Source organism: Pinus tabuliformis, chromosome 1_1 (genome assembly GCF_031772625.1).
Source record: "Pinus tabuliformis cultivar Carrire ecotype Pingquan chromosome 1_1, CPIR1, whole genome shotgun sequence".
NCBI classification, from domain to species: domain Eukaryota; kingdom Viridiplantae; phylum Streptophyta; class Pinopsida; order Pinales; family Pinaceae; genus Pinus; species Pinus tabuliformis.
In genome coordinates, this window is record NC_142297.1 from 393,903,883 (window position 1) to 393,975,971 (window position 72,089).

Genomic DNA, 72,089 nt, shown 5'->3' on the forward strand with positions numbered 1-72,089 from the left:
AGCTTTCTTTGATTTGGATTTTACAAATTCCAGGTCAAACTCTTGAAGGATCGCTATCCATTTTGAATATTTTCCCCCCAGCAATTGTCGCGACAATATATAAGTCATGGGGTTGCAATCTGATAAAATGGTAGTTTTTCGAAAGAGGACATAATGTCGAAATCTTTGAATCGCTTGAACAACCGCAAGCGCTAGTTTTTCAACATAAGAATATTTGCTTTCTGTATCATTTAAGTTCTTACTTAAATAATATATAGGATGTTCAATTCCATCGACTTCTTGAACTAAAACCATCGCAATGGTCGTATCCGCTGCAGCCAGATACAGGTTAAAATCTCTTTGATAGTCCGGGGCATACATTAATGATGCTCTTACTAGAGAATCTTTCAGAGCATCAAAGGAAGCTTGCGCCACCTAATCCCAGACAAAAGGTACATCCCTTTTCAAAAGACGAGTATAACCTTTAGCAAGTTCTGCGTAATTTGGAATGAACTTCCTCAGAAAATTTGCTTTCCCTTGGAGTTTCTGAATCTGAAGCAAATTTGAAGGTGGAGGCAAATTAATGATTGCCTGAACCTTGCAAGGGTCGAGACGAATCCCATCCTTAGAGACTACAAAGCCAAGTAAACGACCAGAACCGACGCAAAACACACATTTGTGTGCATTGAGTCTTATCTTGTAGTGTCGGAAACGTAGAAATATCGCTCTCAAATGCTGCGGATGATCAGTCCGCTTTCGCGAATGAGCCGGAAGGTCGTCGAGATATGGTTGAACGATGTTCTTGATGTCATGGAAGGCGTAATTCATTGCCCTCTGAAACGTCGCCCATGCGTTCTTTAAACCAAAGGGTAATTTTCGATAAGCGAATGTGCCCCACGGACAAATCAATGCAGTCTTTGACTGGTCCTGTGGGCGGATATTTATTTGATTATACCCGGAAAATCCAACCATGAATGAAAAGATTTCACATCCGGCGCATTCATCAATTATCTGGTTGATGAAGGGTGTAGGGTAGTTGTCTTTCGAACAAGCTTGGTTTACATCCCTATAATCGACACACACTCTTATTGTTCCTTGTTTTTTTAGCAGGGACAATATTCGATACCCAATCGGTTAGAGGAACTGGGTAGATGAAACCAGCATGGAGAAGCTTTTCAACTTCTGCTTTAATGGCAGCGACTTTTTTGGGGTGCACCTGCCGAAGCCGTTGTCTTACTGGTTTGACATCAGGATACATCTTAATTTCATGTTCAACGATACTCGAGTCAATGCCTGGAATTTCATCATATGACCAAGCAAAGACATCTCTAAACTCGCGAAAAAGAGCGTTATATATTTCCAGTTCTGAAGGAGAACAACCTTTGCCGACATAAATATTCTCTACAACATTTGTTTTAGTCGAGATATTTATGGCTATAGTCTCTTCAATATTGGATAAGTTTCGCTCGAAATCCACCGTATTTATAGTATTTGATAGGAATTCAAAAACTGAAGGGTGATAAAGGTCATGTTGAGTATCTTCTTCATAATCTGGAAGAAGGGAACGATGGTGGCAATCATTCCATGGTGCCCCCTCAATCAACATTGATTGTAGGATTCCTTCGTCGGTTCCATGCACTCTCGACCAAGGATCTAATGGGGTACCATATTCTCTAGACCTATCTACCCAAATGCTTGATGAGCGTTGATTTGGGTTCGCCTCCCATGCCCGAAACATTGATTGCTACAATATTTCTATTGGACTTGGGGGCAAAACCATTGCATGATCCATGTTGATATCGTCTTCTGAGATCTTGGTGGAAGATATCATATTGCAGGCTCCTACCAACGCTACTTCTACTTCCCCTATATAGATGGGAGGTGGAAGTGCGAAAGTTCCCATTAATGTGGGGTCTTTCAGTAGGCCTACTCCGGTATCTTGAAGCGAATGGTTGCTTCCATGGATCATGGGAATGCTTCTCGTAACTTGTGAACCGTTAGGGAGGAAGTTTTGTTGGTCGACGACCGTAATCCCTCCTTGAAAAGGGAATGTGATCTTCCTAAAGTAAGTCGACACTACAGCTGCCATGGCATATATCCATGGTCTTCCTAGTAGGATGTTGTAGTCAAGATTGTCGTCGATGACTTCAACATCTATTTCCACTATTTTTCCCCCTAGTTCAACCTTCAAGTTATTTAGTATACCGTACGGGGTATATGTCCTTCCGTCGAATGCTTTCAATGTCGTCGAAGATCGCGACAAGGTCGGAGATCCTAAAGTTTTCCAGCAACTCATCGACATAATACATGTAGATGCCCCTTCATCAATAATTGTTCGGTGAACAGTTTTGTTGAGGGCTTTCACTTGAATAAGGAAAGCTAGTTGAGCTGGTAACTGAGGATCGTATCCTTTGTGGTCGAAGGATACAAGATTGGAATCCTTAGGATCAACCCCACCAATGGCTGATAACAAAGCCTGCCTTTGGGATGGAAAATTTTGTAGCACTTCAAGAGTCGACATAGCGGATGGCGATTGGGCCAAATCTTCCACTATGTTATAATGCTGCGCCGCTCTGGCGCGAGGATTAAATGTCGACTTGTGTACTACTCCCTTTGGCGGTTTTATTGTTAATTCAGGAATGATGGGCGGTACAACTTCGGTCGAAGTTGTTGTCGAACTACTTGGTTGATCTTTACCTTTGTCGTTCGACAGTTGCGGATTCCCGTAATCTTTGTTCCTTGTCGAAATCAAAGCATCATTTTGTTGCTTGGAGATCGACAACATTAGCACTTGCGACGGGGAAGCATTTCCACTATTAACCAGATTTTGACCTGGATTTGGAAACAGATCAGTTAACACAGCTGAGGTTTGTGAACTTTTGAAGAACCTTTTAAGCTCAGCTTTGTATGGACAATCGGCTGTCCAATGATCCTCGTCACATATCATGCATGGACTTTTTGGTTTCCATTTCCTAGGAGGGTTTGAAGAAGTCTTTCCGGGAGATGACTCACCCTGTTTCTTCTTCTTCCCTTTTTTTTGCTTCTTCTTGCTTCCTGGTTGATTGGTTTCTTTGCCTTTATCTACTGATATGGCATTTACTTCCGAAGAAAGAATTTCTTCTTTTGCATTTTGATCTGAAGTCTTACGGGCTTTCTTAGACGAAGCCTTTGTCGATTTCGCGTTTGCCGTGCCAATCACACCATCACCGGCATGAGAGTAACTATTTGATTTAGGAGGAGGAGAAATTGAGAATTCCAGTCTAGGGGCGTCAGGTATTTTGTCATAGAGCGTGCCAGACTGAGTGTAGACTAAGTCTAGATATTGTGCACGAGAAATAACTTGCTCCTCCGTTACAACTCCCCCCTTGGCCACATCTTCCGTTATGGCAGGAAGTAACGACTTGATAAACCATTCAGCTAATAGCTGATTGGGAATGTACGTTTTCACCATCCTACGACGACGATGCCACTCATGTATATGATCGGATATATGAGTGGCTATTGTCTGTTTGAAGTTGGTTAAGATTTTCGTTCCTGTTTCATACCTTATCGGTAATTGAAAATGGGTTAAGAAAGTCGTGGCTAAGGAGCTGAAATTATCGAACGAGGCTCTAGGTAATTCAATATACTATTTAGCCGCTGGACCCGTTAACGTCCTCTGAAAAAGGCGAAGCCTTATCGAATCATCGTTCAGGGTGTTTGATGAACACCACAGATGAAATTTCATCACGTGATTCGATGGATCTTCGCCTGGATTTCCATTAAATTTAGGAATTTCCGATGGAAGTTTGTGAGGAATCGCTGGCCACCAAGGGGCGTAAGCAATTGGATCGTTTGTTAACCGGTGTAAATCGGGTAACTCTAAAGTTGCCACGAATGGTAACTGTTGATTCAGGTTAGGTGAAGCATACCTAGGGTACGATGGAATTGCCTGAGCTGTGGGCCTTTGCATACCAGTATAATGTAATTGATGCTGGTATGACTGATACGGTTGGTGGACTTGACCACTGTAAAGCGGTTGGTTTTGACCGTTTTGAATGTACGGTTGTCCACTGTTCGCAAAGATCTGCTGCTCAGAACCTTGGTACACTTGCTGGATTGTGGTTGTTGGTATTGCACCAGCCACGGTTGTGAAGCCATGTTCTGCTGCGCTATACTAACCGTCAGACCAAGATGTGGGGTAATTGTACCCGTTTGGACCTGTGTCGCCCCACCAGTTGGCGATTGTGGTTGTGTCACAGGGTCAAGGGGCTGTTGCATTACAACCTGAGAAATCTAAGGTTGACATACAACATGCATCGTTTGAACTTGTGACACTGTTACAATAGCTGGTGTTGTCGGGATGTTCGACATAGGTACACATTGTTGCATAGAATACACAACTCTTGGTTGTTGGGTTAGCATAGGTACCCAACCACTTGTCGTAACTCCAGTACAACCTGAATACTGTTGTGAACTCCCGTATGGATATCCTCCCGTAGGGGGTAATGAAAGGGCATACTGCCCCCCATACGGCGGCAATCCGGAACTCAAGGAGATTGTTTGTCCTTGGGGACTGGATTTCCCAAATTGACCTCCAAAGGGATCAATCTGGCGAGTCTCAACATAAGAGTTGTCGGATATTATTCCGGAGGAACAAACTGGAACAGACATCACTGTCGAAATAGTCCCTGGGTGGACTCCTTCTAGCGGTTGCGAGCTAGTTGGGACAGATGGTACGCCGGAAAACATCGTTGGAGTGACGTCAGGGAGTTCTGCTGTCGCTGTGTCATTCGACACAGTCCTAGATTTTGACGGTTGTTCAGACATTTTGAGTCTATCCAATAGATTGCCTAGCGATTCTACAGGAACTTCCACTGGTGATGGACTAACTTCTGATGTAGAAGGAAATAGAGTGACCCCTACTCCAAAATGGGTTGGAGTACTTGCTTGCGGATCTTCTACAATTTCCTCTATCGTAATCAAACCAGGTGGAAGAGGAAGACCGTTAGGTCCGTAAAATATTTCTGGTGCCGAAGAAGGGGTTGATTCGGAAGTGACAGTTGTTTGAGGAGCAAGACTCTCTGGACCGATCGTAGATGGAACTGGTTCAGTAACGCAAGTATTTGCTCTCAGACTAGGATCAGTGTTACTGTCCCTCTGTGGCTGTTGAACTTCTTCTATAGAGGCAGGGGTTCCAGAAATGTTTGGAGTAACCGGAATCTCGGATGTTGTCGGAACACTTGTTCTAACTTTGATAGGAGATTTCGAACCGGTCAAATGAGTTCGATTTGTCCGTACTATTTTTCGATTCTGGAGATAAAGACGGTTGACTCGTAAGCCTCCGCGAACGACGGGGTTTCAATTGACTTTCTTCCATGATTGTGGATTACTCGATCAACCAAAATACAAAAAGGGGAAAATGTGTTTCCGAATTGAATGAATTTTTTAGACGCTTTAGACACAACTTTCTTTTTCACTTGTAAAGAGTCGAGAAAAAGCTAAAGATGACTCTAGTCTCTTTTGATGTTTTAACGAGCCCGAAGTGACAAATGCTCAGATGGACTTTTTCCGTTATAGAGTCTGAAAAAGGCCAAAAGGAACTGCTCTGGAGTTCTAGGTAGAGGGTGTGCCAAACTTTTCGCAAAATCGCAAAATACTTTTTAAGGTACGGGCGGTCAATCTTCCTGAATGCTGTGTTCAGTGCATTGCGATCAGTAGGGCGGCCGACATGGCTTCCTAAGGATAAAGGTTATATTCCTATAGGGGTCTCCCAATATATACGCGACGGTACGTGGGAGCACAATCCGTACTGGCGCTATCGTCCCTCAGGAGGAATCACCCACCTTCAACGAGATCGACAGTCACCAGGCTTTACGACGCCAAAACACGTCTCTAGCCTAGACCTCTACGTTGTGCATTATGTTGCAAAGCGTTGTTAAGTTCATTCAGTTTATTTTAAGTTGATCGTTTTAGAAGTTTGCCTTTTTGGATCACCACGAGATGTATGATACAATTCCTAAATGTAGTCTAAAGATGATAAGAAAGATTTATATCTTTTCAACTTTGAAAATCCTAGCTACTAAGGGAAAAGAAAGACACCATCTTTTCTCAAAGAGCAATCAGCACACTCTAATGCACTTTTCCTAAATCAAACATGCAAACTATCAAAAATGCAAATACACAATGCAGGTGTTTGTTTTCCGCTTTCTTAGTATTGATGCCTACAAAGAAAGCTTTTTGTACAACTTTGAATTTGCTTTTAAATGACAAATACAAACAAGTTTACTTTTTCGAAATCAGAAAGGGTAGAAGAGAATACAACACCTTACGACTTTTGAAATTAACACTTGTTTCGACACTTAAAAGAGACAAACTCAAACCAATAAGCAAAAGCAAATGTATAATCAACTGTAAACAGCCAATGAACTCTCTCCTAAGATCACAATCAATAGATCTGAATCAAGGGCTACAGGATGATTATTTCACTCTTACAAAGGAAAACTGCAAATGATGCCACAAACACATAAAAACACTCACATTCTTTTTGTACAAAAGGAGGCGGAATTTAAGCAGAGAAAAGGAGTTATCAGACTGGTACCTATGCTGGTTACAGGCTGCAAAAATTAGAGATCAAAACAAGGCAAAACAGAGCAGAGAACCCCAACTGCACAAGGCCAAACTGGATCAGCGTAACCTCAACACAGGGGTTTTGACATTCAGCGCAGGTAGCCTTCACGGGACCTGCGTTGAAATGCAAAATCTCTTCACAGGGGTCGTGCTGAAGGAGAAACGAGAGTTTCTCATTGGGTTCTGGGTCACAGATTGCTGATTAATCAACGGTTTCAGGCCAAATAAAAGAAACGAGCAAGGTGCAATCAAAGGGATGCTTTGAGGGAGTACTAAGATCTATCACAAAGGATCATCAAATCATTTGTGAGTCCATCATTCAGATCATAGACAAATCTAGTGATTGGATCAAGGCAACAACTGTCTACTTTGCATATGAGAATAACATAAGCAGTTCGATTGTTGTTGTTGAGTCTATGAAACAAACAATGATAGAGACACAAACAAAATGACTAAACAGATTTCCCCAGCGGAGTCGCCAATTTGTTGTGGGGAAAAATGCCTATGCAGGACGATCCTATCCACCTAAGGTGTGACAGTGCCTTAGCAACAAACAGAGACATCTATTCTAGTATTCTTCCTTTATGAATTAAGAATGAAGAGAGATGGATGGACTAACCGGTGTCTTCCTTTTGTCCCTCGATCCGGTTTCTCTTCTCTTTGAGAGTTCCCAGCTACTTGCCTTCCCGCTCGCCCAGATTCAACAGGTCTCTGCAAGATCACAAGAGGAGAATGCTACACAAAGACATGGATTCATATTCATAACTAGTTCAGGATTAGAAATAAACTAAACATACTAATGCAATCATACATCAAAGATACACCAGTATATAGGAGAAACCAAGATAGCTTTATTGATGAATAACAAGGTTCAGGAAGAGATACAACCAAGAAGGCTCCAATCCAGCATCTCCTTCCCAGCAGATGGAATTCCTATCTTCACCTCCCTTCAAAGCATTAAGCACCCAATGATTCCAATCTCAAACCAACAACAATTCTTTGCAATAACAAAATTCCAGGCCCCAGATCTCATGGAGGAGAGATCCATATATAGATGTTTGGAGAGAGGATGAGTCAGCTTGAGATTTGACTAGTGTCCTCTCCCTCTGTCAGTTCTTGATTCCACTTGGAGGTTCTTTCTTCCACTTGGAGATTTGGAACCTCTTACTCATCATAGTCGAATTCACTGAGGCAAGTGTCATTGAGGAAGATTTTGGAAGCTTCCTGGGTCTTGACACCTCTTGGAATGAACTTGCCACAGTCAACTCTCGCTCAACGCACCCTGGTAGTGCTTCTACCTGCGTTGCAGTGCAGGTAGCCAGTGTTGACTTTGACATTCAGCGCAGACAGCTAGTGGAGCCACTGAATTGATCTTGAATTGACTTGTTTTTGAGCAGTTTCTGGTGGAGAACTTCTGTGAATTGCTGTGGTTTGTTAGCCTTGTTCCTCTAGGGGTAGGAACAACATGTTTAGGGACTTTGGATCCCTTAGATTATGGACATTTCATGCTCAATGCTGTAAGGCACAAAAATGTCTATAACAATGTCACTTTGGTTGTCACTGTATAAAATGCCCAACTGCTACTTCTTACCCAATTCATCCATAAACCTTTGTAACCAAATCATTTCTTTACTAGCCTCTGTAGTAGCAACATACTCTGCTTTCATTGTTGAGAGTGCAACAACACTTTGCAGTTTTGAAACCCAACTGACAGTTGTTCCACCTACAGTAAACACATACCCTATTGTGCTCCTCCTATTATATTTATCACCCACCATATATGCATCAACATATCCCTGTAGAGAAATGTTTGAAGCACCAAAGCATAATGCTTGATTTGTGGTACCTCTCAAATACCTGAGAATCCACTTCACCGCCATCTAATGTTATTTTTCTAGATTTTTCATGTACCTGCTTACAACTCCCACTGCATGTGAAATATCAAGCCTTGTGCAGACCATTGCATACATTAAGCTTCCAACTGCTGATGCATATGGAACTTTAGACATATAAGCCATTTCTTCTTGAGTCTTGGGACACACCTCCTTACTTAGTTTGAAATGGCTAGCCAAAGGTATACTAATTGGTTTTTCATTCTGCTTATTAAATCTTTTCAACAACGTTTCTATGTACTCACTTTGATACAATGTTAATTTTCGATTCTTCTTGTCTCTAGTTATTCTCATACCAAGGATTTGTTTTGTAGCATCCAAATCCTTCATTGCAAATGAGTTCGCAAATTTTCTTTTGAGCACATTTATTTCCTACATGTTAGAACCTACAACAAGCATGTTATCTACATACAATGACAATATAATATAGCTTCCATCATTTCTCTTTTTGAGATAAACACAATGATCAAAGTGACATCTAGTATAACCTTTTTTAGACATAAACCTGTCAAATTTTAGATACCATTGCCTTGGAGGTTGTTTTAGGCCATACAAGCTCTTCTTCAACCTGCACACTAGTTTATCCTTCCCTTTTACCTCATATCCTTGTGGTTGCTGCATATATATCTCTTCCTCCAAACCCCCATGGAGAAAAGTTGTCTTTACATCTAACTCCTCAAGATGAAAATCTTCATCTGCTACTAGACTTGAAATAGTTCTTATTGAAGTCATTTTAACAACAGGAGAAAATATCTCATCAAAATATATACCCTTTTTCTGTGCAAACACCTTTACCACAAGTCTAACTTTCTAAGTTTTTCTACCTCCATCTTCTTCCTTCAACCTGTAAACCCATTTATTTTGCAATGTTGTTTTACTTGCAGGCAACCTGACTAAGTCCCAAGTCTGGTTATGTGCTAAGGATTCCATCTCTTCTTTCATGGCTTGCTCCCACTTCTTCCTGGTTTCTACCTGCACTACTTCTTCATAACATTCTGGTTCACTAGAATCAATCAACAATACATAATATAATGAAGGAGAGTATTGTTCAAGGGGTCTACTTATCTTGGTATATCTTCTAACACCACTTTCAGGCATTTGAGGTGCTTGTTGTTGTGTGGTTGTTGTTGTTGTTATGGCTGTTGATCATTATGATTTTCAAGCACCTTTACTTTTTCTGTGATCTCATCAAGCACTGTGTATTCTCTGTTTTCTTTTTCCCGTTTCTTTTCCTGCATCTGATCCTTATAAAAAACCTTTTCATTGAATATGACATCTCTGCTTCTAATGATTTTGTAATTTTCATAATCATCAAAGCGATAACCAAAATCATTCACACCATATTTGATAAAGGTAATTTTTTTTAATTTTGTCCTCAAGCTTTGTTCTATTTTCTTTATTAATGTGGACAAAGGCTTCACAACCAAAAGTCTTTAAAAATGAGTAGTTTACCTTTTTACCTGTCCATGCCTCCTCTAGAATACCACCATCCAAGGAACTTGAAGGCCCTCTTTTTATTAGATAAACAACATTATCTACAACATTTGCCCAAAATTGTAAAGGAAATCCTGCATGTAATCTCATTCACCTTGCACGCTCCATGATTTTCTTGTTCATCCTTTCTGACACACCATTTTCTTGTGGTGTTCCTGGAACTGTCTTCTCTCTGTGAATTCCATTCACTAAACAGTACCCATAAAACTCTTTGCTGCAATATTCACCTCCATTGTCTAATCTGAGACACTTTAACCTTTTTCCTATCTCATTTTAAACCAAATCTTTCCATTTTTGAAGTATCAAATACATCAGATTTATTTCGCATACAATAAGTCCATGTTTTTCTGGTTGCACCATCAATAAAAGTAACATAATAATAAGAGCCACCGAGAGATGATACCTGAGCAGGTCCCCATACATCTGTATGCCCAAGCTCTAATCTTTTTCTCTTATTTTCTTTTCCAACTCTGAGGAATCTAACTCTCTTCTATTTTCCATGAACACAATTCTCAAAGAATTTTAAATCAACATGCTTTAAACCTGGCAACAAATTTCTTAAGTGAAGAATCTACATCCCCTTCTCACTCATGTGCCCGAGCCTATGATGCCACAATGTCATATCTTCTCATGTAGAGGTTAAACTGTTAACATAATTAGAAATACCATTGCATAAATACAATGTACCAACCTTTTATCATTTTTCTATTACCAGGGATCCTTTAGTGACCTTCTAGGTTTTATCTGTAAAAGTAGTCACACAAACTTTACCTCCCAACTTCCTTGTTGAAATCAGATTTTTCTTTAGATCTGGAACATGCCTTACCTTCTTGAATAGCCATTGATTTATGTTCTACTGCTTTATGAAAACTATACCCATTCTAACGATTTTATAGGGTTTATCATCAACCAATCGAACCTGTCCAAAATCTCCTTGAAGATAATCATGAAAATGTTTCCTATCAGGTGTGGCATGGAATGAGGCCCGTAAATCTACCACCCAGGCATCCATAATATTTTCTTCAAAGCATCTTGCAACACATCACTTGTCACATTTGCCTCATGATTGTTTCCTTGCTGTGCTTGTCCTTCTTTTCCATTCCAAGACTTGTAGTCTTTCTTCATGTGTCCTTTCTTCCTACATTTCAAGCACACTACCCTCGATCTAGACTTAGATATGGCTTTCCTTGACTTACTTCGATATCCTGGGCTCTTTCCTCTTTCCATTTTTCTTCCCCTAGTCTATGCAGAGACAGAGTTACTAATGGCCATAACTAAACCATTCCAACTTTCTAGAAATGAGCATAAAAATAATAGAGCCCTAACTTCAGCATCAAAAGTTACCCCTATATAACTTAACTGACTAGTAATTGAATTAAATTCATTTAAATGATCAGCAACAGATCCACCTTCTGACATCTTCATATTAAATAAACACTTCATAAGGAATACCTTATTTTAGGTCAAGAGTTTTTCATATAGTTGTGCCAATGCCTTCATTAAACCCCCTGTTGTCATTTCCTTTGAAATATTAAATGCTATCGATGCCGGTAGGCACGACCGTATTGTTCCAAGTGCCTTTCTGTCAAGAATATCCAATTATGTGTTTGTCATACTCATCGACTTCTTTGCCTTTATGCTCAATGGTTGGTACAAATCTTTCTAGTACAAATAATCTTCCATCTGCATCATCCACAACTCATAGTTTTATCCGTTAAATTTTTTGACCCTAAACCTACCATCTTTCACCATTTCTCCCACTTGAACTAGGAATCCTTCTCTCCTATGAGTTTAACAGCCAAATAGACCTTCGAATCTGATATTGGTTACTAGAAAACTATATATTATAGAGCAATGGAACACATAAAATATATTGCAAAAATATAAACACAGAAAAAACATAAAACAAGAGAGGCACAAATATACGTGGTTCACCCAATTTGGGCTACATCCACGGAGAAAAAACTAGTCCTTCCTTTTATATTATCCAACAAACTAAAGAGATACAACCTACAACAAATCCTTTGTAATTCCCTCTTCTCTCTCACTCAATCTTCTCTCTCTTTCTTGCTCAGAATATAGATATCCATAGACACAATGCAATTCCCTCATATATAGTGAGTGGTTTCCTTCTAGGGCAAAAAACCCTAAATGAAACATAACTTCTACAGTCAGATCTCTACCTAATGAATGACCCAGATTGACTACGAAATTACAACATTTTACAAGGTAATTTTACATCTATTTTTAGCTTCGGGGGTGCTTGCCTCGATCCCTCACTGGGGGGGGCTCCTAAAGATTGTTAGTGCCCTCCTAGACCTCCCTTACAGTGCAAATATGAAGTGCGACGTTGCCAAAAAATTACGAATTGGTGTCCAATGCGGTGATACCTCTAAATAAAGAAGATAGTCAAGATCCACACCCAACATGGGGGGTAAGTCAGGAAAGAAAATACCAAAGGATGCACACTTGCATCTTGGGCAGAGGGGAAGGGGTATGCAAACCATTGCTGGCTTAACACTTTGAAGCAGCTCAGTTAACCAACTTCGAATTGTCGAGGGGAATAGAATGGACCTATGGCCATGAAGGCCCTGGAATCAATACCAAAGGGAAAAGGGAGGAGCACGATGAGGAGTTTGTCAGTGGTAATTCAAGCCAGGGATGGGAGCATTGTTATACCATGTTAAATTGTTTTTGGTTAACGAATTGTTGCTCTAAATAGGTTTGGGTCATCTCCGCCATGGCTAGACTTGTGAAAAGACGTGGTCGTGGAAGATGGGCCCAGGTGCCCATAAATGAAATCAGTGGAAAGGCTTATCAGTAAGGCTTCCGAGGCATATCATGAGGGCACTGATGAAGGTATTCATTAAATTTTATAGGAATGGGAAGAGGAAGTTAAGAAGGGTAGTGAGACAAAGGAGGACATGCATGACTAGAGGAACCTTTTCTCAGACCCTAGTAACACTAGAGGCAAGATAATGCAATTTAAACAAATTTTATACCTTTATTGGCTGATGAAAAGCCTGTTTGGAAAGGACATGGAGCAGATCTTGGTGGGCATGGTTGTTTCTATCCAAGGCATGTCAAAATACAAATAGGAATTCCAGAAAGTTCAGTTTTAACTCCATAAGCAAGATACCAAGTTGGTAGAATTGAAAGGAACATCCCATTTATCTTGGAACTATCTGAAATTCTCATATCGAATGTCAAAGACCTTACGCCAGTGGAATCGGCCTTTGAGGAGTAGAATGACTAGATAATATCCCTTGCTTAATTTTGTTTTATATGTGGATAGATTTTACTTTTCCTTATGCAAGAATATGTATAGGTAAAAATGTAGAGTACGATCATGAAACAAAGACTTATATATCTTGGATATAAAGAACGGAACCCTTTTACTTTGGATGGCATACAATGGGGAATGGTGGCCAACACACTTGGTTTCCCAATAGGAAACTTAAGGCCACCTAGCCAATCTATGTGGTGTAAATTTTCTTATAAATGAATGGAAAAAGAGGACCTGCCAAGGTTAGCAATTTTTTTTTATAAAATCTACATTTAACTAAAAATTATTTATCAAAAATTATGAAAACGTTAATGAGTGATTATTTCTCTCAACAATTAATTTAAACATTTTTCATGACATTTTTTCTAGTTAATTTTAACCAAAATCGGGATATTTAAAAAAACGAGTTTAAGTTGTTTGATTTGTAGAATTTGAGTGCCTTAGGGGTTTTGCAGGGTGTTGAATCCATCTATTTATTCAAAAATCCTTTTTAAACAACAAAAAGTCACATTCTTTCTTGAAATTATTTAAAAGTCTATTTGGTATATAAATTACACTATATATATATATATATATATAGATATATATATATATTATTGAAATCGGAAAATTATTATAATTCTCATTTAATTTATGTATCACCTATTTAGATTATTGTATTATATTTAGAACAGTTGGAATGGGAAAGGGTTTTTAACATGTACATGAAATAAAATTGTGTAAACATGTTTTTAATTACCAAATATATCTAACCATTGTTATAAACACTAACAACCACCTTACATTACATGTATTCTTTTAAATAATATTTTATTCTTCCAAACTAAAATCCTAAGTTAACAATTTCTAAACTCATTGATATTCACTTCAATGGTCCATCACAACATATCTTACAATATAATGAAATATTTACTATGAATGTTAATTCTATTTAGATCATAGATTCCATATTTTTTATTTTTATGCTTCAATGAATAAATTAGTCCTTCAATGTGAGAAATATAAAACATAAACAAATACACAAACTATCCACAATAAACACAAAATTTGTCCTTGGAAACCATTCCGAGAATAAAACCACCCAGAAGGTGCGACTACTTTACTCTTCTTCCTTTGGTGTGAAAAGATGCATGTACAAAGTAAGGGGTACTCTTTATGAAGATAGCTAAGAGCTATGGACAAATATCTATTATGTTGTCTAAATATGTGCTCATATTTATTCTTTTCAACTATGGAAGTACCATAGAATGAAACTCATACTCCTAGTGACATGATATTTAACATAGTTTGATAAAAATCCATGGTATGTTAGTATGACCACCTTCAACAATCCATTTGGTTAGAATCCCTTCCTAAGATCTAACCCCCAGGCATCAATGCCTAGGGGCAATGTTTCCAACATACACATACCTTTCGAGGACATACATGTCTCTGTAATACTTATAGGACAACTTGGTTCTTCATTGATAGACATGTTTCCTCCGAGTGGACACTCTGTCAGTGTCATTTCCACACCTACTGAAACCTATGTGGAAAGCAATATCCCTCAATCTTGTCCTGCTATATCTATTTTGGCACCCTCTCCTCAACCATAATTGAGTAAAGGGGGAAATTTCTATCATGGGGGAAACTAGTCTTTTGTCGTCGAGCCTAGTATGCCATATGGCCCACCACCTTATATGACCACACCGCCACCCCGAGGAAACTATTATCCATTGAATATGATGTACCCTGCTGGAAACCCTTGGTCCTTCAAGTCATCTTGCATCTTCGTGGTTAAATTTGGGAGCACCTACACCTTTGCCTATTTTGGAAACTTTATATATCCCATATCTATACAAGTTGACTAATGACCCCATCAATCCTAACTTACTTTGGGCTTCGATCCCACATAATATTCCTGTAGATATCCTAAAGTTTGAAGGAAAATAGGGAGATGACTGGGCTACACACATCATTACTTACCATGTATGGTGTGTATCGAACTCCATGATTGACAATAGTATTCGGCTCAGACTCTTCCCCCACACCCTTACTAGAAATGATACCAAGTGATACATTGAGTTACCATGATCGTTAGTTAATACTTTTGGTTCCTTGGTGATGGAATTCTTAAATCACTTTTATCTTCCTATCCGCTATGAAACCGAAATAGAACTCCTTACTACCCTACACCAAGACACTTCCACCCACATCTCTGATCTCATCCATAAATGGATACATAGGTAGAGGCTTGTCAAGACCCCCATTATGGATTACCTCTTAGCAGACTAGTTCTGCAAGTCTCTTCTTCCCCCATTGCCAAGGATGTTGCCATGGTTGGTGTGGTTACAAAAGACCAACCTATTCATCATGCCCAAAATTTAGATTTGATCTTTTTGCAATCTAGAACACTTTATGATTTTCTCCCTAATTCCCCTCGAAATTCCAATGCTCCCTCTACTTAGTAACTCAGTGCAGATGTTGACGGTATTGTCGGTGCCACCTCTAGGTCTACTATAAAACAACTGAGTGGTAAAGCTACCCAGTTATTTGTTACTGCCATTACTGCTCCTACTACCCAATCAGCTTCTCATCCAACCACTGCGATCAACTTTGTGCAGCCTACACAAAATCCCAACACTAAGAACAAGAATAATAAGAAAAATATCTCTCCTTCTCAAGAGAAGCAAACAACCTAGAACAATCCAAATCAAAAGGTTGTTGCTAAATCTGAGAAAGGGAAGGTAAAAAAGTTGAAGTTCCCTTGAAAGATATGTGGTGAGGACGATATGACCTATTAATTTCCTCGTCTTCAATAGTGCACATACCTCCTTGCGTAAAAGGACACTGGCGAGACCCCTATAGTCCTCAATAACCATTTCCCTACTCAACAACAACAACATCTTGTATTGAATCGACAGCAACCTCCACAAGGGGGAACAACGGTTTGCATCCACCTCATTCTGGAGAAGGATCATCAATTATTTACACCTTCGAAATGGTTGATTTACAAATACGAGCCAAGGACTATGGGAATTTAGTTGCTAACGCTTCAAACATTGCCTCAAGCTCTCTTCTCCTGTCACCTAATGATATGCATATCAAAAGGCCTATCGTTGACCCTATTATTTATCCCACAAAAGGGACAGTTCATCGAACGACACACAATACCTCTGCACGTGAGGCCTAAAAATAAACCATCATAGAATATTTGGTGCAAGCGGCTTCTACTATGTCTCCCCTTGAAGTATTACAAATCTTTTGAGCATAATAGAAACATTTTCTTTTGGTCATTGGTGTGACATATCCTCAGGATTCCAATCTAGTGATTTTCGACAAGGAAAACAGTAAGCCTCACCTCTCCCAACGACTTTCATTTCAAGTGTAGGGCATGGAAAAGGGAAAATATATTCACCGCACTACCATTGATGAAGGTTCTTCGACTTGCATAATGTCTACTTCCCGTTGGCTCTCCATGGGTTCTCCCAATATCTCACCACCATCGAATTAAATTCATGCATGCGATGAGGGTAAAATTAAATTCGAACTGTGAGGCCAGTGTTTCACTATCTGATCCTTTCGAGGATCCCTTATTGGATTTATTTAATGGACAATTTGTTGCATAATGGCCCACCTCATGACAATTAAAGCATCACACTTTAGATTTATCAATCTTCTTCCCACCATGGGAAGAACTCAATTTGGAATGGGAAGCCTTCCCTTTCCATTTCCGCGCCTTACTTGCTAAGGCTAGATTTTCTTCATCATCATGCTTAGATGAAGAATCATCTTTGGTGCTTCTCCTGATCTCCTGCTGCACAAGATCTGACCAGCCGTTCCCAATCTGGTAGTTTCTCTCTTCCATTCACTGAGTCCTGGTAGCTATGCCAGCTCTTAGGAAGACCGAGGAGAGCAATACTCACCATATCATCATCAGTTGTCATGATTCCTACACTTCCAAGCTCATCTCTATAGGTGGAGAGCTTGTTTAGATATGTAGAGATCGTGTCACCCTTTTCACACTTGACTTTCCGAAGCTTGTATTTCAGCGCTAGCTTCCTCTAGTTGCTACTGTTTTGATATAGATCCTTCAATGTCTTCCACATTGAAAATGAAGTCTCCTTCCCATGGAGACTCGAGAAAATATGGTCTTGAACTCCCTCCGGAAGAATCCTCCTCGCTCTTGCCACACATTTCTTCCATTCCACCAATTCTTGGGCATTAACTGCTGCTGGCTTAGGGACTTCTTGATCAATGAAGTCATTCAAACCATTGTCCTCTAATACCGCTTCCATGTGATCCTTCCATGCTATGTAATTTGAGCTGCCATCCAGGGCATACTCGAGTCTCAAGCCATTGAACGCCATTGGTGAACTTTGAGATGTGATAAGAAATCGATTTTATACCTACAATCAAGAACTTCAAACTTCAAACTTCTCCCTTCTTTGTATACTGTTCTTCGCTTTGATCACCTTTGCTCTGATACCATGTAGAAATTCTCACTATAGATTAAACTGATTATGCAATGTACTAAAGAAAAATACTTAATCTACTTCTACAATCAAACTTGCGTAAGCTTAATCGATTTTGAGCAATATCAAACATAACACATATAATAGAGAAGAAGATTCAATCACACATGAAACATAGAAGAATACTTTTGGGAAAGCCTCAACTAAAAAACCCCACTATATGTATTATCATACAAGTGGAAATATCTCAGGATTACACAAAGCTTTAGCTCTCAAGCTATCCAACTCTAAGTACAATCCCTCACTGCTGCTCATGGATAGAATAGACAACACATATGCCTTCCTTTAGTCCTCCAAGCCTCCTATTTCCTTGCGTAGTTTCTCTTGGGTCCTCTAGTTGCCACCTATATGATTCTCACCTCACACACTGACCTGACCTCTATAGAAACTGCACAATCCTCAAGGAATGAATTCCTTCTGCATGCAAGAGATATTCACATGGGAATATTCTAGCAACTAATAGTACATTGTCCCTGCCTTTAATCTCAACTGGGTCTTTGTTTGAACTGACATACATGAGTTATTTATGAGAGAATATTTAGTTATCTGGAGAACACTAGTTGCATGCATGCATGCATTAACTGACTAAACTCACAATTAGTTCCACAAACTATTTGGAACTACTTTAACTAGACTTAACTCAGTCAACTGAGCTAACTAATTACAACTCAAATACAACTCATCCTTATCACCTTAATTAAGGGATAACTTCCTCAATCAAAGTAATAACTGTTGCATGTATTCATAAAGACTTCATGTTTGAATTTTACCAACTAATTAACTCAATTTGAATTAATTAATTGTTTTTCAAACAACTGGTGAGACTAAATTCGAATTTTAATTCTCAATTTTAATTCAAGGACAAATTAAAATTGGAATATATCCTGAAATGCTATCTATAGAAATTCTATTTTTAGCATTTCTTGTTTCTATTTTCAACATCTTTCACATCTGAGGGTATTTAACTATGATGCATATGTACATGTTCTAAAGGAGAAAATAACCAAGTTGGATAATAAATCTGAAAGGTTCATCTTTATTGGTTATGAGGATGGTTTAAAAGGTTATAAGGTTTGGAACCCAAAAACAAGGTTGTGTACAACTAAGTTGTGGTGTTTAGAGAGGTGAAATATGTTATTAAAAATGAAGTCTTACCAAAGGAACCTGAGAAGATAGAGTTTGAGCTAAAGGAAGAAGAATCATACTCTACAACAAAACAAGAATCAAAAGATGAAGAGCCAAAAAAATCCAGTTGTGAGAAGATCAATTCGAGAAAGAAAGTAGCCAGAAAGATATAGTCCATACAGTTTTTATTCAAATTTTGTTTTATCTATTACTGACGATGATCCCAAAATTGTCAGGGAGGTAGTAGATTCAGAGGATAGAAAACTCTGGAAAGGGGCCATGGTTGATGAAATGGCATCTTTGGCAAAGAATGAGGCCTGGGATCTGGTGGATTTGTTTGCTAGAAGGAAAGATATTGGATGCAAATGGGTGGTTAAGAAGAATAAGAAAGCAAAAGGAAAGGTGGAGAAATACAAAGCTTAGTGGTAGCAAAAGGTTATTCCCAGGTGCTAGGAATTGATTTTGGTGGTATTTTTTCTCCTGTTGCCAAGGTAACTTCTATTAGATTACTTTTATCTGTTATTATTGCCTTTTATTTTGAGGTAGAACATATGGATGTGAAGACACCATTTCTTCATGGGGATCTGGAGGAAAGAGATCGACATGAAGCAACCTAAAAGCTTTGCGGTGAAGGGTAAGAAAGAACTGGTATGCAGGTTAAAAAAGTCTATGTATGGATTAAAATAGTCACCAAGGATGTGGTATCATAAGTTTGATACATAAATACAGGGACTTGGCTTCACCATAAGCAAAGAATATCACAGTGTGTATTTTAAATTAGTTGGTGACCATGTTATTTATTTGGTCTTGTATGTGGAGGATATGTTGTTTATTGGAAATAACAAAGAAATTATCTAGGATTTGAAGACTAGTTGTCCTCCAAATTCTACATGAAGGATCTTGGTGTTGCAAACTATATTTTGGGCAATGGAAAATAAAAGAGATCGGGAAAAGAGGAAACTCTAGTTAAACTAGAGGAAGTATGTCGAGAAAACATTGCAAATATTTAATATGCAGGATAGTAAACCAGTGAAGGTTACTATTCTTCTAGGTTTAAAGTTATCTATTGAAAAGTGTCCCAAGACACACGAAGAGGAAGAGGACATGTCCCGTGTTCAATACGAAAGTGTAGTCAGTAGCCTGATGTATTCAATGGTTTATATTAGACCAGACATTGCACATGCACTAGGAGTATTGAGAAGGTTTACATTAAAACCAGGGAATGAGAATTGGACAACAGTGAAGTAGGTTTTCAGGAATTTGCATGGCACAAGTGATTATGGTCTATGCTACCAAGGAAGACCAGAATTGGACAATTTTTTGGACATCCATGTCTTTGTTGATGTAGACTGAGCTGGAGATCTAGATTAGAGAAGTTCTATAAGTGGGTATGTGTTTAACCTCTTTGGAGGAGTAGTTAGTTGGATAAGAAAGAGACAGTCTGTAGTGGCACTTTCAACTACAGAGGCGGAATACATGACTGCATCCACTCATGCAAGTAAGGAATCAATTTGGTTGTATATATTATGTTCAAGTACAAGGTTAGTACATTGAGCTATAAGGATAGACAATAATAGGCAAAGTGAAATTTTCTTGGCAAAGAACCCTCTTATCACTTAAAGACAAAGCCCATTTATATTCAATATCACTTTGTGAGGGATATGGTCGAGGACAAAAATTTCTGGTAAAGTTGGACACTTTGAAGAATGTTGCAGATGCATTGATGAATTCTATGAACACTGAGAAGTTTTCTTGGCGTAGAGAAAAAATGGACATTGCAAGGCTAGACCAATGACTAAGCTCTCCTGTGAGCCCCTATGTGGAAAAGAAAACAACTAGTGGGAGAATATTGGGTGTGTGTTATATTCTTTCCATGACTAGTCGCACACCCATTTGTTATGGCGAGCACAACAGGGGGCACAACCCCTCCTGTCAGGGTGTTTTAAGGGTGGGAGGTAGCCCCCCTATATGGGGTCCAGGGAAGTGCCCTGAGAAATTTTTTTTGGACCCTATATTAAGTGGGTGAACCTACCTATGGTTTTGTGCATGGGTTTCACACATGGTTTTGGGCATGATTGTTTTCTTGCCATATTATTTTGTAATTTTGGTAAAGGGAACTATGATTATGTTCTAATCTAGGGTTAACAGATTGGGTTTTATGAATGCTTTGACATGTATATATATGTATCATAACATTGAAAGGAACATAATAAAAAATCAATCTGGTAGTCTTGATTTTTGGATCCAGGAGGAAATCTCTGTGTATATCAATTTTATGTTTTATGTTCTCACCATTGTTTATTTTTTGTTTTTAGAATTCGTATGTAGGTAATTTCTGTATAGGGTTAAAACATACACTTATCAAAGAAGGGGCTTGATGTATCCACCATCAATAACATGAAACATGTATCAATGTTTGAGACAAAATGAAGGTGATATAGAGTTGGTTCAAAAATGAAATACATGAATGAGGCCTAAGAGTGTTGTAGTAGATATCAACTAAGGGACTTCTCTTGCACATATCAACATCATTTTATGGAGTTTCCAGCATTGACGCAAAACCAATTATGAAGGATTTTGATATGTTGCGATGAGCCAAAGAGGCAAGCAGATTTCCCAACCCAATATTCACGAAGATGAAGTGAAAGAGTGTCATGTTCAAGAGCGACTCGCTACCATTAATAGGTTAAGTACCATATTTTCCTAATTTCCCCAACCATTTTTGGTCAATACATCTTTATTTTTGACAAGCTTGAGGAGGATAACATATGATTGATCTATAAGTTCATCCTTCAGATGAATCCTTCTGAGTATTTTTAACAAACCCTGAGAAGGAGTGGTTTGGTCCCGTCATGTTCGATGAGTCCATTGTTGTTTGATGATTTTATGAGTCTAATGAAGGTGTAACTCAACTTCATTTTCATGTTTAGAGAGTTCGAAAAAGAGGTGGAAAACAAAATCCCAAATGTTCCTTTTCATAAATTTAGTCTCTTGAGTCTGAAAAGGTAGAAAATGATACTCAGGAGAACCTTTTAGTCATGTTCAACTAAAGTATTCATTTTTTGTAAATAGTCTATCCTAGTCCAGAAAAGGGTTAAACTTATACTAGGTAGACATATTTTCATTTACTTTAATGAGTTCGAAAAGACAAGTTCTCGACAATAAATTTCACGTTTTAGGAGTCTGAAAAGAGCTCAATGAGGAGTCCTCCTGGAGGAATGAGTGGTATAAAGGGTAGCAACTAGTTCTGCTCTTGGTAGAACTACTCAAAACACGTAAAGGTCAAGAGGCTAGATAATAAGACTGCTAGTCGTAGCAGTTCCTCAGGAAAGGGTAAAAAAACAAGTGAAAGTGTATGATCAGTAAAGCAGATGTTGAAGATGGAATGAGAAAAACAAGGCTCATCTAGCAGAACCACACTGATAAAATGGTAATCATAAATGATAAAGTGTGAGTGGTTTCATTTTTACACAAGCTTGAAACAGAGAACAACTATGCTTAACATTGGTTTCATTTTTACATAATCTTGAATCATGAGAAAAACATGCTTGAGATTGGTTTCATTTTTACATAAGCTTGAAACATGAGAAAAAATATACTTGAGAGTGGTTTCATTTTTACACAAGCTTGAAAAAAGGGAAAATTATTCTTGAGATAAGTTCTTATGTCCCCATCATAATAACACAATTCAAGGCACATGCCCCCCAATATTCATTTCATTCACCTAAGTATACTAATGGCTTCCAATAGGTGGATGGAATGAAGTTTCATTTATGAGATCAAATGAAATACTCGACTTGACATTTACAAGATCTAATCAAAGACTCAAATTGAAGGAGATTTGTTTCATCTTTGGACGAGCTCGACATAAGACAAGGAACTATGATCATGGAAACTTGTTTCAATTTTTTAACGATCTTGACACAAGAAAAGGAACTCTTCTCTTGGAACATTTTTTAATTTCTCAACGAGATTGACCCAAGAAAAGGAACTCTGCTCATGGGATCTTGTTTCATTTTTTAACGAGCTTGACACAAGAAAATGAACTCTGCTCATGGTAGCTTGTTTCATTTTTTAACAAGCTTTGACACAAGAAAATGAACTCTTCTCATGCCCCTAAGTAGCTCAATAACCTTGTGGGGTAAGGTTAACGCTGGTGAGGGATATCAAGGATAGGACGAGATGGATAGTGCTACTGACATTTGCATCCCACCTTGATATAGATTGTTTTGGTAATTAAGATAACCCGTACCAGGTTGTCTAGTCATAGGATATCCATCATATGGTTGAAAAGGTTGAACTTGGAAATATTGGCCTCAATAATGTTGTTGCATTGTTGTTGCCTAACCAACAAGATCTTGGGATATTCCTTGTAATGATTTCCCTGATGGAATTTATGTCATTCCTAGAACATGTTAACTAATTGGCACTCGTGGAATGCTATAAATAGGTTGACATACTTGTATCCATTAGAGCAAATCTTAGCCTAAAAATGGCCTCCTAAGGAAAAAAAATAAAATAATAGTTGAAATAATAAAATCAGGGTTATTAATTTTGGAGGGAAAACAAGAAAACTGTTTTTTTAATTGTATTTTTGGCTGATCTCCATAGAGGTTTACTCAAATTTTAAGTATAGGCACTCGTTGGATGCAGAATTTAATTCTTCATCCAACAAGTACCCATTATACATACTTTTGATAAGACTCACATTAATAAAAATGAAGATACATTAAAAAAGAGCGTTGAACATGTTTTTTTAATGTATTTGCAATTTTTATCAATGTTGGTCTTCCAAAAAATATGCATAATGGGTACTGGTTGGATGTGGAATTTAATTCTGCATCTAACAAGTGTCTATACTTGAAATTTGAGTAAACCTATAAGGAGATTTGCCAAAAATACAATTAAAAAAAGTAGTTTTTCTTATTTTCCTCCAAAATATTTACATGTACCTCTTTTTAAATTTAAAGGATTTTGATTGGTTTACATATTCTGACATGGAAATTATGTGAAAAATTCATGGGCACTTTTAGGCTAAAATCTCCTCCAATGTGTGGAATGGTATGACCAAATTAGTTGGATGAAAGTTGTGATTGACCCTAGAAAGGTTGAGTGGATGGGATTTGAGTAGTTCCCTCATCTATAACAAGAAAAATGTCCCCTTGTTCGATAGGATCTGAAGAAATGAGTGGTATGAACCTCACTGTCAATGGGAAAAGTGCGATCACCTAAAGGTGGAATAAATTCAACCATTTTCTCAACCAATGGTTGGTTGGGAATATACTCATGGGATGTGAGGTCCACACCTACATACTAGTACATCAGCTAGTACAAGAGCTAGAGGGTTATAGCTCCCTTCCAGGAGAAGATGGATAATGAGAGAAGTTTGTAGCCTTCTGGAAGTAGAAGCCTGCGTACTGGTATAAGAATACACCTGTACAAAATATTGTAAAAAGAAGTTTCTTATTAAAAGAAAGATAGAGACGATTGTAGCAGGTGGTTTTCACCCACATTGGGTTTCCACCTTATATCTTGTGTTCATGTGTGTGTGATTGTCTGTTCTATTTTTACTGCTCCTGGTTATTGTTTATATGGTTTTGATGCACAGATTAAAGATCAACATATGAAGAATTAACTAAATTATAGGTTTACAGGGTATATGATAGTTTCCTTATATACAGTTGTATATACACGCAAGTTTCATTAACCGAAGTAGCGTATATGAATCAGAATATGGAAATGAAATATTATTGACTTGCTAATACTGATTCACCCCCCTCTTAGTATTATTTCCAACAATGCTGAGTTAATGAAAGGATTCATGAGATTTCTATAGAAAGGAATACCTTTTTTTGTGGGATGATCAAGCACAATGCTCGTTCGATTCCTTCAAAAAGACACCAACCTTGGCCCCACTTCTGAGTCCTCCTAACTATACAAGCGACTTTCTCTTATACTTAGCTACCTCACCATCCTCCATAGGAATGGTTTTGGTTCAAACACATGATGATAACAGTGATAATTACTACCTTTCAAAAAGTTCTTGTCGGGCTTGAATAAATTAATCACTTGGTTTTATCGTGATTAAATGATAGGAAAAATCATTAAAAGTGTGCTCTGCTAGTTCAAATGCAACATGGAATTGTTTCCAAATAATCTTTAGGGAAAGTTAGTTTTTGATTAACCTTACATTAAGTAAGGGCTAACAGCTCTTTAATGCACTTGTAAGAAATTTGGAAATATGTATTTAGCCCAAGATAGAACTTTAATAGAAAACAAATGACTGATCGTCCCCCACCAGGATCAATGACGGGAGAATGTTTTCGGGCCCCCCGAGTTCAACTCTACTTTTCCATGGGGGCGGGGGGGGGGAGGGTCCAAAACTCATGCTAGATGGCGTCCTCTTGATGTTTTGTACCCCCCTCACTTTAATCTCATCGTACCCCACCCTGAAAAGTCTCCCATTTTTGACTTTATGCCACTTCCACTCATCACCAAGAACGTCGACCTCTAGTCTCCACCTTCCCTCCATGCGCTCTCTGCCACCTCACCCTCACAGACTGCACTCCTGCGACTACTCCCGATCGTTTAAAATCATTCTTATGAATTACTTCCTCCCAATCCTATGCTTCCACCTGGCACCCCTCTCGCCATGTCAGCAAGTCATTGCGGCATTAACTACCTTCTGCTCCTGTGCAAGGAGCCCGCTCCCCGTTAAGGGTAACATGATTAACGATAATTGTGAAATTACTCTATATAATGATAAAAAAATGTAAAATTCCTTTCCTTCACCATGTCATATGATCAATAGCTTGTTATAGATTCTTAATCCACACAACGACCATTTCATTTGGCAAACCATTGATGTTTCAAACTGTCATCAGGGACCCAATTCAGCATCATTCTATCTTTTTGCTATTCCAGGTAATCGTGACCTTTCCTTGTTTCATCAATTCATCATGCCGCCTAAAATGAAACTCCCCAAAGAAAAGATAAAGAAGCCAAAAGAGAACCCTATGTTTCCCCTAGCTATAAATTTAGATCATGTACCCTTGTTAGATCTATAGTATAAAATTGTTGAAACCAACTGCGAATTCAACTTGTTCGAACTACAAAGTTGGTTAAAACAAAAATTACTTGACCAAAGCGATCAAATAAATCTGTGGGAGTCTACCCTATTGTTGTAGTGGCTGCAACACCCTCCAAAATTTTGGCCTGCATTCAATTTCAGAGCCTTCCTTCAGTTTTTCATTAATGTTTGCAAGCACTTGGGGCTCATCTCATGAGCCCATGTTGAGTCTTTTCACCTTCCTCGGTTGACCATTCACGTGACATATTTTTGCATGTTGGTCACAATGTCACGCTTGCAATCATGTTCTAGCCATGAATAGGGTTTGTACAAGTTGTGTCTGCTACGTAAACATTTGTCACACTCACACACAAAGTTGTATGCACTGTCGTGCAAGAGTCGTCATTTTCATTCAACGATCTATCAAAAGTGTCATGCTTGTCACTCACACCCTCAGCTAATCAAACTAAGTGTATGTTGTCTTGTTGGTTTGAGGTTGGTGGAATTGGGGATGGTGCCTAGTTGTGTTGGCTCGGTCTTGCATCTATATTATGCTAGCACTGGGTATTGTTGTAATTCCCCTCTATTTCAAACCTTTACTGTCTCGCATGGGGATCTTGGGAACTATGGGCCGAGGGCTGAGTGGAGAGGCTTGTAGGAGTCTTGTGGGTAGAGATCGCAAGCTAGGTGAAGGGGGGCATGCGTGTTAGTTAAGATGCAGCCTAGGAGCGGTCTCCTGTTTTCAATGTTGATGCATCTGTGGGGAAGTAGAAAGAAACTATTGCAGAGAGGGAATTGTTATGAAGCATGGGGTGTTACAAAATTATATATTACAGAGAAATGGAACACATAAAATATATTGCAGAAACATAAATACATAAAACAAGAGAGACACATATATACGTGGTTCACCCAATTTGGGCTACGTCCACGGAGGAATGACTAGTTCGTCCTTTATATTATCTAGCAAACTAAAGAGATACAACCTACAATAGACCCGATGTAATTCCCTCTTATCTCTCGCTCAATCTCATCTCTCTTTCTTGCTCAGAATATAGATCTCCATAGACACAACAAAATTCCCTCATATATAGCGAGGGGTTGCCTTCTAGGGAAAAAAACCCTAAATTAAACATAACTTCTACTGTGAGATCTCTGCCTAATGAACAACCCAGATTGACTATGAAATTCCAAAATTTTACAAGGCCAATGTGGTGATACCTCTGGATAATGAAGATAATCAGGCTCCACACCCAACAATCTCCCACTTGGAGACTGAGTATAGCAACTCCACCACTGCTTCATTTGTTGGATAATGACTCCAATTTGGACCTGGATGTTTCTCATCTTCTTCATCATATTTGAAGACCAATGTAAACTGAGTAAAATCTCAGTTTATCCCTGATTACAACTTTTGTTAACATATATGCAGGATTTTAGCTAGTGTGTATGTTTTCTAGCTTGAATTGTCCATTTTCCAACACTAACCATATGAAATGATACTTTAGCTGTATATATTTTGTCTTGGAATGAAATGAAAATTTATTTACAAGATGTATGTCTGTTGTGGGGAAAAATGCCTATGCAGGACGATCCTATCCACCTAAGGTGTGACAGTGCCTTAGCAACAAACACAGACAGCTATTCTAGTATTATTCCTTTATGAATTAAGAATGAAGAGAGATGGATGGAATAATCGGTGTCTTCCGTTTGTCCCTCGATCCGGTTTCTCTTCTCTTTGAGAATTCCCAACTACTTGCCTTCCCGCTCGCCCAGCTTCAACAGGTCTCTGCAAGATCACAAGAGGAGAACGCTACACAAAGACATGGATTCATATTCATAACTAGTTCAGGATTAGAAATAAACTAAACATACTAATGCAATCATACATCAAAGATACACCAATATAGGAGAGAAACCAAGATAGCTTTATTGATGAATAACAAGGTTCAGGAAGAGATACAACCAAGAAGGCTCCAATCTAGCATCTCCTTCCCAGCAGATGGAATTCCTATCTTCACCTCCCTTCAAAGCATTAAGCACCCAATGATTCCAATCTCAAACCAACAACAATTCTTTGCAATAACAAAATTCCAGCCCCCAGATCTCATGGAGGAGAGATCCATATATAGATGTTTGGAGAGAGGATGAGTCAGCTTGAGATCTGACTAGTGTCCTCTCCCTCTTTCAGTTCTTGATTCCACTTGGAGGTTCTTGCTTCCACTTGGAGATTTGGAACCTCTTATTCATCATAGTCGAATTCACTGAGGCAAGTGTCATTGAGGAAGATTTTGGAAGCTTCCTGGGTCTTGAAACCTCTTGGAATGAACTTGCCACATGTCAAATCTCGCTCAACGCACTCTGGTAGTGCTTCTACCTGCGTTGCAGTGCAGGTAGCCAATGTTGACTTTGACATTCAGCGCAGACAGCTAGTGGAGCCACTGAATTGATCCTGAATTGACTTGTTTTTGAGCAGTTTCTGGTGGAGAACTTCTGTGAATTGCTGTGGTTTGTTAGCCTTGTTCCTCTAGGGGTAGGAACAACATGTTTAGGGACTTTGGATCCCTTAGATTATGGACATTTCATGCTCAATGCTGTAAGGCACAAAAATGTATATAACAGTTGCCCCCTAAAGTATGAGGTCGTTTATCGGGTGAAATGCTTTATCCAGGAGGATCCGAAGTTCATCCAATGCTGGGAGGAGACTTGTAATAAGATACAATACAATACATTATTTTTCATACTGCTTTCATGATCTAGCTGAGGCGGGCATTCCCATGCTCAGCTTTATAAATTCATTTCTCTGTACATAGAACAGACAATCGTCTGATGGTAGACTGATAATTTTGATGAAATTATCATCCTTTGGGTAGGATGATTATCTACTGCAATGATGTACATGCCAATGTCTTTATCTTTCCTGAATATATATCGCAGCCCGGATGGATGAAACTAGATCCTGGGTCTTCAAACTCGTTCGATATTCACTCTAAGTACAAGTCGATCCATGTGAGAAATGTTCTGAAGTCGAACATGGAAAGACATCGCTTGATTACCGGTCAATGAGGTAAACCGTTAACAAGCGCGAGAGGAATCACTGATAATGATAATGGCCCTCAAGGTACTGCAGTACAAATCACGTGGTGTGAATAAAGGACTTGCCGTCGAACACCACGCAAAATCTTTCGGTCGAAGGTCATTGATGTATACCTGTCGCCGGAAGTGAGAAACTTACCATTGAGGCATGCAAGCTTCAAAGTACTGAAGGGGTTGTTCCTAGATCAACTTCTTGGATAATGAGCCGATGTCGACAAGAAGTGATCCGTCAAAGGAGGGCCTTAATGAATCCCACATCAGTGACACGGAACGGAGCTAATGATTTTGATGGAGGTGAAAACGATCTGTGACATATGATTCAGGGTGGCGGTCATGAAAGGATGAAGGATACTGTATGGTAGTGGATGGGACACGGTTGACTTTTCTGAACGACTTCTCTTGAACATATGGTGACACTGATGTGATGGATTGGTAGCATTACCCCAAATATGGATGGTATGGCGAGACCATGGTGATGTGACCGGTGAATGAAACAACCCAACCCGATTGTGGTACGGAGGAAAAGTGTCATGTTCAAGAGCGACTTGTTACCATCAAAGTTTTCTTGAGTTTCTCCCAATTTTTCCCCAGTCATTGCTGACCAGTACCTCTTTATTTTTGTCAAGCTTGAGGAGGATAACATATGCTTGTTCTATAACCTGCCCTTCGGGCAAGCCCATCGCTATGTTTTAACGAGCCTAGTGATAGTGAAACTCGTTCTCGTCTAAAGACAAGTTTCTCGCTATTTAGTGATTTTAACGAGTCTAACGACAAGGATAACTCGTTCCTTTTCATTTTTAGAGAGTCTGAAAAGGTACATAAAGTTAACTCCAAAAGTCCTTTTTCGTCATCTAATCCCTTAAGTCCGAAAAAGTATAAAACAATACAGAAGGGATGAGTTTTCGATAGTTTTAACGAGCCGAACAAAACAAGCGCTCGATCTTTTTGTGCAATAATCCCTCAGGTCCAAAAAGATTAAAATCTAGAGGAGGGATAGCACTTCCTGTCCCTTTAACGAGCTGGAAGGCCAAGGACTCGGCAATCTTTTCATATTTTATGAGTCAGTTGAAAAGAGCTTAAAGTAGACTCGTCTTTTGAGGAACGAGTGATGAAATGGGTTAGCAGCTGATTCCAGGTACAGGTTGGAATTTTCCAATCACGACAGTGTCACAAGGATGGCTAGGTGAGATCACTCTTCGCAGCTGTTCCTAAAAATGGGTAAACAATCAAATGGAGGTGAACGATCGGCCAAATGAAAAGTGGAGGTGATGGTGCAAACACGACCAAGGCTTTAATGGCTGATAATGTTACATTCACAGTGGTTATTTATCGGGTAGTTCATTTTTTAACGAGCTTAAACGCGGGAAAACACTGCTCAAACTTATGTTTATTTTTTAACGAGCATGAACTATGTGCTAAAACTGCTCGGATCTTGTGTTTATTTTTTAACGAGCATGAACTGTGTGCTAAAACTGCTGGAATCTTAAGTTTGCATGCCCCCAGCATAATAACGCAAATCGAGGTGCATGCATATTGGTCACTATTTAAGCATAGTAACACTTAAGGTACAACCCATTGCGAGGTTGCGCCAGTGGAATTCCGTCATAATCCATTAACTTGTAGGCTCCTTTTGCTAACACTCGTTTAACAATATAGGGGCCCATCCATAAAGAATTAAATTTACCTGCTCCCAATTTGTCAGATTCTTGGTCATAAAGCAAGACCAAGTCACCTTCTGAGAAGACACGGGGTTTGACATTTTTGTCGAATTGCGCCTTGACTCGTTTCTTATGGGCTTCGTTAGCCAAAGCGGCATCACGACGGGTTTCATCCAATTGGATTAATTCCAAGAAACGAGCCTCTTCTTCTGAAGTTCCGGGGAGGAGATTAATTGCGAGTTTAAGAGACGAAATTTCGCACTGGACTGGTAAGACTGCTTCTAGGCCATACACCAGTTGGAAAGGTGTGAACCCAGTCGCATTCCTTACCGATGTTCGGTAAGCCCACAAGGCTGAGTACAGGATCAAGTGCCACCTTCTTTTGTGAACTCCAATCATCCTTTGCAACATACGCTTCAGGACCTTGTTGATCGCTTCAACTTGTCCGTTGGCTTGCGGATAATACGGGGTAGAGCTGTCGTGAGATAGCCCTAGCTTGGAAGCTAATTCAACCATCATGTGATTGCGAAAATGCGATCCATGATCTGTAACTATAGCCTGTGGTACGCCGAACCTGGCGACTACATGATTGAAAAAGAAAAGGGCAGCTGTTTCACCAGTGTTATCTAATGTAGGCATTGCCTCGGCCCATTTGGTAAAATAGTCAACGACGACTATGATATACCCATGCCCCCGGTCGAGGTGGGGTTACATGTCATGAAATCGATGCCCCATTTGGCGAAAGGCCCAACAACAACTATTGGCTGTAAAGGTGCGGGTGGTCTTCTGGTTTTGCTATCAAAAATTTGACAAGCATGGCAACTTCTGACTGCAGTTATGCAATCTTTGAACATGGTTGGCCAGAAGCATCCTACGCGTAAGATTTTTTGTGCTGTTGCATATCCAGATTGATGCCCCCCACACGCGCCCGAATGACACTCATTCACGGCTTTTTCGGCCTCCTCATGGGTGAGGCACCTCCTCAGAACTATATCGACACCACGACGGTAAAGCGTATCACCGACGATCATGTAGTCTTTTGCTTGGTATCGTATACGTTTCTGTTCAAAGTGAGAAGTTTTAGGCCTGAACTTTTGGGTTTGGAGATAAATGATTATATCTCCATACCACTCATTGCTTGTAGATATCAGAAACAAATTCTCGTCCACGATTGATTCTTCGGATGTTTCATCGTTGGACGACGATGGGAGATCGCACAATAATTCTGCAAAAACTAGAGCTTTCTTTGATTTGGATTTTACAAATTCCAGGTCAAACTCTTGAAGGATCGCTATCCATTTTGAATATTTTCCCCCCAGCAATTGTCGCGACAATATATAAGTCATGGGGTTGCAATCTGATAAAATGGTAGTTTTTCGAAAGAGGACATAATGTCGAAATCTTTGAATCGCTTGAACAGCCGCAAGCGCTAGTTTTTCAACATAAGAATATTTGCTTTCTGTATCATTTAAGTTCTTACTTAAATAATATATAGGATGTTCAATTCCATCGACTTCTTGAACTAAAACCATCGCAATGGTCGTATCCGCTGCAGCCAGATACAGGTTAAAATCTCTTTGATAGTCCGGGGCATACATTAATGATGCTCTTACTAGAGAATCTTTCAGAGCATCAAAGGAAGCTTGCGCCACCTAATCCCAGACAAAAGGTACATCCCTTTTCAAAAGACGAGTATAACCTTTAGCAAGTTCTGCGTAATTTGGAATGAACTTCCTCAGAAAATTTGCTTTCCCTTGGAGTTTCTGAATCTGAAGCAAATTTGAAGGTGGAGGCAAATTAATGATTGCCTGAACCTTGCAAGGGTCGAGACGAATCCCATCCTTAGAGACTACAAAGCCAAGTAAACGACCAGAACCGACGCAAAACACACATTTGTGTGCATTGAGTCTTATCTTGTAGTGTCGGAAACGTAGAAATATCGCTCTCAAATGCTGCGGATGATCAGTCCGCTTTCGCGAATGAGCCGGAAGGTCGTCGAGATATGGTTGAACGATGTTCTTGATGTCATGGAAGGCGTAATTCATTGCCCTCTGAAACGTCGCCCATGCGTTCTTTAAACCAAAGGGTAATTTTCGATAAGCGAATGTGCCCCACGGACAAATCAATGCAGTCTTTGACTGGTCCTGTGGGCGGATATTTATTTGATTATACCCGGAAAATCCAACCATGAATGAAAAGATTTCACATCCGGCGCATTCATCAATTATCTGGTTGATGAAGGGTGTAGGGTAGTTGTCTTTCGAACAAGCTTGGTTTACATCCCTATAATCGACACACACTCTTATTGTTCCTTGTTTTTTTAGCAGGGACAATATTCGATACCCAATCGGTTAGAGGAACTGGGTAGATGAAACCAGCATGGAGAAGCTTTTCAACTTCTGCTTTAATGGCAGCGACTTTTTTGGGGTGCACCTGCCGAAGCCGTTGTCTTACTGGTTTGACATCAGGATACATCTTAATTTCATGTTCAACGATACTCGAGTCAATGCCTGGCATTTCATCATATGACCAAGCAAAGACATCTCTAAACTCGCGAAAAAGAGCGTTATATATTTCCAGTTCTGAAGGAGAACAACCTTTGCCGACATAAATATTCTCTACAACATTTGTTTTAGTCGAGATATTTATGGCTATAGTCTCTTCAATATTGGATAAGTTTCGCTCGAAATCCACCGTATTTATAGTATTTGATAGGAATTCAAAAACTGAAGGGTGATAAAGGTCATGTTGAGTATCTTCTTCATAATCTGGAAGAAGGGAACGATGGTGGCAATCATTCCATGGTGCCCCCTCAATCAACATTGATTGTAGGATTCCTTCGTCGGTTCCATGCACTCTCGACCAAGGATCTAATGGGGTACCATATTCTCTAGACCTATCTACCCAAATGCTTGATGAGCGTTGATTTGGGTTCGCCTCCCATGCCCGAAACATTGATTGCTACAATATTTCTATTGGGCTTGGGGGCAAAACCATTGCATGATCCATGTTGATATCGTCTTCTGAGATCTTCGTGGAAGATATCATATTGCAGGCTCCTACCAACGCTACTTCTACTTCCCCTATATAGATGGGAGGTGGAAGTGCGAAAGTTCCCATTAATGTGGGGTCTTTCAGTAGGCCTACTCCGATATCTTGAAGCGAATGGTTGCTTCCATGGATCATGGGAATGCTTCTCGTAACTTGTGAACCGTTAGGGAGGAAGTTTTGTTGGTCGACGACCGTAATCCCTCCTTGAAAAGGGAATGTGATCTTCCTAAAGTAAGTCGACACTACAGCTGCCATGGCATATATCCATGGTCTTCCTAGTAGGATGTTGTAGTCAAGATTGTCGTCGATGACTTCAACATCTATTTCCACTATTTTTCCCCCTAGTTCAACCTTCAAGTTATTTAGTATACCGTACGGGGTATATGTCCTTCCGTCGAATGCTTTCAATGTCGTCGAAGATCGCGACAAGGTCGGAGATCCTAAAGTTTTCCAGCAACTCATCGACATAATACATGTAGATGCCCCTTCATCAATAATTGTTCGGTGAACAGTTTTGTTGAGGGCTTTCACTTGAATAAGGAAAGCTAGTTGAGCTGGTAACTGAGGATCGTATCCTTTGTGGTCGAAGGATACAAGATTGGAATCCTTAGGATCAACCCCACCAATGGCTGATAACAAAGCCTGCCTTTGGGATGGAAAATTTTGTAGCACTTCAAGAGTCGACATAGCGGATGGCGATTGGGCCAAATCTTCCACTATGTTATAATGCTGCGCCGCTCTGGCGCGAGGATTAAATGTCGACTTGTGTACTACTCCCTTTGGCGGTTTTATTGTTAATTCAGGAATGATGGGCGGTACAACTTCGGTCGAAGTTGTTGTCGAACTACTTGGTTGATCTTTACCTTTGTCGTTCGACAGTTGCGGATTCCCGTAATCTTTGTTCCTTGTCGAAATCAAAGCATCATTTTGTTGCTTGGAGATCGACAACATTAGCACTTGCGACGGGGAAGCATTTCCACTATTAACCAGATTTTGACCTGGATTTGGAAACAGATCAGTTAACACAGCTGAGGTTTGTGAACTTTTGAAGAACCTTTTAAGCTCAGCTTTGTATGGACAATCGGCTGTCCAATGATCCTCGTCACATATCATGCATGGACTTTTTGGTTTCCATTTCCTAGGAGGGTTTGAAGAAGTCTTTCCGGGAGATGACTCACCCTGTTTCTTCTTCTTCCCTTTTTTTTGCTTCTTCTTGCTTCCTGGTTGATTGGTTTCTTTGCCTTTATCTACTGATATGGCATTTACTTCCGAAGAAAGAATTTCTTCTTTTGCATTTTGATCTGAAGTCTTACGGGCTTTCTTAGACGAAGCCTTTGTCGATTTCGCGTTTGCCGTGCCAATCACACCATCACCGGCATGAGAGTAACTATTTGATTTAGGAGGAGGAGAAATTGAGAATTCCAGTCTAGGGGCGTCAGGTATTTTGTCATAGAGCGTGCCAGACTGAGTGTAGACTAAGTCTAGATATTGTGCACGAGAAATAACTTGCTCCTCCGTTACAACTCCCCCCTTGGCCACATCTTCCGTTATGGCAGGAAGTAACGACTTGATAAACCATTCAGCTAATAGCTGATTGGGAATGTACGTTTTCACCATCCTACGACGACGATGCCACTCATGTATATGATCGGATATATGAGTGGCTATTGTCTGTTTGAAGTTGGTTAAGATTTTCGTTCCCGTTTCATACCTTATCGGTAATTGAAAATGGGTTAAGAAAGTCGTGGCTAAGGAGCTGAAATTATCGAACGAGGCTCTAGGTAATTCAATATACTATTTAGCCGCTGGACCCGTTAACGTCCTCTGAAAAAGGCGAAGCCTTATCGAATCATCGTTCAGGGTGTTTGATGAACACCACAGATGAAATTTCATCACGTGATTCGATGGATCTTCGCCTGGATTTCCATTAAATTTAGGAATTTCCGATGGAAGTTTGTGAGGAATCGCTGGCCACCAAGGGGCGTAAGCAATTGGATCGTTTGTTAACCGGTGTAAATCGGGTAACTCTAAAGTTGCCACGAATGGTAACTGTTGATTCAGGTTAGGTGAAGCATACCTAGGGTACGATGGAATTGCCTGAGCTGTGGGCCTTTGCATACCAGTATAATGTAATTGATGCTGGTATGACTGATACGGTTGGTGGACTTGACCACTGTAAAGCGGTTGGTTTTGACCGTTTTGAATGTACGGTTGTCCACTGTTCGCAAAGATCTGCTGCTCAGAACCTTGGTACACTTGCTGGATTGTGGTTGTTGGTATTGCACCAGCCACGGTTGTGAAGCCATGTTCTGCTGCGCTATACTAACCGTCAGACCAAGATGTGGGGTAATTGTACCCGTTTGGACCTGTGTCGCCCCACCAGTTGGCGATTGTGGTTGTGTCACAGGGTCAAGGGGCTGTTGCATTACAACCTGAGAAATCTAAGGTTGACATACAACATGCATCGTTTGAACTTGTGACACTGTTACAATAGCTGGTGTTGTCGGGATGTTCGACATAGGTACACATTGTTGCATAGAATACACAACTCTTGGTTGTTGGGTTAGCATAGGTACCCAACCACTTGTCGTAACTCCAGTACAACCTGAATACTGTTGTGAACTCCCGTATGGATATCCTCCCGTAGGGGGTAATGAAAGGGCATACTGCCCCCCATACGGCGGCAATCCGGAACTCAAGGAGATTGTTTGTCCTTGGGGACTGGATTTCCCAAATTGACCTCCAAAGGGATCAATCTGGCGAGTCTCAACATAAGAGTTGTCGGATATTATTCCGGAGGAACAAACTGGAACAGACATCACTGTCGAAATAGTCCCTGGGTGGACTCCTTCTAGCGGTTGCGAGCTAGTTGGGACAGATGGTACGCCGGAAAACATCGTTGGAGTGACGTCAGGGAGTTCTGCTGTCGCTGTGTCATTCGACACAGTCCTAGATTTTGACGGTTGTTCAGACATTTTGAGTCTATCCAATAGATTGCCTAGCGATTCTACAGGAACTTCCACTGGTGATGGACTAACTTCTGATGTAGAAGGAAATAGAGTGACCCCTACTCCAAAATGGGTTGGAGTACTTGCTTGCGGATCTTCTACAATTTCCTCTATCGTAATCAAACCAGGTGGAAGAGGAAGACCGTTAGGTCCGTAAAATATTTCTGGTGCCGAAGAAGGGGTTGATTCGGAAGTGACAGTTGTTTGAGGAGCAAGACTCTCTGGACCGATCGTAGATGGAACTGGTTCAGTAACGCAAGTATTTGCTCTCAGACTAGGATCAGTGTTACTGTCCCTCTGTGGCTGTTGAACTTCTTCTATAGAGGCAGGGGTTCCAGAAATGTTTGGAGTAACCGGAATCTCGGATGTTGTCGGAACACTTGTTCTAACTTTGATAGGAGATTTCGAATCGGTCAAATGAGTTCGATTTGTCCGTACTATTTTTCGATTCTGGAGATAAAGACGGTTGACTCGTAAGCCTCCGCGAACGACGGGGTTTCAATTGACTTTCTTCCATGATTGTGGATTACTCGATCAACCAAAATACAAAAAGGGGAAAATGTATTTCCGAATTGAATGAATTTTTTAGACGCTTTAGACACAACTTTCTTTTTCACTTTTAAAGAGTCGAGAAAAAGCTAAAGATGACTCTAGTCTCCTTTGATGTTTTAACGAGCCCGAAGTGACAAATGCTCAGATGGACTTTTTCCGTTATAGAGTCTGAAAAAGGCCAAAAGGAACTGCTCTGGAGTTCTAGGTAGAGGGTGTGCCAAACTTTTCGCAAAATCGCAAAATACTTTTTAAGGTACGGGCGGTCAATCTTCCTGAATGCTGTGTTCAGTGCATTGCGATCAGTAGGGTGGCCGACATGGCTTCCTAAGGATAAAGGTTATATTCCTATAGGGGTCTCCCAATATATACGCGACGGTACGTGGGAGCACAATCCGTACTGGCGCTATCGTCCCTCAGGAGGAATCACCCACCTTCAACGAGATCGACAGTCACCAGGCTTTACGACGCCAAAACACGTCTCTAGCCTAGACCTCTACGTTGTGCATTATGTTGCAAAGCGTTGTTAAGTTCATTCAGTTTATTTTAAGTTGATCGTTTTAGAAGTTTGCCTTTTTGGATCACCACGAGATGTATGATACAATTCCTAAATGTAGTCTAAAGATGATAAGAAAGATTTATATCTTTTCAACTTTGAAAATCCTAGCTACTAAGGGAAAAGAAAGACACCATCTTTTCTCAAAGAGCAATCAGCACACTCTAATGCACTTTTCCTAAATCAAACATGCAAACTATCAAAAATGCAAATACACAATGCAGGTGTTTGTTTTCCGCTTTCTTAGTATTGATGCCTACAAAGAAAGCTTTTTGTACAACTTTGAATTTGCTTTTAAATGACAAATACAAACAAGTTTACTTTTTCGAAATCAGAAAGGGTAGAAGAGAATACAACACCTTACGACTTTCGAAATTAACACTTGTTTCGACACTTAAAAGAGACAAACTCAAACCAATAAGCAAAAGCAAATGTATAATCAACTGTAAACAGCCAATGAACTCTCTCCTAAGATCACAATCAATAGATCTGAATCAAGGGCTACAGGATGATTATTTCACTCTTACAAAGGAAAACTGCAAATGATGCCACAAACACATAAAAACACTCACATTCTTTTTGTACAAAAGGAGGCTGAATTTAAGCAGAGAAAAGGAGTTATCAGACTGGTACCTATGCTGGTTACAGGCTGCAAAAATTAGAGATCAAAACAAGGCAAAACAGAGCAGAGAACCCCAACTGCACAAGGCCAAACTGGATCAGCGTAACCTCAACACAGGGGTTTTGACATTCAGCGCAGGTAGCCTTCACGGGACCTACGTTGAAATGCAAAATCTCTTCACAGGGGTCGTGCTGAAGGAGAAACGAGAGTTTCTCATTGGGTTCTGGGTCACAGATTGCTGATTAATCAACGGTTTCAGGCCAAATAAAAGAAACGAGCAAGGTGCAATCAAAGGGATGCTTTGAGGGAGTACTAAGATCTATCACAAAGGATCATCAAATCATTTGTGAGTCCATCATTCAGATCATAGACAAATCTAGTGATTGGATCAAGGCAACAACTGTCTACTTTGCATCTGAGAATAACATAAGCAGTTCGATTGTTGTTGTTGAGTCTATGAAACAAACAATGATAGAGACACAAACAAAATGACTAAACAGATTTCCCCAGCGGAGTCGCCAATTTGTTGTGGGGAAAAATGCCTATGCAGGACGATCCTATCCACCTAAGGTGTGACAGTGCCTTAGCAACAAACAGAGACATCTATTCTAGTATTCTTCCTTTATGAATTAAGAATGAAGAGAGATGGATGGACTAACCGGTGTCTTCCTTTTGTCCCTCGATCCGGTTTCTCTTCTCTTTGAGAGTTCCCAGATACTTGCCTTCCCGCTCGCCCAGATTCAACAGGTCTCTGCAAGATCACAAGAGGAGAATGCTACACAAAGACATGGATTCATATTCATAACTAGTTCAGGATTAGAAATAAACTAAACATACTAATGCAATCATACATCAAAGATACACCAGTATATAGGAGAAACCAAGATAGCTTTATTGATGAATAACAAGGTTCAGGAAGAGATACAACCAAGAAGGCTCCAATCCAGCATCTCCTTCCCAGCAGATGGAATTCCTATCTTCACCTCCCTTCAAAGCATTAAGCACCCAATGATTCCAATCTCAAACCAACAACAATTCTTCGCAATAACAAAATTCCAGGCCCCAGATCTCATGGAGGAGAGATCCATATATAGATGTTTGGAGAGAGGATGAGTCAGCTTGAGATTTGACTAGTGTCCTCTCCCTCTGTCAGTTCTTGATTCCACTTGGAGGTTCTTTCTTCCACTTGGAGATTTGGAACCTCTTACTCATCATAGTCGAATTCACTGAGGCAAGTGTCATTGAGGAAGATTTTGGAAGCTTCCTGGGTCTTGACACCTCTTGGAATGAACTTGCCACAGTCAACTCTCGCTCAACGCACCCTGGTAGTGCTTCTACCTGCGTTGCAGTGCAGGTAGCCAGTGTTGACTTTGACATTCAGCGCAGACAGCTAGTGGAGCCACTGAATTGATCTTGAATTGACTTGTTTTTGAGCAGTTTCTGGTGGAGAACTTCTGTGAATTGCTGTGGTTTGTTAGCCTTGTTCCTCTAGGGGTAGGAACAACATGTTTAGGGACTTTGGATCCCTTAGATTATGGACATTTCATGCTCAATGCTGTAAGGCACAAAAATGTCTATAACAATGTCACTTTGGTTGTCACTGTATAAAATGCCCAACTGCTACTTCTTACCCAATTCATCCATAAACCTTTGTAACCAAATCATTTCTTTACTAGCCTCTGTAGTAGCAACATACTCTGCTTTCATTGTTGAGAGTGCAACAACACTTTGCAGTTTTGAAACCCAACTGACAGTTGTTCCACTTACAGTAAAAACATACCCTATTATGCTCCTCCTATTATATTTATCACCCACCATATATGCATCAACATATCCCTGTAGAGAAATGTTTGAAGCACCAAAGCATAATGCTTGATTTGTGGTACCTCTCAAATACCTGAGAATCCACTTCACCGCCATCTAATGTTATTTTTCTAAATTTTTCATGTACCTGCTTACAACTCCCACTGCATGTGAAATATCAAGCATTGTGCAGACCATTGCATACATTAAGCTTCCAACTGCTGATGCATATGGAACTTTAGACATATAAGCCATTTCTTCTTGAGTCTTGGGACACACCTCCTTACTTAGTTTGAAATGGCTAGCCAAAGGTATACTAATTGGTTTTTCATTCTGCATATTAAATCTTTTCAACAACGTTTCTATGTACTCACTCTGATACAATGTTAATTTTCGATTCTTCTTGTCTCTAGTTATTCTCATACCAAGGATTTGTTTTGTAGCATCCAAATCCTTCATTGCAAATGAGTTCGCAAATTTTCTTTTGAGCACATTTATTTCCTACATGTTAGAACCTACAACAAGCATGTCATCTACATACAATAACAATATAATATAGCTTCCATCATTTCTCTTTTTGAGATAAACACAATTATCAAAGTGACATCTAGTATAACCTTTTTTAGACATAAACCTGTCAAATTTTAGATACCATTGCCTTGGAGGTTGTTTTAGGCCATACAAGCTCTTCTTCAACCTGCACACTAGTTTATCCTTCCCTTTTACCTCATATCCTTGTGGTTGCTGCATATATATCTCTTCCTCCAAACCCCCATGGAGAAAAGTTGTCTTTACATCTAACTCCTCAAGATGAAAATCTTCATCTGCTACTAGACTTGAAATAGTTCTTATTGAAGTCATTTTAACAACAAGAGAAAATATCTCATCAAAATATATACCCTTTTTCTGTGCAAACGCCTTTACCACAAGTCTAACTTTATAAGTTTTTCTACCTCCATCTTCTTCCTTCAACCTGTAAACCCATTTATTTTGCAATGTTGTTTTACCTGCAGGCAACCTGACTAAGTCCCAAGTCTGGTTATGTGCTAAGGATTCCATCTCTTCTTTCATGGCTTGCTCCCACTTCTTCCTGGTTTCTACCTGCACTACTTCTTCATAACATTCTGGTTCACTAGAATCAATCAACAATACATAATATAATGAAGGAGAGTATTTTTCAAGGGGTTATCCTGGTATATCTTCTAAAACCACTTTCAGGCATTTGAGGTGCTTGTTGTTGTGTGGTTTTTGTTGTTGTTATGGCTGTTGATCATTATGATTTTCAAGCACCTTCACTTTTTCTGTGATCTCATCAAGCACTGTGTATTCTCTGTTTTCTTTTTCCCGTTTCTTTTCCTGCATCTGATCCTTATAAAAAACCTTTTCATTGAATATGACATCTCTGCTTCTAATGAATTTTTTATTTTCATAATCATCAAAGCGATAACCAAAATCATTAACACCATATTTGATAAAGGTAATTTTTTTTTTTTAATTTTGCCTCAAGCTTTATTCTATTTTCTTTATTAATGTGGACAAAGGCTTCACAACCAAAATTCTTTAAAAATGAGTAGTTTACCTTTTTACCTGTCCATGCCTCCTCTAGAATACCACCATCCAAGGAACTTGAAGGCCCACTTTTTATTAGATAAACAACATTATCTACAACATTTGCCCAAAATTGTAAAGGAAATCCTGCATGTAATCTCATTCACCTTGCACGCTCCATGATTTTCTTTTTCATCTTTTCTGACACACCATTTTCTTGTGGTGTTCCTGGAACTGTCTTCTCTCTGTGAATTCCATTCTCTGAACAATACCCATAAAACTCTTTGCTACAATATTCACCTCCATTGTCTGATTTGAGACACTTTAACCTTTTTCCTATCTCATTTTCAACCAAATATTTCCATTTCTTGAAGTATCAAATACTTCAAATTTATTTCGAATACAATAAATCCAAGTTTTTCTGGTTGCACCATCAATAAAAGTAACATGATAACAAGAGCCACCGAGAGATGATACTTGAGTAGGTCCCCATACATCTGTATGCACAAGCTCTAATTTTTTTCTCTTCTTTTCTTTTTCAACTCTGAGAAATTTGACTCTCTTATATTTTCCATAAACACAATTCTCACAGAATTTTAAATCAACATGATTTAAACTTGGCAACAAATTTCTTGAGTGAAGAATCTACATCCCCTTCTCACTCATGTTCCGGAGCCTATGATGCCACAATGTCATATCTTCTCCTATAGAGGTTAAAGCGTTAACATAATTAGAAATACCATTGCATAAATACAATGTACCAACCTTTTATCATTTTTCTATTACCAGGGATCCTTTAGTGACCTTCTAGGTTTTATCTGTAAAAGTAGTCACACAAACTTTACCTCCCAACTTCCTTGTTGAAATCAGATTTTTCTTTAGATCTGGAACATGCCTTACCTCCTTCAATAGCCATTGATTTATGTTCTACTATTTTATGAAAAATGTACCCATTGCAATGATTTTATAGGGTTTATCATCACCCAATTGAACCTATCCAAAATCTCCTTGAAGACAGTCATAAATTTTTTTCCTATCAGGTGTGGCATGGAATGAGGCCCCTAAATATGCAACGCAGGCATCCATAATATTTTCTAATAAAAGAATCAAACCATCTTGCAACACATCAGTTGTCACATTTACTTCATGATTGTTTCCTTGTTGGGCTTGTCCTTCCTTTCCCTTCCGAGACTTGTAGTATTTCTTCATGTGTCCTTTCTTTCTACATTTCAAGCACACTACCCCTAATCTGGACTTAGATATGGCTTTCCCTAACTTACTTCAATATCCTGGGCTCTTTCCTCTTTCTATTTTTCTTCCCCTAGTCTATGCAAAGAGAGAATTACTAATGGCCATAACTAAACCATTCCAACTTTCTGGAAATGACCATAAAAATAATAGAGCCGTAATATCATCATCAAAAGTTACCCCTATAGAACTTAACTAACTAGTTATTGAATTAAATTCATTTAAATGATTAGCAGCAGATCCACCTTCTGACATCTTCATACTAAATAAACACTTCATAAGAAATACCTTATTTGAGGTCAAGGGTTTTTCATATAGTTTGGCCAATGCGTTCATTAAACCCCTGTTGTTATTTCCTTTGAAATATTAAACACTATCGATGTCGCTAGGCATGACCGTATTGTTCCAAGTGCCTTTCTGTCAAGAATATCCCATTTTGTGTCTATAATACTCATTGACTTGTTTGCTTTTCTGCTCAATGGTTGGTATAGATCTTTCTGGTACAACTACTCTTCCATCTACATCATCCACAACTCGTAGTTTTATCCATTAAATTTTTTAACCCTAAACCTACCATCTTCCGCCATTTCTCCCACTTGAACTAGGAACCCTTCTCTCCTATGAGTTTAACAGCCAAATAGATCTTCGGCTCTGATATTGGTTGTTAGAAAACTATATATTATAGAGAAATTGAACACATAAAATATATTGCATAAATATAAACACAGAAAACACATAAAACAATAGAGGCACAAATATACGTGGTTCACCCAATTTGGGCTATGTCCACGGAGAAACAACTAGTCCTTCCTTTTATATTATCCAACAAACTGAAGAGATACAACCTACAACAGATCCTTTGTAATTCCCTCTTCTCTCTCACTCAATCTTCTCTCTCTTTATTGCTCAGAATATAGATATCCATAGACGCAATGCAATTCCCTCATATATAGTGAGCGGTTTCCTTCTAGGGCAAAAAACCCTAAATTAAACATAACTTCTACAGTCAGATCTCTACCTAATGAATGACCCAGATTGACTACGAAATTACAACATTTTACAAGGTAATTTTACATCTATTTTTAGCTTCGGGGGTGCTTGCCTCGATCCCTCACTGGGGGGGGCTCCTAAAGATTGTTAGTGCCCTCTTAGACCTCCCTTACAGTGCAAATATGAAGTGCGACGTTGCCAAAAAATTACGAATTGGTGTCCAATGCGGTGATACCTCTAAATAAATAAGATAATCAAGATCCACACCCAACAGGGGGGGGAGTTAGGAAAGAAAATACCAAAGGATGTACACTTGCGTCTTGGGTAGAGGGGAAGGGGTCTGCAAACCATGGCTGGATTAACACTTTGAAGCAGCCAAATTAACCAACTTGGAATTGTCGAGGGGAAGAGAATGGACCTATGACCACGAAGGCCCTGGAACCGATACCAAATGGAAAAGGGAGGAGTATGATGAGGAGTTTGTTAGTGGTAATTCAAGCCAAGGATGGGAGCATTGTTATACCACGTTAAAATGTTTTTGGTTAACGAATTTTTGCTCTAAATAGGTTTGGGTCATCTCCGCCATGGCTAGACCTGTGAAAAGACGTGGTCATGGAAGATGGGCCCAGGTGCCCATAAATGAAATCAGTGGAAAGGCTTATCAGTGAGGCTTCCGAGGCATATCACGAGGGCACTGATGAAGGTATTCATAAAATTTTATAGGAATGGGAAAAGGAAGTTAAGAAGGGCAGTGAGATAGGGGGGACATGGATGACTAGAGGAACCTTGTCTTGGACCCTAGTAACACTAGAGGCAAGATAATGCAATTTAAACAAACTTTATACCTTTATTGGTTGATGAAAACCCTCTTTGGAAAGGCTATGGAGTAGATCTTGGTGGGCATGGTTGTTTCTGTCCAAGGCATGCCAAAATACAAATAGGAATTCCAGAAAGTTCAGTTTCAACTTCATAAGCAAGATACCAAGTTGGTAGAATTGAAAAGCACATCCCATTTATCTTGGAACTATATGAAATTCCTAGATCGAATGTCAAAGACCTTGTGCCAGTGGAATCGGCCTTGGAGGAGTAGAATGACTAGATAATCTCCCTTGCTTAATTTTGTTTTATATGTGGATAGATTTTACTTTTCCTTATGCAAGAATATGTATAGGTAGAAATCTAGAGTACGATCATGAAACAAAGACTTATATATCTTGGATATAAAGAATGCAACCTTTTTACTTTAGATGGCATACAATGGGGAATGGTGGCGAAGAGACTTGGTTTCCCAATGGGAAACTTAAGGCCACCTATCCATTCTATGTGGTGTAAATTTTCTTATAAATGAATGGAAAAAGAGGACCTGCCAAGCTTAATAAAAAAAAAGGTATAAGATTTACATTTAACTAAAAATTATTTATCAAAAATTATGAAAATTTTAATGAGTGATTATTTCTCTCAACAATTAATTTAAACATTTTTCATGACATTTTTTCTAGTTAATTTTAACCAAAATCGGCATATTTAAAAAAAAACGAGTTTAAGTTGTTTGATTTGTAGAATTTGAGTGCCTTGGGGTTTTGCAGGGTGTTGAATCCATCTATTTATTAAAAAATCCATTTTAAACAACAAAAAGCACATTCTTTCTTGAAATTATTTAAAAGTCTATTTGGTATATAAATTACACTATATATATATATATATAGATATATATATATATTATTGAAATCGGAAAATTATTATAATTCTCATTTAATTTATGTATCACCTATTTAGATTATTGTATTATATTTAGAACAGTTGGAATGGGAAAGGGTTTTTAACATCTACATGAAATAAAATTGTGTAAACATGTTTTTAATTACCAAATATATCTAACCATTGTTATAAACACTAACAACCACCTTACATTACATGTATTCTTTTAAATAATATTTTATTCTTCCAAACTAAAATCCTAAGTTAACAATTTCTAAACTCATTGATATTCACTTCAATGGTCCATCACAACATATCTTACAATATAATGAAATATTTACTATGAATGTTAATTCTATTTAGATCATAGATTCCATATTTGTTATCTTTATGCTTCAATGAATAAATTAGTCCTTCAATGTGAGAAATATAAAACATAAACAAATATACAAACTATCCACAATAAACACAAAATTTGTCCTTGGAAACCATTCCGAGAATAAAACCACCCAGAAGGTGCGACTACTTTACTCTTCTTCCTTTGGTGTGAAAAGATGCATGTACAAAGTAAGGGGTACTCTTTATGAAGATAGCTAAGAGCTATGGACAAATATCTATTATGTTGTCTAAATATGTGCTCATATTTATTCGTTTCAACTATGGAAGTACTATAGAATTAAACTCATACTCCTAGTTACATGCTATTTAACATAGTTTGATAAAAATCCATGGTATGTTAGTATGACCACCTTCAACAATCCATTTGGTTAGAATCCCTTCCTAAGATCTAACCCCCAGGCATCAATGCCTAGGGGCAATGTTTCCAACGTACACATACCTTTCGAGGACATACATGTCTCTGTAGTACTTATAGGACAACTTGGTTCTTCATTGATAGACATGTTTCCTCCGAGTGGACACTCTATCAGTGTCATTTCCACACCTGCTGAAACCTATGTGGAAAGAAATATCCCTCAATCTTGTCCTGCTATATCTATTTTGGGACCCTCTCCTCAACCATAATTGAGTAAAGGGGGAAATTTCTATCCTGGGGGAAACTAGTCTTTTGTCGTCGAGCCTAGTATGCCATATGGCCCACCACCTTATATGACCACACCGCCACCCCTAGGAAACTATTATCCATTGAATATGATGTACCCTGCTGGAAACCCTTGGTCCTTCAAGTCATCTTGCATCTTCGTGGTTAAATTTGGGAGCACCTACACCTTTTCCTATTTTGGAAACTTTATATATCCCATATCTATAAAAGTTGACTAATGACCCCATCAATCCTAACTTACTTTGGGCTTTGATCCCACATAATATTCTTGTAGATATCCTAAAGTTTGAAGGAAAATAGGGAGATGACCGGGCTACACACATCATTACTTACCATGTATGGTGTGTATCAAACTCCATGATTGACAATAGTATTCGGCTCAGACTCTTCCCCCACACCCTTACTAGAAATGATACCGAGTGATACATTGAGTTACCATGATCGTTAGTTAATACTTTTGGTTCCTTGGTGATGGAATTCTTAAATCACTTTTATCTTCCTATCCACTATGAAACCGAAATAGAACTCCTTACTACCCTACACCAAGAAACTTCCACCCACATCTCTGATCTCATCCATAAATGGATACATAGGTAGAGGCTTGTCAAGACCCCCATTATGGATTACCTCTTAGCAGACTAGTTCTACAAGTCTCTTCTTCCCCCCATTGCCAAGGATGTTGCCATGGTTGGTGTGGTTACAAAAGACCAACCTATTCATCATGCCCAAAATTTAGATTTGATCTTTTCGCAATCTAGAACACTTTATGATTTTCTCCCTAATTCCCCTCGAAATTCCAATGCTTCCTCTACTTAGTAACTCAGTGCAAATGTTGACGGTATTGTCGGTGTCACCTTTAGGTCTACTATAAAACAACTGAGTGGCAAAGCTACCCAGTTATTTGTTACTGCCATTACTACTCCTACTACCAAATATCCTTCTCATCCAACCACTGTGATCAACTTTGTGCAGCCTACACAAAATCCCAACACTAAGAACAAGAATAATAAGAAAAATATCTCTCCTTCTCAAGAGAAGCAAACAACCTAGAACAATCCAAATCAAAAGGTTGTTGCTAAATCTGAGAAAGGGAAGGTAAAAAATTTGAAGTTCCCTTGAAAGATATGTGGTGAGGACGATATGACATATTAATTTCCTCGTCTTCAATAGTGCACATACCTCCTTGCGTAAAATGACACTGGCGAGACCCCTATAGTCCTCAATAACCATTTCCCTACTCAACAACAACAACATCTTGTATTGAATCGACCGCAGCCTCCACAAGGGGGAACAACGGTTTGCATCCACCTCATTCTGGAGAAGGATAATTAATTATTTACACCTTTGAAATGGTTGATTTACAAATACGAGCCAAGGACTATGGGAATTCACTGGCTAACGCTTCAAACATTGCCTCGAGCTCTCTTCTCCTATCACCTAATGATATGCATATCAAAAGGTCTATCATTGACCCTATTATTTGTCTAAAAAAAGGGACATTTCATCGAAAGACACACAATGCCTCTGCACGTGATGCCTAAAAATATACCATCATAGAAGATTTGGTGTAAGCACCTTCTACTACATCTCCCCTCAAGGTATTGCAAATCTTCTGAGCATAATAGAAACATTTTCTTTCAGCCATTGGTGGAACAAATCCTCAGGATTCCAATCTAGTGATTTTCGACAAGGAAAAGAGTAAGCCTCACCTCTCCCAACGACTTTCATTTCAAGTGCAGGGCATGGAAAAGGGAAAATATATTCACCGCACTACCATTGATGAAGGTTCTTCGACTTGCATAATGTCTACTTCCCGTTGGCTCTCCGTGGGTTCTCCCAATATCTCACCACCATCGAATTCCCTCAAAGAATTTTATGAACATACTTTCATCCCCAAAGGATACCTTGCTAACTACCCCATCACTTTGTGTGGGAAAACTATAACGGTGGATATCGAAGTCATAGATCACCATATCAACTATAATCTACTTTTGGGCCATAGTTGGACTTATGCCATGACTTCCATTGTTTGTTTGGTCTTCTGACTCATCCTCTTTCCTTTTGATGGGAAAATAGTCACAGTGGATTCACTATCCTTTTGTACTCCAAATTAATCCTCGTTACCCAGCAGTAACGTGCCCTTAGTGGGTGTCATACCTAACTCCTATGTCAGTATTGGTACCAACATTCTAAATGGTTCCTCGATTTTAGGATGTTTTCCTCTCCTGCCACTAGAGGTTCGACAAACAGTCTCAATGGTTTATACTATTTTTAATGGTTACACTGATCCTTGGATCCTCCAGGCCCCTTCAACCATTTATTCCTATGGAGAAAATATGACATTATCATCAGCCGAACTTTCTTATCAAAATGTTCAATCCACATTTAACTCTCTTACTGCTTTGGTCATGATTGATGGTACCACTTCCTCTCCCATCTCCCATCCCTCTATTGATCTCCTCACTCAAGTCTTTCCTTCTAACGAGGATATCAGGGAATTCATGTCTACAGACGAGTGACCCTAGGATACTTTTCACCATTACGCTTCGGTATCTGACTTGAACATGATCCCTTTACAAATCTTGCCTTTCGACTAACCTGAGATTGTTCCTTTTTCTTATACAAATGTGAAAACTATGGATTCAGAGGATAAATTGGGTAATGTTTCCAAAAATTTACTCATCAATATCTCAATAAAAATAGGTATTGTGGAAAACATTCATATTAGAGTTGACTGCACTTCTGAGGAAATTGCGAGCTTGACCTGCCTCTTTAAGGAATTTGACGATGTCTTCACTTGGTCTCACAAGGAAATGCCTGGCATAGACCCATCTATTGTCGAGCATGAGATCAAGATATTTGACAATGCCAAGCATGTCCGGAAAAGACCTCAACATTTCCACCCTCACAAAACAACTTCCATAAAAACTATAGTCAAATAACCACTGCATGTTGGCTTCATTTATCTCGTTCCATTAACAAAATGGGTATCTAATCTGGTTCTTGTAGACAAAAAACAAGGTATCACCTACATATGTGCTGAATATGACAATTTGAATGTTTCTTATCCAAAATAAAATTATCATACCCCATTCATTGACCAAATTATCGATGATTGCAACGATTGTGAATATTTTTCCTTCATGGATGGCTTCTCGGGATATAACCAGATCGCTATCAAACTAGTCGAACAACACAAAACTTCCTTCATCTATCCTTGGGGCACATTTTCATATCGTAAGCTCCCATTCGATCTCAAGAATGCAGGTACAACATTTAAAGGGTTATGGACTATGCCTTTCATGATATCAAACACATTGTTCAGGTTTACATGGATGATCTTCCTGCTCATTCCAAGAAATTATCCCAACACCTAGCTCACATTTGAGTTATTTTTCTTAGGTGTAGGTTCTATAACATCCATTTGAATCTAGATAAGTGTGTATTCTTTGTTGAGTTTGGGTGTATTCTTAAATTTATTGTCTCAAAATACGAGATATGGGTTGATGTCGACAAGTTCAAGGAGATTACTCAATTTCCAACACCACCATCAATTATTCAACTCAAAAGTTTGCAAGGGAAGGAAAAATTATTATGCCATTTCATTGTCAATATGCTGAGTTAACAAAAGGATTCATGAGCTTTCTAAAGAAAGGAGTACCTTTTTTGTGTGACGATCAAGAAAAATGCTCATTTGATTCCTTCAAAAAGACACCAACCTTAGCCCCACTTTTGAGTCCTCCTAACTATACACGTGACTTTCTCTTATACCTAGCTACCTCACCATCCTCCATAGGAATGGTATTGGTTCAAACACATGATGATCACAGTGATAATTACTAAGGTCTTGTCGGGCTTGAATTATGGTATTCACATGTGGAGAAACTATCTCTAGCAGTAGTCTTTGTTGTCAATCGATTCTGACATTACATCCTGTTATGTCAGACTACTGTCATTTCCCTAGAGAATCCCATGAGACACATTTTGTCTCCTCAAGTTATTGGAAGAAATAATTAAGAGTGGATCTTCATCCTCCAGCAATTCGATTTGGTTTTCACCACTGCAAAGGAAAAAAAATCCTTAGTCTTCGCAAAGTTATTGTTGGACCTTCCCAGAGTAGACTTGGATGAAGTAGCCCATAACCCTATGTTAGATGAATCTATTTATTTGGTCAAATCTACTGATCCAGGGTATGGATACATCCTTTTCAACCTCTAAACACATCGTTTCCACTCAGATCTATTGTCATATGACTGTGATCGTATCCACTACCAAGCTAAGCACTACTTAGTGCACAAAGATACTTTACATCATTGTGGCGCTGACTCAATTTTTTGATGTTGTATTACCCTTTCTAAAGCAGAATAAGTTCTTAATGACTTCCATGTGTGATAGTCACCTTTCAGACATGGATTCTAACTGAAAATTTTTGCGCACAGGATACTACTGGGTAACCTTAATCAAATTATACATTATTGCAATACAACAGTGTCATCCTTGTCAAGTATATACAAAGAAAAAGTGTGTGCCCCTACCCTTCTAAATCTAGTTGTCTGTATCAGTCCCTTCTCTAAATGGGGCATTAAATTCATCAATTGAAACCCCACTTCCTTTGATGACCATGGCTACATTTTTTTTGTCATGGAATACTTTACGAAGTTGGTTGAAACCATTCCCACTTTCCGAATTGATGGGGAATTTGCGACCTTATTCCTATTCAATTAGGTCATTTGTCATTTTTGTGTGCCCTGCATAATTGTTATAGACCATGGTTCGCACTTTCATAACCATATGATGTCTGATTTTTCTTCTATGCTTGGCTTTTGCCAAGATCATTCTTTTTTCTACTATCCACAGCCTAGCGGCCAAGTTGAAGCCATTAATGGTGTCCTCAAGACCATGATACATCAGTTAGTAGGAAATCACAAAACCTGATGGCATAGAATGTTATATTCTTCTCTTTGGTCATATCAAGCATAAATAAAACAATTTAGAGGCTTCATGCTGATGCAGGAGCATCAAGACCATTTGTTTTTCATTGTAAATATGTGATTAGAGGGGGTGTGACAATTTTTAATATTTTGTGAATTAATTTGTTATTTTTAATAAAATAGGAAAATGTGAGGATCTATTGTAAATATCTTTTTATTTAATAAAAGGATATGAGGGAATTTAATGAGTGGAAGGATTTTAGGGATAAAGAGCTATCCTTTAGGGATGTTGAGAGATTTAGGGGTTTGTTGAGGAATTGAAGGGATTAAGCATTTAATTTAATGATATTTTTAAATTGTATAAACAGGAAGAAGTTTTAGAGGAAAAGGGAGAGATGGAGCGTGAAGGAGTGAGGGTGAGGTTCTCCTTGGGAGCCTTCGGGTTGTTTGTAAAGGCCATAGATTGTATATCTGGCCATGAGTAGGAAATTCTGTGTAAATAATTATTTATGTGAATATAAGTATATTGAAATCACATATGTGTTGATGGATCTGATCCTTTTAATGTGCACAAGTGATGATTCTTGAATTTCTGTCTTTGTTTATAATTGATGTCATATAATATGAATTTGCATGAGGCGCTGGTAAGAAGCGTGCTATCGCATCGAGGTTGAGGATTGAGTGAAATTATTTGCAGCTAGTTTGAGAAATTGCATGAAAGCCTATGTGTGATAACAGGTAGAGAATGCTGTGTTGACATAAGGAGGATGGGAAAGCATGGGACCATGCTCATAAACATGCTATAGAGCCTAGAGGAGCTTACTGGCTTTGTCCAATGATCAAGTCATGCTATGAGAGCTTGAATTGTAAACTTATGATCTATCGAGTTGCGTGGGAATATGTTTGCAACCTTGAGGAGGTCCAGACATTTTCCAAAACGAAAGATATGGCGAATCTAGAGCATTTCTAGTTTTGCAAGGCCTGAGATTATGGTAATCACTGATGACTCTCCAGACTGTTGATATAAAAATTGTTCACGTGGAAGCTTCATTGCTAGTGTTTAACCATATATTGAAATGGTTGTCATAGATTGCTATGAGTTGTTTCGAAATTTGAACGTTGGATTACAGAATGTATTTGGGATCTACGTGGCACAGATCTTGTGCACAATTTGACTTGGAATGTGAGAAAGATGTTAATAGATATGGATCAAGATCTTTTCGAGGATTTCCAACGTAGGTTCCATGAAGAGGAAACAAAGGCAATACGCATACAGGAGCAGCGTGAAATGACATGGAAACGTTTGGAAGCAGTTGCCGCTTCAAAAGCTGTAAGTTTCTCTTGAGGAGGTATTTTGGTCGGAAACTGCAAACTGAAATCAGAGTTTTGAGCTTTGGCTTCGAATTCCTTTTCCAAAAATAAATATTAAATTCTTTGCATATATCTGTTATATCATTCTTTTCCCTTGTGAGTTGTACTGTGGGATGCTATTGATCATTGTTTCTCTAAAGAGACAATCCTACACAGTTTGATCGCAGTGGAAGCGTGGTGCGGTGGCATGACTAGAAAATCATTTTTGGTAAGGTGTATTCACCGAAATAAAACCCATATATTGTTCACCGATGCACTGCCGCTTATTATATATACGCCGGCCCCAAGTGTTTAAGAAGAGATTTATTATGAGAAACAGTTTAGAGACAATGAGAACGAAGAGATGCGTTCCACGTTTCGGGTTGAAGAAAAGTCTAGAAAGCCGTCCTTGGATCAGTTAATATATATATAAAGCCGTGGCTGGTCTCCTGAGGCGTTGAATGGAATAATTACTGTATAATTAATCCAAGAACTAAGGAGAGTTGTGAGCATTGGAAACCCAGTGATCTTCGATATCCCGATAACTTAGGATTGGAGTTATTGAAACTGCAAATAGCTGGTGGTGATATTAAATCACATAGATTGGGGTCGCCAATTGATATATATCAGTGTATGTCAGAGTTGAGTTGCTTTAAAACAGTGATTGTTATCAGGTCGGTGCGCATGGGAGTTGTGGAATATTGCATCAGATCGGTTGATAGGCAATATGTATTATAACCAGTGCGGGCGATTGATACATATAGCGGAGCCGCCTGTGGTAATTTAATGCCTCGAGCAATTTGTTTGTTAAGGGCAGAGTATAAGCGAGGCGAAGTTCTTATGTGATATATAAACCGGTGGCATATATGTATAAGCCTGTATGTAAAACCGTGGTGCAACAGGGTGCCTTACATGCGTTGGGAAGCTTCGGTTTCCTCGATCGGTCAGCTATTCGTTTGGCCGGATTTCTGAGCGGTTTCGATAAACTTGTTGGTGAGAGGAGAAAAGGCGCCGCGGGATTCATAAACCTGTGTATCAATAACCTGTCAGGTTTGAATTAAAATATGGGCGCATTTGTTTGATTGATCTTTAACTCTGATCTTGAAAGCACATATACAAGAATGGTTTTGAATAATGTTTGTGAGGTATTAAATTGCTGAAAGTGGGGTGGATGTGAGATCGATAATATATGAATTGATATTGAGCCATATATTTAGAAAGCTCCCACATGTTGAAATGAGATAGTGTAGATTTGTCAATTATTGATTTGGCATAATGATGATGATGCATTTGTATATAGCAGAGACAAAAGTTCCTGGGTATTGCAGGTCAGGGTGACCCTGCATCATTTTGGTATCAGAGCTGGAATAGCTCTGTTTGAAGGAGGAAGTTTTTATTATTATTAATTGCATGTGATAAGATCAGATTTTGAGACTGATGAATGATTGCAGCACAGAGATGCCGTGCAGGTGGGAGATGAAGCGAGATCAATAGGATCTTGAAGGTGAAATGATTTTTTTTTTTTCTGATTTGAAATTTGTGATGAGAGTTTCTGGTTGCAGAGAAGATGGCATTGAACCTGGCATTCAGCTAAAGGCTGGATAAGGAGGACAATTGCAGTGTCCTGAAGAAGAAGGTGAGTTGAAGAGATAGCCTGAGAGTGAGCAGAGGAGAGTGCTCAAAGAGGTTCCAGAGGCAGTGAACCAGTACTTACCAAAAGACTGAGTGAGGAGGGCTTGGTGAGGTAAGTGACAACAGAAGAGATTGCTGTTGTAGAGGCTAGTACAACTCATGGTGAGTGAGAAACTCATGGAGAAAGTGATCATGGAGGATCAAAGAAGAGGTTCAGAGGAATGCCAAAGCGATGAGATGACTACAGAAGTCAGAGAAAGAGAGATTGCAGTGATGAAAGTGCAATTGCAGGTACTAGAGGAATGGCTGCAAGAGCAGGAAAACCAGAATAGAGGATGGATCTTTCCACTGAAGGGAAAGAAAGTGAAGTGGCAGAGGCTACAACAGAAAAGAGATCGATAGATAAACATGCAGTTAACAGAAGAGATGAGAAAGCTCGAGCAGATAATGGATGAACAATTGAGACGTGAAGAACTCAGAGCAGCTGAGTTGGAAGAGGAGGTTTCCATTGATAAAACAGAGGAGGAGATCATTGATGATTTCTTGAACTATTAGGCAGATCCAGATCAGCTGGATAATGTGAATTCTTGTGTTTTTATAACTGACAGTTGTGATGTGATTACAGGTTTTGTTGAAGAGGAAGTTCATGTGAATAAAGAAGATGATCAGCTGGAAGAGCTGGTATATGAACCGAAGATTAAAACTGTTGAGACTTGTAGTTTTCAAACTGACAAGTTGTGTATGCATGCAGGGACTGTAAGTGATGGTGATACTATGCTTCAACAATGTCACAGAGAAATTGCATTGCTAGAATATTTGTTGGAAAATTCGGAATATGACAGGGAAATGGCAGAAGAAAGAGTTCAGTACAGTGAACGAGTGCAGAAAGATACCATGGAAGCAGATGATGTGGGAGAAAGACTGGTTGACAGTCTTGAGAATTCTTCAGAGGATTCTTTGGGCAAAGAGAATCAGCATACTGATGTGCTGGTTGAGATGGAAAATTCAGGACAGCATATTGAAGTGCTGGCAAAGGAGGACAAGGCACTGATGCCTTCTGATTTTTATTCTAACAAGTGTTTTGTGAATGCAGGTATTGTTGCAGAACATTTGACTCAATTGAGAAGTCAAATGAAGGAAGAAGAAGTTTTCTGTTCTAGAAAACAAGAGGGCATGGATGATTGGGTGGCGATGAAGACTGAACAAGTCAGAACAGAAACAAGAATAGAAGCAAGAAGTCAACAAGTGACAGTACAAACTGAGCAAGCCGTCTTAGCTCAGCAGGCAGCAAGAAACCAACAGCCGGGAGATTTAATAGACCGTGAGATTGAAAGTATCAGAAGACTGATGACAAAAGAATCCCGGAAGAAACTAGCAGTAGCAAGGAAGAAAAGCAGCAGAAGAAGCAGCAAAATGAAAATAGAGATAGATTGTGAAAGTGCAGCAAGTGGAAAGTTACAACACAAGATATGGGATCCAGGCATACACAGATCTGAACACATGATCAGGCGATCATGTTTAGTTTAACGTTGGGAGTCTGATGCAGGAGCATCAAGACCATTTTTTTTTCATTGTAAATATGTGATTAGAGGGGGTGTGACAATTTTTAATATTTTGTGAATTAATTTGTTATTTTTAATAAAATAGGAAAATGTGAGGATATATTGTAAATATCTTTTTATTTAATAAAAGGATATGAGGGAATTTAATGAGTGGAAGGATTTTAGGGATAAAGAGCTATCCTTTAGGGATGTTGAGAGATTTAGGGGGTTTTTGAGGAATTGAAGGGATTAAGCATTTAATTTAATGATATTTTTAAATTGTATAAACAGGAAGAAGTTTTAGAGGAAAAGGGAGAGATGGAGCGTGAAGGAGTGAGGGTGAGGTTCTCCTTGGGAGCCTTTGGGCTGTTTGTAAAGGCCATAGATTGTATATCTGGCCATGAGTAGGAAATTCTGTGTAAATAATTGTTTATGTGAATATAAGTATATTGAAATCACATATGTGTTGATGGATCTGATCCTTTTAATGCGCACAAGTGATGATTCTTGAATTTCCGTCTTTGTTTATAATTGATGTCATATAATATGAATTTGCATGAGGCGCTGGTAAGAAGCGTGCTATCGCATCGAGGTTGAGGATTGAGTGAAATTATTTGCAGCTAGTTTGAGAAATCGCATGAAAGCCTATGTGTGATAACAGGTAGAGAATGCCGTGTTGACATAAGGAGGATGGGAAAGCATGGGACCATGCTCATAAACATGCTATAGAGCCTAGAGGAGCTTACTGGCTTTGTCCAATGATCGAGTCATGCTATGAGAGCTCGAATTGTAAACTTGTGATCTGTCGAGTTGCATGGGCATATGTTTGCAACCTTGAGGAGGTCCAGACATTTTCCAAAACGAAAGATATGGCGAATCTAGAGCGTTTCTAGTTTTGCAAGGCCTGAGATTATGGTAATCACCGATGACTCTCTAGACTGTTGATATAAAAATTGTTCACGTGGAAGCTTCATTGCTAGTGTTTAACCATATATTGAAATGGTTGTCATAGATTGCTATGAGTTGTTTCGAAATTTGAACGTTGGATTACAGAATGTATTTGGGATCTACGTGGCACAGATCTTGTGCACAATTTGACTTGGAATGTGAGAAAGATGTTAATAGATATGGATCAAGATCTTTTCGAGGATTGCCAACGTAGGTTCCATGAAGAGGAAACAAAGGCAATACGCATACAGGAGCAGCGTGAAATGACATGGAAACGTTTGGAAGCAGTTGCCGCTTCAAAAGCTGTAAGTTTCTCTTGAGGAGGTCTTTTGGTCGGAAACTGCAAACTGAAATCAGAGTTTTGAGATTTGGCTTCGAATTCCTTTTCCAAAAATAAATATTAAATTCTTTGCATATATCTGTTATATCATTCTTTTCCCTTGTGAGTTGTACTATGGGATGCTATTGATCATTGTTTCTCTAAAGAGACAATCCCACACAGTTTGATCACAGTGGAAGTGTGGTGCGGTGGCATGACTAGAAAATCATTTTTGGTAAGGTGTATTCACCGAAATAAAACCCATATATTGTTCACCGATGCACTGCCGCTTATTATATACACGCCGGCCCCAAGTGTTTAAGAAGATATTTATTATGAGAAACAGTTTAGAGACAATGAGAACGAAGAGATGCATTCCACGTTTCGGGTTGAAGAAAAGTCTAGAAAGCCGTCCTTGGATCAGTTAATATATATATAAAGCCGTGGCTGATCTCCTGAGGCGTTGAATGGAATAATTACTGTATAATTAATCCAAGAACTAAGGAGAGTTGTGAGGATTGGAAACCCAGTGATCTTCGATATCCCGATAACTTAGGATTGGAGTTATTGAAACTGAAAATAGCTGGTGGTGATATTAAATCACATAGATTGGGGTCGCCAATTGATATATATCAGTGTATGTCAGAGTTGAGCTGCTTTAAAACAGTGATTGTTATCAGGTCGGTGCGCATGGGAGTTGTGGAATATTGCATCAGATCGGTTGTTAGGCAATATGTATTATAACCAGTGCGGGCGATTGATACATATAGCGGAGCCGCCTGTGGTAATTTAATGCCTCGAGCAATTTGTTTGTTAAGGGCAGAGTATAAGCGAGGCGAAGTTCTTATGCGATATATAAACCGGTGGCATATATGTATAAGCCTGTATGTAAAACCATGGTGCAACAGGGTGCCTTACATGCGTTGGGAAGCTTCGGTTTCCTCGATCGGTCAGCTATTCGTTTGGTCGGATTTCTGAGCGGTTTCGATAAACTTGTTGGTGAGAGGAGAAAAGGTGCCGCGGGATTCATAAACCTGTGTATCAATAACCTGTCAGGTTTGAATTAAAATATGGGCGCATTTGTTTGATTGATCTTTAACTCTGATCTTGAAAGCACATATACAAGAATGGTTTTGAATAATGTTTGTGAGGTATTAAATTGCTGAAAGTGGGGTGGATGTGAGATCGATAATATATGAATTGATATTGAGCCATATATTTAGAAAGCTCCCACATGTTGAAATGAGATAGTGTAGATTTGTCAATTATTGATTTGGCATAATGATGATGATGCATTTGTATATAGCAGAGACAAAAGTTCTTGGGTATTGCAGGACAGGGTGATCCTGCATCACATGCCCTTTCAATTTGCTTACGACCTTAAATTAGTTCTACCTATTGAGCATCAAATTCCATCTCTTAAACTCGTCATTGAACTCCTACCCGATTTTAGGATCCTATATTTCATATGAGGATTTGTTTTTACCTGATGATTTTATATTTTAAAATTGTAAATAATGTTTCATGTTTGAAATTTTTTTCCAAAAGAAAAAAAAATTATATATATATATATATATATATATATATATATATTGTAGGGGACAAAAAAAATAGAATAAAGAAATGAAAGGAAACGAAAAGGTAAAAAAAAAAATGGGTTTGAAAATGACCCCTAGGTGAGAAAATCTAAATCGAACCATGAAAAAATAGTATTGCATCAGTTTACATTTAGAAATTTTGAATAAAATGTGCAACTTGCTGAAATACTAGTTGAATAGGAAAATTAGAAATGATTTGGGCTTATGACACTGTATAATCATGATTAGGGTAGGAATAAAATAGGTTGGGTTAGTGAATAAATTAATCACTTGTTTTAATTGTGATTAACTGATAGGAAAAATCATTAAAAGTGTGCTCTGCCAGTTCAAATGCAACATGGAATTGTTTCTGAATAATCTTTAGGGAAAGTTAGTTTTTTATTAACCTTACCTTAAGTAAGGGGTAAGAGCTCTTTAATGCACTTGTAAGAAAGTTGGAAATATGTATTTAGCCCAAGATAGAACTTTAGTAGAAAACGAATGACTGAGATCATCCCTCGCCAGGATCAATGACGGGGGAATGTTTTCGGGCCCCTCGAGTTCAACTCTGCTTTTCCATGGGGGGGGGGGGGGAAGGGGGGGGTTGTCCAGAAATCTTGCTAGATAGTGTCCACTCGATGTTTTTCATCCTTCCTCACTTTAATCTCATCATGCCCCACCCTGAAAAGTCTCCCATTGCTGACTTTATGCCACTTCTACTCATCACTAGGAACGTTGACCTCGGGTCCCCACCCTTGCTCCATGCACTCTCCGCCACCTCACCATCGTAGAACCCACTCCTGCGACTCATTTAAACTAATTTCGATGACTTACTTCCTCCCAATGCTATGCTTCCACCTTTTAACCCTCTTGCCATGTCACCCAGTCGTTGCGGCATTAACTGCCTTCTGCTCATGTGCAAGGAACCTGCTACTCGTTAAGGGTAACATGATTAACGATAATTGTGAAATTACTCTATATAATGATTAGAAAATGTAAAATTCCTTTCCTTCACTGTGTTGTATGATCAATAGTCTATTATAGATTCTTAATCCACAAAATTACCATTTCATTTGGCCAACCATTAATGTTTCAAACTGTCATTAGGGACCCAATTCAACATCTTTCTGTCTTTTTCCTATTCCAGGTAATCATGACCTTTCCTCATTTCATCAATTCATCATGCCACCTAAAATGAAACTCCCTAAAGAAAAGAGAAAGAATACAAAAGAGAACCCTATGATGCCCCCACCTGTTAACTTAGATCACATACCCTTGTTAGACCTGTAGTATTGTAGGTTTTAACCTCATACAGAAATTACCTACATACGAATTCTAAAACACAGAAAATAAACAATGTGAGAGCATAACACATAAAACACATATTCACAGAGATTTTCCCCTGGATCCCAAAACCGGGACTACCCGGTTGATTTTTCATTATGTTCCTTTCACTGTTATAATACATATTTAAACATGCCGAAGCATCCAATACCATGGACCAAAAAACATCGCGTCCAATACCATGGACCGAAAACCATCGCATCCAAAAAAATGTGTGAAAATCATGCACAAAACCATAGGTGGGTCCGCCCATCCTAACATAGGGTCCAAAACCAAAATTTTCGAAGGTGCTACCCCGGACCCCATAAAGTGGGGTTACAGGTACGCCTCAAACCCCCTGTGACCCCCCCACACTACACAATCGACACAACGAAGGGGGGCTCCTCCCCCCCTCTAACCCCCCTAGTTAACTATGTGGGCTAGTCATGGAAAGAATATAACACATCCCAACATTCTCTCACTTTTTTTTTCTTTCCAGAGGGGGCCATAAGAGAGCTTAGTCATTTTTTCAGCCTTGAAATGCCCATTATCTCTCTACACCAAGAGAACTTTTCAGAGCTCACAGATTTTGTCAATGCATCTGCAGTATTCTTCAAAGTGTCCACCTTTACGAGAAACACCTTTTTGTCTTCTATCATATCCCTCACAAAGTTATATTTAACACCAATGTGCTTTATCTTTGAACGATATGCGGGGTTCTTTGCCAAGAAAATTGCACTTTGGCTGTCACAGTCTACCCTTATATCTCCCTGTACTAACCCCATACTTGAACACAATCTTTGCAACCAAACTGCTTCCTTGCTTGCATGAGTGGCTGCCATGTATTATGCCTCTGTAGTTGATAGTGCCACTACAAATTGTTTCTTACTCATCCAACTGACTACACCTCCAAATAGTTTAAATACATACCCACTTTAGATCTTCTCTGATCCAGATCTCCAGCCCAATCTACATCAACAAAGCCATGGATATCCAACATTCTGTCCAATACTAGTCTTCCTTGGTAGCACAAACCATAATCACTAGTGCCACGCAAATACCTAAAAAACCGCTTCACTGCTGTCCAGTGCTCCTTCCCTGGTTTTGACATAAACCTGCTCAATACTCCCACTGCATGTGTAATGTTTGGTCTAGTACAAACCATTGCATACATCAGGCTACCAACTGCACTTGCATATGGAAAACGGGACATATCCTCTTCCTCTTCTTATGTCTTGGGACACTGTTCAGTAGATAACTTTACACCTACAGGAATAGGAACCTTCACTAGTTTACTATCCTACATATTAAACCTTTGCAGTATTGTCTTGACATACTTCCTTTGGTTTAACCAGAGCTTCCTCTTTGCTCGATCTCTTTTAATTTCCATGCCCAAAATATAGTTTGCAGCACCAATATCTTTCATGTAGAATTTCGAGGACAATTGGGTCTTCAAATCCTGGATAATTTCTTTGTCATTTCCAACCAGAAACATATCATCCACATACAAGACCAGATAAATAACACGGTCACCAATTAATTTGAAATACACACAGTGATCTTCTTTGCTTCTGGTGAGGCCAAGTCCCTGTATAAATGTATCAAATTTCTGATACCACATCCTTGGTGACTGTTTTAACCCATACATAGACTTCTTTAATTTGCATACCAGTTCTTTCTTACCCTTCACTCCAAACTCTTCAGGTTGCTTCACGTAGATCTCCTCTTCCAGATCCCAGTGAAGAAATGTTGTCTTCACATCCATCTATTCTACCTCAAAATCAAAAGCAGCAGCAACAAATAAAAGTAACCTAATAGAAGTTACCTTGGCAATAGGAGAAAAAATATCACCAAAATCAATTCCCGACACCTGGGAATAACCTTTTTCTACCAACCAAGCTTTGTATTTCTCCACCTTTCCTTCTGCATTTGTCTTCTTCTTGAACACCCATTTGCTGCCAATGGGTTTCATTCCAGCCGGCAACTCCACCAGATCCCAAGCCTCATTTTTGTGCAAAGATGCCATTTCATCAACCATGGCATCTTTCCAGAGTTTTCCATCCTTTGAATCTACTGCTTCCTTCATAGTTATGGGATCATCACCAGTAATAGATAAAGAAAAATTTGAATAGAAAGCAGATGGACTATACCTTTCTGGCTGCCTTCTTTCTCGAACTGATCTTCTTACACCCGGAGTTTGTGGCACTTCATCTTCTAATTCCTCCTCTGTTGTAGAGTCTGATTCTTCCTCCTTTAGCTCAAACTTTATCTTATTAGGTTCCTTTGGTTGGAATTCATGTTTAATAACATCTTTCACCTCTCTAAACACCACATCTCAGTTGTACACAACCTTCCTTGTTACTGGGTTCCAAAGGTTATAATCGTTTAAACCATCCTTACACCCAATAAAGATGCACTTTTCAGATTTACCATCTAACTTGGTCCATTTCTCCTTTGGAACATGTACATATGCATCACATCCAAATACCCTCAGATGCGAAAGAGAGGGTTTCTTACCAATCCATACCTCTTGTGGAGTCTTATCCTCCAATGCTGATGAAGGTGATCTGTTGACCAGGTAACATGTTGTCTCCACTGCCTCTACCCAGAATTCCTGTCATAACCGGACACCACTGAGCATGCTTCTTTCCCTTTCCATCAACGTCTTATTCATTCTTTCTACAACTCCATTTTGATGAGGTGTATATGGAATAGTCTTCTATCGTTCTATACCACACTTCTTACAGAATTCCTCAAATTCCTTGCTGCAAAACTCTCCATCATTATCTATCCTCAGCACCTTTATCTTCTTCTCTGTCTAATTTTCCACAAGAGCCCTAAATTCTTTAAACTTGTCAAAGGCTTCAGATTTCTTCTTAAGGAAATATATCCATGTATTCTTTGAGAAGTCATCTATAAATGATACATAGTACACAAACTTACCCAGTGATGGAACCTTCATAGGTCCAAACACATCACTGTGCACAAGCTCTAATATCTATTTCGCCCTCTTACCACCAGAGGGGAAACTCACCCTATTCTGCTTCCCATATACACAATTTTCATAGAAATAAAAATCCAGAGAGATATTACTCATACCTTATACCATACCTTTACCATGAAGTATTCGAAGGCCCTTCTCTCCTATATGTCCAAGCCTTTGATGCCACAACATGGTCTTCTCTCCAGAGACCACTAGATTTTCTGCTCCACTTTCAAGAACCACAGAACTATTGCAACCATCAATAACAATGCTACCTTGTAGCTTGTACAGAGTTCCAATTCAAACTCCCTGCATCAATACCAATGCTCCCCGAACCATTTTTCAAGTATCCTTCTCGAACACTATTTTTACACCTGCATCATCCAACTTACTTACAAAAATTAGATTTTTTGCCAATGCAGGAATATAAAGAACACCTGGAAGTGTTCTAACCATTCCACCTTGCAACTTCAACTTTACTTTTCCGTGACCAATGATTCTAGCCATCCTATCATCCCCTAAGAAGACATCACCACCAGCGTAATTCTCATACTCGCAGAACCACTCTCTATGGGGAGAGAAGTGAAAGGATGCACCTGAGTCAATCAACCATGCCTCATGATCTACATGTGTACTTAAAGAAGCCAAGTACACATCCCCACCTTCATCTGAGGTGGTTTTCACATCTGCAGAAGGAGAATCATCAGATCCCTTTCCTTTATCAGGAGATTTAGGTTTACAGTTCCTTTGTAGTGCCCTTCCTTTCTGTATTTCCAGCACACCACCTTTACAGGTTTTCCTGGAGATTTAGATCTCCCTCTAGATTTAGATCTCCCACTCGATGACTTATTTTTGTTTCTGTTCTAGGATTTTCCTCATATAGACAAGGCATCACCATTCTGGCTCTCCATATTTTTCCGTCTCATCTCCTCTGTCAGCAAGAATGAGACTATTTCATCAAACTGCAAGGCAGTTGCATTGCTACCTATTGCAATAACCAGACTATCCCACGAATCTAGTAGAGAACACAACAAACTGATGCACTTATCTTCATTTGAAATTTTAATACCAACAGATGCTAACTGACTTACCACAGTATTAAATGCATTCAGATGCTGTATCACCGAGTCTCCATCTTTCATCCTCAGGTTATACAACTTTTTCCGTAGGAACAGTTTATTCACTAAAGATTTATATTGGTACAAAGTCCCTAACTTGTCCCATAAAGCCTTCACCGTAGATTCTCCTGATACATTCATCAATACTGAATCTGAGACACACAATCGTATTTGCTCTTTGCCTTCCGATCCAAATTATTCCATTCTTCATCAGACACTCCCGTTGGTTTAGTGCCCGGATCTACCACGATCCAATGATCTTTATCCACCAACAGATCCTCCATCTTGAGTTTCCACAACTCAAAACTCTGACCATTAAATTTCTCGATCTCTATCCTTCCATTGCTCACCATCTTCTTTCACCACCAGAATCAATCTCGCAGATCTCCCATTGAGCAGGGTCTACCATAGGCCCGAGAAAATCCCCTCAGCAACAAAGGCGTCCCCTTGAAGCCAAAACTACTCCGATACCAAATGTAGGTTTTAACCTCATACAGAAATTACCTGCATACAAATTCTAAAACACTGAAAATAAAAAATGCAAGAGCATAACACATAAAACACATATACACAGATATTTTCCCCTGGATCCCAAAACTGGGACTACCAGCTTGATTTTTCATTAGGTTCCTTTCAATGTCATAATACATATTTATACATGCCAAAGCATCTAATACCATTGATCGAAAAACATCGTGTCCAATACCATGGACTGAAAACCATCGCGTCCAAAAACATGTGCGGAAATCACGCAAAAAACCATAGGTGGGTCTGCCCATCCTCAGATAGGGTCCAAAACCAAAGTTTTCTGGGGCGCTGCCCCAGACCCCATAAAGTGGGGTTACGGGTATGCCTCAAACCCCCTGTGACCCCCCCACTACACAATCGGCGCAAGTAAGCCCCCTAGGTTAACTACGTGGGCTAGTCATGGAAAGAATATAACACAACCCAACAAGTATAAAATTAGAGAAAGATTTCGGCGAAAATCACATGGAATCTCATTTGTCGATTACTTTCTTCTATTTTAATTAACTTATAACTTATAAAAAATTTATTTATTAGGTCTCATATAATTTTTATTCATCCATTAGGTCATTTAATTAACTAATTTTCCTTTTAATTATGAATTAAATTATAATTTTTAATTATTAACTTTTATTCTTAATACTTGTAAATTATAATTTATTTATATTTTAACTAATTATTAATTAACTTATAGTTTTTAATTTTTAGGTCTCGTACCATTTACCTTAATTTATTTATTTTTACGAATTAAAATATTATATTAATTTTGACCCTTGTCCTTAAGTCAAACTAGCCATTAGATATGCTAGCTGTTAGAGGCTCTGCTCAGACTATTTAACATGAGGAGCTAGATCTGTTTCTTCATCTTGTCTTGACGATGAACCACACTAGTTGGTTCGAAACGCGTCGACAACTGAGATTCCATGTGATTTTCGCCGAAATCTTTCTCTAACTTGATATGGATCACAGAAGCCTAAACTCGATTAAGTATAAAATTGCTGAAACCAACTGTGAATTTGACTTGTTTGAACTTCACAATTGGTTAAAACAAAAATTCCTTGACCAAAGTGATCAGATTAATCTACGGGAGTCTACCCTATTGCTGTAGCAGCTGTAACACCCTCCAAAATTTTGGCATGCATTCAATTTCGGAGCCTTCCTTCGGTTTTTCCTTGATGTTTGCAAGCACTTGAGGCTCATCCCCTGAGCCCATGATGAGTCTTTGCACCCTCCTCACTTGACCATTCTCCTGACATCTTTTTGCATGTTGGTCACAATGTCACACTTGCAATCATGTTCTATCCATGCACAACATTTGTACAAGTTGTGTCTGCTATGTAAACATCTGCCACACTCACTGGTGAGTGTTAGTATTGCAGCAAGAATGTTGCAACTCCTGAGCTGCCAAATTTACTTTTATCAACCTGGTAGTTCGGAACAAACTTGGAAGCATCGGTGCTGTATGCACAAGTACTAGTTCTTACTGCAGGTTGTCACTTGCTCAGCCGGCCCAAGATCACTAGGAGCTCAAGCCAACTTCTATAGATCTTAGAAGAAGCTCTATGTGTGATGAAAGAAAGAAAGATTGCTCTACAGAAGCTATTATAATTGTAGAAAGGAAAAAGAATAGAATGTAAAGCAAGACCTAGTAAACCCTAATTAACAAGCTAATTCTACTTTTTCCAAAAAGAATATGAAAACCATGAAAGTAATGCCATTACCTACTCAAGAAAGAAAACAACATCTAACCATGCTATTTCTGGAAATAAATAAGAGAAAAAACATATTTTTTGATTTTTATGTGTTTTTATGTGAATTTGATATGCATCTAATTTATTGTGTGTGAGTGTGGTAGTGAACAGGTGGCGTTAAAGGGTGGTTTTGGAGCTTGGGAGGATGGAAGATGGTGTAGATGGGTCCTATGAGGTCTTAGGTGGCCTTCTAAAGGATTTTCCCACACTTAGCCTTCAAAAGAAAGTCTACAAGAAAAACTACAGGAGGACACAGGGAAACTATAGGAGGAAAACAGGGAAACTACAGGAGGCCTACAAGAGGAGGCCGAGAGAAATTTCTGCTATTTTGAGCGTGTGAGAGTGAGTGGAAAAAGTGGATGAAGGTTGGAAGGAGGTGCTAGGGTACCTATGGTCTACCATGAACCACCAGGAGAGAGAAAGATGATTGGGTTTGCTCAAGGAGAGAGGAAGAATTCCTATGAAAAATGAAGGAAACTAAGGCAGAATTGAGGTGAGGTTTGGGAGACATGTAGGGCATGGATTAGATGGGGGATGCAATTGTTGAAAATATGGCCTATTGCTAGAAGAGATCTGTTTCATAGAAACTGACAGTCAACCAAGAATATCAAGCAACAAATGAAATGAGTGCATTTAGGAAAAACAGAGTTTTGCATTAAAATGGTCTAAACTATGATCTATGAAAGGAAATGCTGAGAAATGCTGCAAGCAAGGAAAGCATGAAAAAGGACTATTTCAAATCAAGAAATGAACATGATAAGGAAGATCTCAAGCAAAGAAAAACTGGATTATTAACCTGCTAAAAAGCTGCAAACACTAGAAGTCCTATGAATGAGGAAAATCTGTGTTTTTGGGGTAGCATGAGGGTCTTTGCCTCAAATCATGTCACATAGGGAGGAAGAGAGGCCAAGGCACTATTGCTAGCCTTTTTAATCTTTTCTGATTGCTTCTTAACCTACTACAAAAACCACAAATGGAAGAAAAATACTAAATCATCAAAAGCAACCTATTCTTAACCATAAAGGAAATACATCTAACAACAAATTAATCTACAAACTGAAGTAAGCATAAAAATACAAGTAAAGAGAATCTTGGATACTTGGATTGGGCCCTAACCCAAGAGCTTCAGCCCTTTGAGGTAACTCAGTGCTAGCTCAAAAAGGATTCTATCTTCATTAAAAAACAATAGCAAGTTTACATGAAACTGTCACAAAATCATAAGCTTGAAATTTGAGCAGAGTTTACATAAGCAAAAATCCAACCCTAGTTAGGTCCTAGGCCTCTCTACTTATACATCTAAAGCTACCAACAGCTTCCTTAAAATCAGGAAGGCTTGACTCCCAAAACTTGAGATAACTATCAGTCATCCTCCACTTGCTCGGTTGCCTTCTAGTGCATGATTATACTGCTTGTACTCCGAGATGAATGAAGTGCAATTCGAAGTGAGGAGTAATAAATGAGGGGGAGTCCATCCTATAATTCCTCTCCTCTATTTACTTCGAGTTATCACTACCATTTGACCGTCAGATCCTTGACTTTGACCTCGAAATTCATCAATAATCTACATTAAATACATGTTAGACCACATGGCATCATAACTAACTCAACTCACTCTATAATCATAAATATAATCAGAAAACCATACAAGAAGCTAAGAGAATGGTTGATTTGACTAGGTTAGGAGGTAAAATGGGCCCATATAATTACCCATTTATGAAGCTCATCACTCACACACGAGGTTGTATGTACTGTCACACAAGAGTCATCATGGTCATTCAACGATCTATCATAAGTGTCACACTTGTCACTCACACCCTCAACCAATCAAAATGAGTTCATGTAGTCTTGTTGGTTTGAGGTGTCTTGTCATTAAGTCATGTTGAATTTTTTTTCGCAAGGTCATGCATATATGAAGTCATCGTTCACACACTTGGCCATTTTGTTGAATCCATGTCGATTGGACCATCCTCCAATAGTTTGACATCTGCTGAGCTGCGTTGTGCAGTTTCAGCTCTTAGTGATTATGTAATACTGCCTAGAATTGTGTAGAGCTTGAGGTTTCCTCTCAGGCAGGCTACACTGTGAAACATTTGAATCGACTTGACCGACTATCACCCATAACAATGCAAAATTTCCCAATAAGCCATCTCAATCTGCGCTACCCACAAGCACATTAATTGAGCCTCCAGCTGGTCAACCAGAGAGTTTAACCAGGTAGTGAACCCGGGCCTCGCTCCCAATATTTTTTTAACAAAAGATACAAAGCATGTCTGCTCCACTAACTGACGAAATTTCCCAGACATGTCAGACAGACACCTTGTGTTCATCACTATCTCCCTGAAAAAATTGTGTAACTTTTCAAGGTAGTCAGCTTGTCAACCGACCTGTTGCTCGCTCAACAAATTACACAACTTTCATGAGTAGTTACCCAACTTCCAAGCATCCCACTTAGCTCAAAAACGGTGCAAATATGTCCATCAGGCCAACCTTCCAGCATTGTGTAGTTTTTTCCAGTAGCACTCCCATAACCCGCTACCAACTCCCCAAAACAATTGCGCAATTTTTCCAAGAAAGCCTCATGTAGCCCGCTGCTAGTTCCCTGGAGAAATTGTGTAGTTTTTGCTGCCAATCCCCCTCTGCTGCCTACACTAATTCCCTAAAAAAATTGCACGTATCTACTGATCCAGCTTTTCCATCCCAATCTCCAAGTGACCTCTGTGTAACTTTCACTAGTAGTGCCCAGAACCTGCATCCCGACTTGAAATCTGCCTTGTACAATTTCAAGAGCCTTTTCCTCTCTCCTGGACACATGCATCCGAAAGTGAAATCTGATGCATCATGGTAGACTAGGAGATTTCTGGATTTGATGTCGTCGTCATGAGTGATTGCAGATACAGGTACATGGATGAGACATGACGTGACAACGAATGAGATGAATAAGGAGATTCATTCGTGAATGGACAAATGAGGAATGCATGAGAGGAGATTGTGTCATGAATAGGATAATGACTAATGCATGCGAGGAGAACTTTTCATGAGAAGACGAACACATGAAGAATTCCAAAGTAAAAATGAAGGAGTGACATGCACATGCAACCTCAAGTGAACAACAATACCATTAAAGACTTCGCACACCTTGCCATGCAGAGGTGAATCTATGATACACCAAGAGTATATCAATCACTCAGTAACACTGCAGCTCAACATGCATACCAACAAAAACATGAACACACCATCTCTATCATGTCGAGTCATGTCATGAGTCATCTCGGCCACATCACTATTGTGGGCCACACTATTATAATCAATGTAATGTAATGTGGAAGTCCAAGAGACCCACTTGTAATTTGAAAAGTCATGTAAAGTTGAAGAATCATGTAAGCCAAAAAATCTTGAGGGAAGTTGAATAGTCACAAGAGCTAGTTTTACCTCTGGCTATAAATACCCCTCATTTGTACATGCAAAAGATGCTTTCACCTTAGCTCCTCCCACAGAGCCTTGAGAGTTTGTAATATTTTCTTTGAGGAGCGAGTAGTGGCTCCAATGCCCCATTATCGGGGTTAGTTATGTAATGGTGTACTGATGTGTCTTAGAACTTTCTCTTTATTCAAAATCCTGTTAACAGTCCAACAAATTTTCACACATGTATTGTATTCATTTGTAAGACTATTCTTTGGATGCTTGTAATGCATGTTGCTATAACTTGTATTAAGTTAGTTGAACTATTTCAGTTTTTTAGTACATATGCTATTGAAAATGTGTTTTATCAGTTGCTAATGTTTTCTCGGTTGTGTGGGCTATCCCACTGGACACTCGATAGATTCATCCTTGTAAACTTGTTATAACGCTCGTCACACTCATGTGGACTATTCCGTTGGGTGTTGTACGTGCTATTTGTTCACCTTGTGTTTGTGACTTCCACATCTGTGTGGACTACTCTACCGGAAGCTGCGCATCTCCTATTGTGTTGTCTGTCTCTAGCATAGTTGGGATTATTCCCTTTCAACTTGAGACTCACTTCCACCCTATCCCTCTACATTGAAAGAAATCTAACACAAGCTGCACCAAGCACTCACCAGGCACGCAAACCTCACTATTCGAAGATAAAGAAAACCACTCTAACATGCTAACAAGTAAGATCTAAGGCATATAATTAAGATAGTGGCAACCGGGCCATCATACTGGATGGGATTGCTATGTAAGATACCCATTCGTAGCCATCCTCTTGATGAAAAACATATTTTCTTCGATTAGGAGAATAGGGTAGGTAGTAGCTCCATTAATATTGATGTTGAATTATATTGTTTTTCAAGCACATAATATTATTTGCAACCTCCATTTATCCTTCTCTCAAAAATATAACTATAATTAAGTTTATGATGAATGTCCATTCCTAGGTATTTGTATGAAAAAAATCCTATATGTAGGTGTTATCTAAAGGGAAGTATCATATGATTTTATTGAATTTAGTTATTGTGATTTTAGTTTTATGTATTAAAACAATCATGCCCATCTTGGAGTAGAAAATTTGGAGGATCCTTATTTTCCTTCCAATATCATAGTGGCCCCTTGCCAGAAGAACAATATCATCAACATAAAGGAGAAGAGTTGTGACTATACCAATGAGTGCATGGTTGACACAACCTACCCATCTAAAACAATCTTTCTTCTTTCCTCTTTCCTCTTTTTCCATCCGGGTCTGCTTGTGTAAGAATATCTTTTATAACAGCACTTGGCACGTATGCAAAAATATGAGAGTGCAACACATAAATTCTGAAATCCTTAATTGCCTTCACCAATGCATATGCTTGCTTCTCTAAAATATTGTACTTCAACTCAGCATTAGCCAATGTCTTACTAAAGAAAGAAATGGGCTGTTCAGTACCTTGATTTCCTTTCTGCATTAAAACTCCAGCAACTGTATCTTCAGAAGCAAATGTGAATATCAGGAACTCCTTGGTAAAATCTGGGCTGATGAGGACTGGCGCTTGAGTGAGGGCCTTTTTAATTTCTTCAAATGATTTCTTTGCTTCAACTGTCCACTTGAAATCTGCTCCTTTCCTTAACATCTTGGTTATATGTTTGACCACTTCAGCAAAGTTAGGAATGAATCTTCTAACAAAATTAACCTTTCCAAGAAAAGATTGAACTTCTTTCTTGCTTCTTGGCAAATCCAGCCTTTGAATAGCACTGACTCTATTAGAATCAATCTTAATACCCTCTTCAGAAATAATAT